Below are 72,089 nucleotides of genomic sequence, written 5' to 3' on the forward strand. Positions count from 1 at the left end.
ACTTTAATTTTTTTGTTAATTTAAGCTTTAACACAATTTAAGCTAAAATTACTTTAAAAATTAATAATTTGTTCAGCTAAGTCCAAACTAAACTTTAATTTTTTTATTGTATGACAAAATTTTAGTGAAATTCTTATTTTCGTTAAAAATAAAGTAAATCTAATGTTTTAAGTAGGTTTATTTCTACCATTCAAGTAAAATTACTACTGAGATAAGTGTTTTATTTTTTGTTTTAATTAAACTATGTATATTTGTTTGTAGATTTTTTTTTATTGATTATCACTTCTAGAGCTCAAAAAAGTTTAAACAAATTAGTAATGTGTAGTTTGATGTCATTTTTATGAGCGTTGTTTAATTTTTATGCTTAACTAACACATATTTAACAGATATAAAAAACAACTTAACAATTTGTTCAGTGAGTATAACTGTAAAAATGTGAGAGAAGAAATGCGTTTATAACAAAGTTATATAACCAAACTTAAAATAATTGGTTGTTATAAAATAACAAAATTATCCGGCTTTGAAACATCTAACCACGACTAAATTCCTAGACAAACATATTGTTTTGTTTTGCACAACTTTCAAATGTTTAACTTTTTTTTTCAGAAACTGATTAGAGTAAAGGAATACCTTTGACTTACAGATTTACTTAGGTGTTTTATGATATACTAACCGCACTTTTTATTTGACTTCGACATTGTTATATTTAAACTTAAACTGCAAAATCGTCATTTAAATGGACAAATAGTTAAAAAAGAGTTTTTCAGTACTTGAGTAAATTGTCTACCTAATAAAAATTAATAAAAACTTATGTAAAAGAAAAGCTTATTACAGTAGTGTCCAAGTGAATAACACAACAAGTAATTATTAATATTTCAAAAATGTTGATTTTAAAATAGTTCATAAACGGTTCTTTTATAAACTACGTAAACAAAATAAAAATAAACTAGGTTAAAATGTTTTTATGATAAGTAGCGACTTATAAAGTTCAATAATAAAACAAGAATTTTACAATAGGTGAAATTGATGGTGAAATGATGTAAATGAGTTTATGGCAAAATATAAAAGTTTACAATGTAAGCAAACAAATGCATTAAAAAAACACTTAAGTTTTGTCTTTGTAGTAAATAAATAAAAGTTTATATTTAAATTAATAATGATTAAAGTAACTTCTAATAAAAATATATAAAATGATCCAACCATTTTTCAAACTAAAGCAATTAACCAAAAACTTTAATTTATAAAATTTCATGAGATATTTTGTATTCAAAGAATAATTTAAAATATACGGTACTAAAACATTAGTTTTTTTTGATACTTTTAGAAACTTGGCAAGTAAGTTTTGTATACTTATAAAGTCGTAATTTGCAAAATATTTTACATTTAGCTCAATATATGTTAGCAAACTTTGTCATAAAACTATTACATTGTGTGCAATAGACATACTATTTATTTATTTTACAAGAAAGGCTTATCGATAACAGACAAAATTGTTACTTTCTCAGAAATACCGGCTACAAGAGAGATTACATTTACACAATAAGTTCTTCTACTACAAGCTTGATGGTGACAAGTTGAGAATAAAGTCTAAAATAATACTTTTTGTAATCCTTTCACTTATTTTGTTTGTTTTCATTGATCAAAGTAACCGCTTTACAATAAACGCTATACAAAGTGTCTTATGCTAAATAATAAATCAAAAGGTTAATGTTTTTGCCAAAACACGCAATTTTGCCACCCAAACTTTTACTTACTTAAATGCATTTTTTTGTTAACATGGCTATTTTTAATTATGTATAATTTTTTTTGTATACGCACAAGATTTTTTTTTCATTTATAGGTTGTTATGTTTTATTTTAACGCTTGTTTAATAACTATTAAAAATTAAACAGATTTACAAAATCAACTAAAATACGTGTGTTGTGTTTTGAAAAAAATTTTAAATAAAATTAATTTTATTTCATTCATATCTGTTATTTAATTTGAAGTTAAAGCTTATTACACAAACGCTTTCGAGTATTCTTTATTTACCGAATAAATTAACAGACTAATTTTTTGTTTTTGTATTTTTTAAGAAACTTCATTAGTATTAGTTCAATAAACTAAAATAAAAATGTTGAACTTTAATTTAAAAAACAATGACATATTTTGTACAAGAATCTCATTTACTACTAAAACATGAAGTAAACAAGGTACAAGTATTTGTTGTTTTCAAAAATTAAAGATTTTCAAAAACAAAGAAAACAGAATGATTATTATTTTAGAATTATTTTTTGTCCTGTATGTAAATTTAAGAGCTAGAAAATTCTAAAAACTACTAACATAACGTTGTGTTCAACTATGTTATAAATATGGTATTTGTTCTTTGATGTTTTTAACTGGCAAAGGTCATGAACAAAATCATATTATGTTAAGTGAAGACTTGGTTAACCAAGTGTATCTGAAAATTGCTAAACTCAAACGAACTTGTTTATTTAAATATTCCTGGCTACCTTTGCGTATTTTGATAACATATGAAGTTTAGTAACTGTAAAACAGTTCTTTCAATACTACATAAATACAAATCTGTAAAAATACTGTTTATATTACAGTTACACTAATCTTGTTCCAACTGTTATCAGAACAAATTTTAAAAACTAAGTCAGTTACTCACAATCTAAAACGTTTGTCTAGGTTTTTATCAAAATAAACTGTGAAAAATTTACACACAAAACAATTTTTCATAACTTTAAAGTTTTATGCCTAAATAAACTTAGACTTTTATTTTAAGTAAACAATCTAATGAGTGGTATACAATAATTTTATGAGCTGAAACAAACATTAATTATGGTCACTAATTAGGTTATATAAAGTTAAAACAAACATATTACCCGGTTAACCTGGTAGTATTTGTAATACTTTGTTTAAAACAATTAGTTTTATTAACAGACCGCATATTTTAGAAGCTATTATATTTTCTCATGCTAAACTTGTTTTTACAAAACTTAAAAGAAAGTATGTTCTTTTGATAAAATGACTTTAAACAATAAAACTTTAAATCTGCTTTAACAAAATTGTTATGTTGTTAAAAAATAATAAACTTTATAACCATAACATAGTTCAAAACTTGTTTTAAATTGGTTTAACCTTTCTCCATGAGTTGTTTAAATTAATGCAAAAATAAAATTTGGTCAGTTTTATTCAATGTAGCTGTTTTACTTGTGTTTAAGAACAAAAGATAAGTTACATAAAGTAATATATGATAACCTAACATATTGAAATTTTTTATTTTATCCAAAAAATGACTTAAAAAGTATCCGACTATAAAAAATACATTAAATGAACAGCATATGTTAAATTTTCAATTGTTTTCAATTATGTATTTATGTAAGAGGTAGAAAATTATAAGCTTTTAGTAACAAAATTAGGCAACAAAATTGATAAAAAAAACAATAAAACACCATAAGTGGAAAATAATAAAAACTTATAGCAAAGTTACATTAAAACTACATGATAATAAAAAAAAGACACATTGAGTTTTACTTAGAAATAGTACATTTTGTCAAAATTTCTTTACTTCTGTTATTTCATTTTCAATCTCAAAATCAAAGCAAAGAATGAATAAAAATTAGCAGTAGTTAAAACAAAAATAGTAGTCAAATTGTTTCTACTTAATATTTTAGTTTCATGTAATCATAGTAATCATAATTTTTAAACAACGCTTTTTTTCTTTCTTGAATACAATAAAAACAAACTAAACGAAATCTGCTCAACAGATCAAAATAACTTAGTTAAACTTAAAATCATACCAGCAATTTCCAAAATCATTCCCAACTACTTCAACCAACAGTGTTTAGTTCACAAAAAATCCTTTAAAATCATGTTTCATGACGTCACAATATGCTATCGTCCGGATACTGCGTGGCGTCATAATACTTTGGTATTAAAATGTTATCAACGGAATGAACCACCCCATTGTCTGCAATGAGGTCAGTATTGACAGTCTTACTTCGGAGGACATTTCTCCTTTTACCGAACATGGCGTAACCGCGTTTGGGACACAAGTAAAGGTACTGGCCATTGACGGTCTTTAATTTTTGGGGGCGCTGCATCAATTCGTCGAAGCAGTGGTAACCTATGAAAGTTACTTGTAGTATATATATTTGATAATGTCAAATATTTTAACACAGTTTTAAGGCTGATTCAAACCTTAACTATATTATTAAGTCTATGAAGAAAATTATACAAAAATAAAATAATCTTTGATCAAAATAGTTATAATTATAGAAAGTCACAAAGGTTACCTCGACTAATAATATAAAAAAAAATTCAAAAATTCAATTCAGCAATACAAACCTGGTAATATATGATAAGTGATAATTCTTCTTGCACATTCAGGATTTGCGAAGTGTTTATTCCACACAAAATTGCTCAGTTGTTTGAACTGGTTGTTTGTTGGAGCTAGGAAAGTGAACGGTTCATCTTTCAAAAGCAACTGTAGTTAATAGTACATATGTTTTTGTTTTTACTATTATAATGGTTTATAAAAATTTCAATCCCGTTGCATATTAGCTAGGAAGTTTTTGTAAAAATTCAAAAAATTGAAATAAAGTGTAATTTTATCTTATTTAATGAAAATAATTTAACTGATTTGATGCCAAGTTTTATTACATTTGATATTTATTTAAAAAAATATTTATTCGGGGAAAGTATCTTTAAATAAATCCTAGCTTGTTAAAACATTTAATTATTCATAAAATTTTGAGAATAGATACTATTAAACTAAAATAAACTAAACGATTCTTTATTAAAATCAAAAAAACATAGTAGTGAATATAAATATGTAATTTATGTTATAAACTTGTGTAACACTTATAAATTGTAATGAAACTAACATATTCTAAGTTGTGACGACTTATGACCTGAAGAAGCATCGAAAAATCTCCGTCTTTAGAATCTTTCAATACTTCTAACAAGTTTGGTTTAGGGACTTTAAATAGCTGTATAATAATTTTTAATTAATAGTACAATTATTAATTCTTAAGATTTGTAGTAAGTAATATTAAAGACGCTACAAAACTTAATCTATCTCCAGTCTACACGGTACAAAAGCTTTTAAAAAACTCTATATTAGTAAAAAAAAATCATCGGTCTCTTCTTTGTATTAAATACCATTAAAGTTGAAGCCATTACGTAAAAAGTTTTACAAACTAAATGTTAACAAACTATATTACTAAAAATATTTAGAGTATTACACTTTTTTACAAACCTGTTCAACCGCGACGATGTTTCCGGCGCACGACGTCACTCTATTGTTCTCAGGTTGCCTAGCAACAAGTTGTTGCTTCAATCGTGTGCACTGAACCGAAACGGTTTTCTTTTTATCACTAAAGTCGTAATAGGTAGTTTCGTACACGGGTTTTGCCCCTTCGCGAGTGCGGAGAATTCTCATTGGTTCTTTTGAGGATGACGTAATATGTGTCGTGACGTGATAATCGAGCTGGTGACGTAAGAATTGAGGTGAATTGATTATTTCGAACGCGTCCAAACCTTTGAGTCCCTGATATTGATGACTATAATCATGTTTTAAAAGCATTTAATAAATAGTGTATTCAAATATTATTTTACTACGCACTGACTTGCTGATTAGTAATAAAAATAAAAGCAAAATGAAGCTCATTGTAGTTATGTTATTTAATTTTACTTAAACATTTTGTTATATTTAATAATATAAATCACAATTAACAAAAATTACAATAAAAATTTGTACTTGCGTCTAATTCAGGTCTTATTACTTTAAAATAATAGTATTTAAAAATTAAATCAATAGTACTAAGTCGTAATAAAGCTTTATAATTTTTAAATAGTTCTTAAGTAAAACTAACCTCAAAGGCTGAATTCATTGGTGCAAATAAAGTGATGTTTCTCATTTTATTAAGAGCTTTTAATTTACCGGATTCTTTATAATAATCATAAAAATATTTAAACTTCTTTTCTTCTCTTAAAATATCTGCTACTGTCCTCACTATTAAATTATTTTATGTAGTTAAACTCAAGTATGTTTTTTTTTAGTTAGTTTCTTAAATTAATGCAAAAAAGTTGTTTTATGGTACAGTTGTTGGTGGCATTTTTTTTAAAGACATGTATGTTTTAAAAGTAAAAGTAGACAGAAACTAATTTAGAAAAAAATAAAATGTAAAACCTTTTTTTATAAGGTTATTGACCGTATGTACTACTCCATTAGTTGTCATTACGTCATGATTAATCAATTTTGCTTGATGTATTTGGATTGTGAAGTTGTTTTTATGGGTAACTATTTGAAAACCATTTATTGATGTAAGAGTCTTACCTGTAAAATTTATCATAGATATTGCTTATTAAGCAGTCTTAAATGAAATAACTACAAAGCTATTTTGTCAAAGTAAAACAAAACTAAGTATAACAACAACATTTAATGAATCGTGATATAATTATAACTAACTAAAATGTAAACAAGTATTTTTTTTGTCTTATTAACTATTTTTTTAAAAGGTTTTGGACGAAAAAAGTTGTAATAAAAATAAAGTATTACAGGACTATGCAGTACATTTCTAAAGTATACAACTTAAGAGCATTTTGTCGTTATCTTATTAAAGATTTGTAAAAAACCAGCATTAATTGAGCAGAATATTCCTTCAACGATGTGACTTTTAACTATTTCATTCAAACATTCAATGGGTTCTTCATCAACAGATTTTGAAAATGCTGAGTTTGTAGGAACAAATAATGTCATGGATTTATCTTCGGATTGTAAAGACTCAAATGCTTCTCCTCCGACATAAGAAAGCGCTTAAATAGTAATTTTTTGTAGTAAAATTAGACATGAATGAAATATAGCAGTTTTGTTTATTCATAAGTTAAAAATAGTTTTACTTTACTATCACAATAAAAAGTTTAAATTTGTTATTCTTAGTTTCTTATTAGTCTTAAAATTTTTTGAAAAACAGTTTTTTTCATGGATTTTATTCATAACTTTAATCTATTTAATCAATTTAATCTATCTGCTTACATTATGTTAAGTTTCAGAAAATACCTTTGTAAAAATTAGAAAAAGAGCTTCTTCTTTTTTCCAGGTAACTTGTAGTTGAAGTTTGAACGTTCGACAGGATTCCTGATATTTTGTGAACCACTGCGTTTTCAGACTTCCAGAAATCAGGTTTCGTTATTTTCTGGCAGTTTGCAGTCCAAATTCCGTAACCAAAGTTGTTTAATCTTATCGGCATTCCTGATTTTGCCTTTTATAGTTATTAATGTTTTAATGTAAAATATAAAATAATTATCGTTTTTGATGTATAAGTTTTTTTATAACTAGTATGAGCATTTTCTAATAGAAAAGATTAAAATTTTAACATAAACTTTCACTGAGTTACAAAAAATTAAGATAAAAACTTTGGTATCAAATAATTTGTTTTGTTTTATAAGTTTTGAAACAGTTTAAGGAATAGTTACTAAACTTTATGACTTATATCTAACCAAAACAAGAAAACTCACTTTAAAAATTCGATTGTTTTTAAAAGAGTCAAAATCAACGATTTTATTTTCTATAATTGAGTTACCAGCTATGTTCTTTAAGTACTCTGCATTTTCTGTAATATAAAGTATAAAATACAAACTAAATTTTATAAATAAAAAATACATAAATGTCAATTTAAATATCGTTGTTTAACAGTATCTACTCAAAGTATATTGAGTATTAGACCCCTGTAACTATCAATTTACCAGTTTTTTTGATTAAATTTTAGTAAGCATACAGCTTTGATCGATTTTTGTCTTACTGTAATAGTTATATCTTACAAATTTTTAAATTTGTAAACTAAAACAACTATAACTTAGTAATAGTTTTTTGTTTTTAACTATTTTTCAGCTTATTCACCTGTCGTATGCTCAGCTCTGAAACTAGTGAATATTTTCTTTGCGACAAATGCTTTGCTTTTCTTTTTATTTTTATCTAACTTTATTTTCTTTTTGCTCGTCTTCTTGTGTCTTCTTCTGTTATTTCTTCTACGTTTCCTGTTTTTTCTCCTCCTTCTGTTATGATTTTTCTTCCCTTTTTTCTGTTTCTTCCTTCTATGAATTATTGCTCTTTCGTGAAAGCTGGATACTTTTATTGGTTGACTGACTGCAGAGTTTGCTCTTCGCTTTTCTGTTTAAAAAATATCTGTTGTACATTTTTGTTTATGTTTGTAACTAAAAAATAAATTCTACCTTTTATTTACTTCTTTCTGCATAAATTTTGTATTGAACTTTACTTTTGCATAAAATTCTGAAATTAAAACTCCAATAACTAATTTGATATCTATATGATTTATTAAAACTATACGGAAAATTTTAAACTTGATACTTTTTAAATTAACATTGGAGAAAGGTAGTCTGCTTCTTCTGATTCTAAAGACTGAACAGGTTTGAAAATTTGTCTAAACAAAAATTAAAAATGGTTAGAACCATCAAAAGAAAATCAGTCTCAGTCTTTTACAAACACTCCAAAAAAATATCTTTTGTTTATTGAAAAACAAAATTTTCAATTCTGCAGAAAACAAAAAAAATTACTAGCAACTAAAGAATTTTAAATTCCACAAATTAGTTATTTTTAGTAAAAAATTTCAACAAAACTAAAACATTTTTTTTCTATTTTACTAAAATACTGAATTTTATACGTTTACTTAAAGATTAATAGAACGCTTATATTTGAGATTAGTCAGTTAAGTTTGGTATATTTTTTTAATTTGAGAAACTGAGAAAACAAAACTTTAGAAATTTACTTTTGTTTACTGTAACTACGAAAAACTATTTTTATAAACATCAAACAATTAAAAAAATCCAAAAATATTGCATTTGATAAAGAAAAAAAATGATGACACTTTAAATTTTTTATTTAAAGTACTCCTTAAAAATTAATTTTTGCCCTAGTTTTTATAATCAACCATTGTTCTGTATAGTCTAAATTAGTTCTTATAGGGCTTTCTAAAACCTCGACTGTGTATGCATTTTAAATCTGTTGTGGTATGTTTTCCTTGTGAAATTTTTTATAATGTATGATTAAAGCAAACTTGTCTTTTTTTTCATGGTTAAGTCTAGTTTTATTGTTGTTCCATATGTTTCTGTTGGCATTACACCACTTAGTAAAGATGTTCGTAGTTTGTCCAATATATAAACTTGTGCATATGTTGCATGTAGCTGCATATATTCCATAACTTTTGCAATTTAAATGTTGTTTAATTTTCATGTTTTGTATTGTTTTATTATTACTTATAATACTTTTTTTTCCAATAGTTTTTTCCCATAGTTTTGCAAAATTTCCAAATAAAGCACACTTTTCACATTTAGCTGTTTTGTTGTTTTCTATTTTTGTGAAAATATTTCTGTTTATTTATATATTTCTCAGTATTTTTGGTCTCTTATAAGTTAGTCTTATTAATTATGTACTATTACATTCTTCATTTTTGCTAAGGTTTATAAGTTGTTAAAAGCTGGTTGCCAAAGTTTTTATTTTGGATATTTTTTATTTTAACCATCAACCTTAAAAACAATTCTCTAATCCCTTAAACTTACTTTTTTTTGTTTTGTTTTATTATCTCATTTTTAAATATGAATATTAATAAATACCCTAATTTGTAAATATTTATATTCGTAATTATAATATTTCTAATTTAAATCTTAATTAATTAAACTTAGTTACTTAACCAGCATATTTTTAGAATTTAGTTTATTACCGAGTATTAGAAGTCAAACTAGCTTGAAATGAACCTCTATTTTTTACCTTTGACAGAACTTAAAACTAAAGAAAGTACAAAACTAAAAAAAAAAGTTAATTTTTTTGCAAAAAATACATTTCGTGCAAATCTTACATCTCTTCAGTTATGAATTTTAAAAACCGAATAAAGCTAAATTGTTTTCATTTGAAATTAAAGTTTAAACTATACTTGTGATCATTCTTGTCATAAATATATATCTAAATATATAAATAAATCCACTATATAGAATTTATATTTGTTGCTAAAGATAATGTTTAAAACTATTTTAGTTAGATCGTAATTAAAAAATTTGTTATGAATTTCAATTAATTAAAAATATAGCAAATCAAACTCAGAAAATTTTTAGGAGCCAAGCTTGAGTTAGCATTAAAGTAGTAAAACGTTATAAGTTAAACTCGAACACAACCTACTTAATTAACGTGAAGTTGTAAATAATAAGTTTGAGTGTTCAAATTTTTACGTGAAGCTATAGAAGTATTTATTACTATTAGTACTATTTGTTAAAAAATTCTTGTGTTGAGCAAAACTCATATTAACTTTTAAACTGTTCAGCTTAAATTCTATCACAAAGCAGCTTACACATTTATAGGGTAAATGTATACTTTAAAAGCTATTAAAAAGCAATGAAACTCCAATATAAATGTCATCTTGAAAAAAATAGACTTTAAATCAAGTATCCTACTGAAGTGTTCAGAAATATCTAAGTGTTGCTTATTACAAGCAAAAATTTTAAACAGCGTTATTTTGACAAAATAATACGTTCGAATGCTCATATGAGTAGCACATTTGTGCTAAATAACAATAAATTAGCATTAGTGTTCAAACAAACCTAAACTCTTGTTTACTGGAACACAATAGCTTTTAAGTTTGTTCAAAACAAAATTTTTGCAGCATCTCCAAATTGTTCTGCTTGTAGGTATATAATTTCCTACTCCGTATCTGTAAAACTATATTTTTGGAAAAATATTAGATTTTCTTTAAAAATAAGTTTTTTTAAATTCGGTATTCTGTTTTTTTAATAAATTCTTTGTTCTTGTCAATAAAAAAATTTAAAATTCACTTTTAAACAATCGGTTTTAATTTATAGCAACATTTAATTTAAACGATCAGTTATATTTTTTAGGAAAACAAATTACGTATTCTTTTTATAACTGGTAAATCTTTATAATTTTGTTTTCTAAACACCGTAAAGTTTTTACTCAAATTTATGCATTGTTTTATAAGTTTATATGAGGTTATTAATGATTAATTTGTAATCTTTCCAGCTCTAATGATAAAATAATGTTTTTGTTATCTGACTTTAACTTATGGTCGTTATATTATTTTAAGAAAACTAAGTAGATCTTTGGTACAAACTTGAGTATATGTTAATAAAATACTAAATCTTATTAAATACTTTTAAAGTTACATTTAATAAAAATATTTCACTGTTTATGAGTTTTAAAACTTTAATCAGTATGTTATTGTTGAAAATATGAAGCAATTTAACGAACTACCTTTTTAAGCATACAAATTGGTTTTTATTTTGCCAGCATTTGACAAATGGTTGTAAATGTTCAATTAATTTCAAAGGAATACGATAGTATCTGGTCAGCTCATAATCACATACATTGTGTCTGTAAAAAGTTGTTAAAATTACTTTCTGTTTAAAATATAGATTTTAAAGTGATTATAACATTTTTATCTAACAAAATAAAACAAAAATAAAATTTCAAAAAAAAAAGAATAAACTTTTTTAAAACTAAAATTGGAATAGGAAAATATCAATTAGCGTTTTGATTAAGCTATTGTGTAAATTAATTTCTAATAATAGCAGTTGGTGTTATCTTTTACATTTTATTTATTAGATATTCTTAAACTTACAAAACTTAAGAGATTAGATAAATTTTGCGTAGATAATCAATTACTATTAATACAAAACTTACCGTTTTTAAAACTTAAAGTTACTGCCAACTATATTAGTCTGTATCGTAATAATTACGAAAACCAAATAGATAAAATTCAAACATTAGTTTTGCATTGCATAAAGGGTTAATTTGAAAAAGCGTAAATTGTTTTTTCAATGGTACATTAAAAACATGCTATCAAGACACAGCTTGTAACTTAACACCTAAATTGGAAAAGCTTTCATTTCATTTATTATTAAGTTGTCTTTAAGATAAAACCATCGATATACTTGATGGCTACAATATTTATAATTTTTATCACTTTTTTTATTATGCAGTCTGTTAAAATCTCATGAGAACAAGATTATTTCTGAGAAAGTTCTGATAACCTATATGTTTGTTTTAATCGTTAATAAAATACTATGAAAAATATTATATTTGAAAAATTATGAAATGAAAAATATATTTAAGCTTAATTTTGCATAAAGTAAAACATTATAAATAAAAATACAGTGTTTAATTGGGTGGTCTTATAATAAAAAGCGTTAATAATGATTGAAAAGTCTTAAGCTTGTATTGTGTTAAAACTTAAAGTTAGTTTGAATTGCAATTTAATAGTTTTTTCTCACAGTAAAAAGTATTAAAACTTAAATAATATTTTAAATTTAATTTCTTTTAGCTTGATCCGGTAGATTACAATTTATTTTTAAGCAGATTTTTTTGTCACAAAAAAGTTAATTTTAATGTCTAAAATCTTGATTTATCTTTAACTAAATAAATTAAAAGAAAATATATATGTATTTCCGATATAAATTTATTGTTTATTTTCTAGATTAATAAAAAATATTCAAAGTTAAGTAAAAATCAATAAACCGATTTCTGTACATATTGATACATACAAAAAATATACTGAGACAACATTTTTCTTTTTTGAATAACCTGCAATGCAAATGTTGTAGGCAATGTGAAACATAACTGATATTAAAAGTAAAAAAGTAGTTAGTAAATACTATATTTAAAAAAACTGAAACTAAAAACTCGCTATTGATCCTTGATTAATTCAAGTTTTCTTTTTGCTATTTATATAATGTCTTTGACGTAAATAAATACTTTAAGTTCATTGGTTTTTACACGTTTAAAAGTATTTGTTTAGATCTTAATACGAAGATTTAAATATTTACTTATATTTTTGTCAATTTTTAATACATTTAAAAATTTTAAACAATTACAGCAAATAATTTCTTGGTTTTGATACAAATATTTATTTACCAAAATATAGAAGCTAGTATCACAGTTCATAAGTTAAAAAATATTTATTTATTAAAATTATAATTTACCTTAAATAAAACATAATATAAAAAATATAAATAAAGTATATTATTGGGTGGTCTAAAAATAAAAAGTATTTAAAAATAATTGAAAACTTTTAAAATCGGTAATCTAAAAATTAATCCAGTTTGAAATATGACAGGTTTTAAAAGAGACAGGTAAAATGTTTATGAACTGAAAAAATACGTAAAAATAACAAAAACTTACCGGATGAGGTAAATTTTCTAACTAATGCAATAAAAACTTTTACTATAAACAGATTAAGCGCTAAAATGTTTACAATTTCAATAAAAAGTGATTAAATATGTAAACTTTGTTTATGGTTCATCAAACATGTTAATGTTATCTTTTCATTGTCTGATTTAACGCGTTAATACTTTTAATACAAAAACTATATAAAGTTGTTTTCGAAAATAAATGAGTTAACATTCAGTAAAATGTAAGCGGTTTAATTTTAAATGGGTTTGAAAAACAAATCGATTTGAATCGTTAATACTGTTTACTTTTAAATTTTTCACCGTAAAATAAAGTCTGAAAGTTTTTTACAAGTTGCAAAAAGGTTTTAAAAGCTAATTCAATGATAATTTTACTATCAAGTGTAAACCAAACAAAAAATTATAAAAAAAACTTATTGGTAAATTTTAAATAACTCGATGTCAAGTTAACATTCGTGTTAATACTTTTGGTAAAAAAAAAGGTAATATTTACTCAATTATTAGTCACCATTTAAACTTATCAAATAAGCATATAAACATAATATTAAAGGCAAGATTATAATTTTTTTATTTAATATTTCTATTTGCGTTGCTTAAAAGCATTTCTTATATTATTAGCTTTAAATGAATCATTGTTTAAAAATTTTATCAAAATAGGAAACCACAATGTTTTTAATAAAGACAACAGTAGCAACTGATTAAAGTTTGTTTTATATCGAAAGCTTTGTAAGACCTAACAGTAAACGCATTAACGAAATGCACTTAAAAGTAAATAAATTAGATTAAAAACAACATCTTCTTTGTGTTAAAAGTTATTTGTTAAATTATTAAAATTAAATTAAGTTAAATCTAAGCCAGGCGCCTTAATTAATCTCTTGATGTTTTTAGTTTCGAATTGAAACAAAATATTTACATTTTTTTTAGTATAAACAAGTACTTTATCCGTGATATAAAGAAAGATAATAAAAAAATTATGCGGCCATCTAAACAAAATATAAATCTTTTTCTGATATAGCTGAAGACTGTTGTTTTTCCTATTTATAATAAAAAAAACTATAAGTAAAAATTAGTAATGAAAGTTTTTAACCACAATATAGGCATTGTAAACAAACTACTTTTTTTTTCTGATTTAATTTAATATAGTTTATTTTTATTAGTTATATTAAAAAGTTTATAGATACAAACGAGTAATGAAAAATTACAAACTACAATAGAAGTATTATAAACAAATGTCAGTTTCATGTACTTGGTGCCAACTATTTAAACCAGATTAATTGCATGCACGTACATAGAGTATATTAATTGATAAGTATAAGTTGCTGTCAATATTTTTACTTGCTATGAAAATTCTAACTTTCTAATTATAAGTTTTAGACGGATAAAAAGTATTTAAAAAATCAATTAATTATGTTATTAGTACACTTAAGTTAAAAAATATCTAGCTCTAATAATTGTTTGTTAACACAATAGTTATATTTTTGAATTATAGTTCTCATTTTCAATTTACAACATTTAACAAAAGTACAAATAAATCAAATTCATGTTTTTATTTTATTAAAAGTAAAATCATATTCTTTTATGTTAATATAACTTTAAAATTATCTTCATACATATGTCTTAAAGATTTTAACTATACGCTATAAGTGTAACAATTCTAACACTAAGTTTTAGAGATTTCCTAAAACTGTTATAAAAAATTTAAGGTACTTCTTTATAAACAACTATTATTAGTCGACGAACGCCGAAATTAATAAGATTACATTCAGCTATATACGATTACAAATAAAACCACATAATAATATAAAACAAATTATGTCAAACAAGTAGCTCTTGTATGTAAATATTTTTTATCTTTTTGACAACTGCGTTTAACTTCAACTTTGATTGATTGCTCTTATTTTTAACTTAATAAAACTAATCTTTAAGTTTGAAACATAAATTTCAATATTGTATATTAAAAAAACAACTAAATAAAATTATATCAAATTAAAAGAATTTGCTTAAAATATTCATTTTATATAAATCTAAATTAAGTTTCAAACAGAAAAAGTTGCTAATTGGATGATACTTTTACAAAAATTTCAAATAATATCAAAAATCAAAAAGAATTTTAATCGAGCTAGAAAATTAACTGATATTTTAAAACGGTATATTTATACTTAACAGCATTTTTACTTTTGATCTAATTACTACTTCGTACAGCTATTTTGTTTTCACCTAACCTGACCACCCGTAAAACTGCAGATAAAAGTAGTAAAAAAACAAACAAAAAGTTTTAAAGAAGTTTAAACTGGTAAAGAAAACTTAATCTTGTTCAGGTAAGTGACTTTTTGCTAATAAAATTCAGACAAAAATCAGTATTTTCATCATTACTAAAACGTGACTTATTGGTGTAATATAACTAAAACTAACAAATTGATTAACTTAATTTCACTAGCTTATTAAAAGTTCTTGCTCATGACATCCATAAATAATTGAAAAATTGTTTTAAAACTTATCTGATAGCTAATTGTTGAATGTTTAACTTTTAATTCTGTACGTACTTTATAATTTTGTTTAAATAGTATTAATTTCTGTTCTTACACAATTTTTTTAAAACAGGTTTCCATGTTTGAACTAAGTTTTTATAACAAACAAAAATGTTTTGCACTAAGAAGAACATGTAAACATATTTTATTTTTTGTTTATACTATACTAATGATTAACTTTTGTAAAATACTGATCAATCTGGTCTTTAGTTCTATTTGTAACTTTCTGAAAAAATACTTATTAGTATGCACCAGTCGACGAAATGTTTAAAAACGTTTAGTTTAAAATTATTGTAAATTCGGTTAAATTCTTCCGTTAGTTTAAACCATGTTTTCAAAAAATTTGTTTTTTAAAAAAATTAAAGTTGTTTCAGAGTTAAATTTTAATTTATAATGTTTTAAAAATTAAAGTAAAAAAATATACTTCAAAGATGTTTCAAGTTAAGAAATATTATGTTTTTAAAACTTTATATTACATATAAATAATGTTATCAAAAAAATAGTTATGTAATTTATAGTAAACTCATTAATATACCAAATGTCTGAGTTGTTATTTTTAAATAATATTTTCACATGCATATACGTTATACAATTGCAAATTTAAATTTTTTATTTTTTTAAATTGTAGATAACATTCACATTAGAACTTTAATTGTTCTAAAAAAACATTAAATATAACAAACAATTAGTCATATTAATTACATAAAATTTTTCTTAGGCTTTGCAAAATATAACTTATGTTTTTCTCAAGGTTTATTGTTTTGTCTTCAAAGTTTCATATCAACTTTATAAAACTTATTTAGCTTGTCTACTATAGTAATTATATTACACTATGTCTTGTAAACTTTAAGTGTTACTATAAGCAGACAAAACTTCTTAAATAAACATTTTATATTATTAACAATAACTAAATACTAATGAAGCTTCTTAGAGAATACAAAAACAGAAAATTAGTCTGTTGATTTCTTCGGTAAATAAAGAATACTTGAAAGCGTTTGTTGTAATAAGCTTTAACTTCAAATTAAATTACAAATATGAATGAAATAAAAAGCTATTTTTTTAAACTTCATTTAAGCTAACAAGAAAAAAACGTTTCTTCTAATAAATTGCAGCCGATATCTTCAAAAAACGTAAGCGCAAAAGTAAAAATATGTACACAATAATTGTTATAATATTTTAAGAAGAAAACTTATTTTCTTCTAGTTTTATAAACAAACACCGTTTTACGAAACTACTTACCGATAAAAGTTCACGATAACCTAAAAAGTGTTTGTTTATGCTATTTCACGGTTTTCTATGGTTAAAAAGCAAAATAATACTAGCTTTAGTTAAAAGTATAAACACATAAACGAAATCAACTAAATTAATTTATTTTACCATTTATGTGAGCTCGTCATTTATTTTTGACTATAAGAGCTTATTTACAGAGAATTACAAAGAAAAAAATATTTAATACTTTAGTTTTATTTAATTTTGACTTATGTTGTATTTTATTCATTTAGTAAGTTAATAAACACACATTGTAAAACATCGTGATAAGCGTCAAACTCTCGTGAAAATTAAAAGTAAAAGTAATTTTTTGTTTGTTTCTTTTTGTTACCGGTAAGTTATATTAAGTTAATATGATTCTTTTATAATCATTAAAAAATTTTGATATATTAGAGTATATGCAAAAGATCGTCGTTAATTTTTTAATCGCTAGTTTTTTATGTAATTTAAAATACAAAACTTAGCAATTTAAAAAAAGTAAAACGTCAAATTTTACAAAAAATTAAATCTGTCTTAATAGTGTTGCGTTAACTACTTTGAACTTTTAGTGAACATTCGCTTTATGAAATGTGTTCTTTTTTACCCGTTTTGTTTTACTTTATTTAATGCATCTGTTCTAAGCTTATTTATTTTAGCCATGATTGATTTATTACTAGTTTTAATTGCAATTTAAATTGCTATAGACAAAAAACTGTGATTGATTTATGATGACTTATATCTAAACAAAAATTTAAATTATTGTAACAGCTATCATTAAGTTCATTCTTACATATATTCAATATTATTCTGAAACATAATAGTTAAATGTTTTTTTATTTTTAAAATATCTGTTGGTTTAATTTTTACTCTTAATAAAACAACTTTTTCGGTTTTTTATTTTAGGCTGCATAAATGAATAAGGCAACCTTCTTACTCAGATTTAAAAATTTTATAGTCTAAATTTTAAATAAATTTTTATTGAACTAAAATCTGTAAACTAAATTTTAAAAATAATTGTCGTCTTTTGTACACCTTAAAAACAATAAAAAAAAAACAATAAAGTTTAACACAATTTAAATATTGTTTAACTATTTTAAAATTAATATGAAAACGAAAACTGTATGTAAGCTTAATAAAGTCGTAGATAGATTTTAAAGCAGGTATATTTTTAATTCGAATTTGCAATTGACTATATTGTTTTATATAAAGAACAAACGCAACCTTTATGAATACTAACTAAATGTCGTAAAAAAACACAATCAAAATGTATGTGCTTTATAAGTTAATATTTAAAAACATGAAGTAACTTTTAGAATCAACCAACACATCCCAAAAAACTTTTTAAACAAGATTAAGTCATGTAACGAGGAAAAGAAATTTGATGATTTGGAAAAACTAAATAGTAGTTCAGCGATTGGCCAACACCTGATTACTAATCCTAAGTGTGTCGAAAACTATAAAGTGGACAACTTCAAAATTATATCAGTTGCTCGTAACGAATTTCACCTAAAAACTCTAGAAGCTATATACATTTTAAGCTTAAAGCCAGAACTCTGTAAACAAAAGAAATTTGTTTATTCGACCATTTTGTTTAATTCGTTGAACTTAAATTAGTTGATTAGTAAAGTTGTGTTACATTTATATTATTTCTGATTAAACGATTGCCTTAATTTGTTAATTTTTACTATTGTGTTAAATTTAATTTGTTTGCTTAAATACTTAGTTTTATCAGTTAATCATTATTTCAGCTTGTTTTGACACGAAAAAATACTGAAGAGCGTGTCCGAAAAGTACTTCTATTTTATATTTTGTTTGTTTGCAATAAACTTGAAAGTAACTTTTAGCAGAACTTTTAGAAAAAATAATAAACAATAGTTTTAATGAAAACCTCAGAAAGTTAAGTACTTTTCAATAAAATTTATTTAGTTTTATGATTATACATAGTAGTGCTTCAGTGTTTAAAGCTTGGTCTATATTTTTTATTTAATAATTATTTGTTTATAATTTAGCGTCGGTAACTCATTTTTTCTTTATTAGAATATTAATCTTAATTTAATTTAAAGTTTTTTAGTAATTAATAGACGCAAATCAATTTTTTATATAAAAAATTTAAATTACTTTTCGAGTCTCGCTTATTTAATTTTTTTTTAATTTAAACTGTTGAAATTTTAGCTAACTTAATTTAATAAATCGTGCATTCATGTTTCAATCTGGTGAAAATATTTTGCGACCATTAAACATTAAAGTGTAACTTTTTTTTAAACATTTAACTTTATATTTATATCAATTAGCGTTATATTTCTACTTAAGATTTTTAGTAAAAAATAGAACATTGTTTCAGATTCTAATGAGTTTTTAAATTAACCTTAGCTTGTTGGTCTTCAAAAGTTTTGATCAGAAAACAATCTATTTCTATTGGTTTTTAAAAATAATTTTTTATATCTTTTCGTCAAGTATAAATGGAAAATGTAAATTTAAAAGCTTTTTTACAAGGTTGTTACATCTACTAAAGCACAGTAATTTGATGTAATAGAATAATAAAATTACCCGGCTGAAAACATACCTAGTTATAATTTATATTTGAAAGATGTGCATTTTCACGTTGAAAAAGTTATTTATTAGTTAAAACGTCTTACTTACTTTCTTAAAAAGCGTGTTGTTTTTAAAATTTAAATTTATAATAAATTTTGCTATCAAAGTTTTAAGGTTTTAAACGATTTTTGTAGCATTTGTAATACTCACGTCAAGTTTTACTTACTTTATTAAAACCACATAACAAATAACGTATAAGTTAAACAAGTAATGACCATTGTTAAAACACTAAAACTAAAATATAACAAAATGTTGTAAATATATAACCTGTAATTGTGAAAAAGAGCTTTAAAAGTTAAAAGTATATGAATTTTATGAAGAAACGTTAACTAACAAAACCGGTTTGTTTGCTAAAGTTTAACTATTAATTTAGAGAAGATAAGGCATATAGAACAAGATTAAGCACAAAATGTTGTTATAATCTATTCTATGGCAAAAAAAAACTTTTACAAGCTATAAAAACAGTTGTTTTTTCTACAGCGGTAAAACAGAGTCTTATACGTTGAAACTTTATACCTAAAGTACTATTAAGTAGTTTATGCTAAGCCATACACTACTAGTTTTTATTAATTTACATATTTATAAAGAAAGAGTAGCAAAACAATTACTTTTCACTTAAAAGATACTTATAATTAACAGTTTGCTCACCTTTGAAAAACTTTATTTTTCTTATTCTAACTAGGTTTTATCCAAAACCCTAAACTTATAAAAACATGAAGAGTTTAGATACTTTTGCTTCTAGCTAAATATATCTAGGTTTTACTGTTTAAAAGATAAAAAAAAGTCATGTTTGTTTTACTAGAAAGACTTATTGATAAAAATGTACTATCTTAGAAATATTTATTGAAGTCCAAAGTAACTGACTTTGCGTTTTATCAAGTAAATGGTTGCTTAAAAAAACAATTTACCAAGTTTAATAATTGTTTTTTACATATGAATTCTGTTGAACTGAAGATTTGTCTAGCAAACTTTTAAAATTTTTGCTTGTACTTATACTTAAAAATCGGTGCTTTATTTTTAAGTACAAAGAAATTAAAATATAAGAAATAAATTCTTTTAATTCAAATGTTGCCACAAGGACAGTTAAAAATACTGAAAAAAAAACATTTATTTTTTTAATCAATACATATTTATCTAATAGATTTTTTATTTTATACCTTTGTTTTTTTTTTTTTTGACTAGTTTGTTTTGGTATTAAAAAAAAATTATCAACTTGCCTGTATATTTTTAAATTTTAAAGCACATATATTGACAAACAAACAATTTTAATTACGTTTAAAAACTGTTTCTTAACTTTGTGTTTTACCTCAATGTCTGAGTTTTTGTTTTTAAATTTAAATTTTCTCATGCCTATTTGTAATATAATTGCAACATTTCATTATTGATATATGTCAATTATAGTTAGGTCTAATATAAACATAGTAATTTAAACCTTTTATGTAATTTTATCGTGGATAAATATAAAAAATAGGTCGGTCAAGTTGTACTTAAATTTTCTACGAAAAAAAGATATAAATAACAAAATTGTTTAGTTAATAAAAATAAGTTATAGACCAATCTTTAATTTTAGTTTTTTTGTAATCACAAAAACTTTTCAATCATCGTTGTTACAAATTTGTAATGTGCAAACTATTTACTTAGAGTTGTGTATAAGCAATTTTAGAAAAATTACGTTTTAACTACAAGTTTCTAGCAAAAAATAAATAAAGTATAAATTTTTCAAACCATATAGCTTGATATTAAATAAATATTCATCTAAGATTATTTAACAAAATTTCCGTGTAAAAGTCTAAATATTTACAAATCTTTTGAGATTCGATTTTTTGCTGTTTATTCAAACGTAAAAATCGCGCAATCAACTGACGTAAGTGAAATATCTCAGCCAAACGTCGGTCATAGTATTGTGACTTGTTAAATGACAAAGTATTTGGTGGAATGTTTTACTTGAAACAGTTTAGTATGACTTATACATAATGTTTGTTTAACAATTGTATCTAAGCTTTTTATTATCTCAAACATAACCAAAAAATGTTTTAATGTCATTATATTTCTAGTGACAGTCTTGTACAAATTAAAATATAACTTTTAATAGTCCCAAAAGTTATCTGCTTTATCTGCTAACCAGATTAACATAAAAGAAACATATTCAGTAAACTGCATGTTCTGAGCTACATTCTTTCTAAAATTCATAGTTTTTAGGTTTTCCTTTATTTAGGCAGCTGTTTTTTTTTTTTGTTTGAAAAAGTAAAAATTTTCTACAAGGAAATTGTAATTACTCAGTAAACAAAATAATAAGATTAAAGATTGTCGCAAAAGATTTTAGAATCAATTGTCAATACGTTTAGTTTTTGTTTATTTTTCTTCTTTTAACACAAATAAAAACAACTTAAAAGCATATTACTAAATTATTTTTTCCTAAGTCATAAGCTTTTACAACTAGAATCAAATTGAATAACTTTTTTTCTAAGTTACGTAACTAATTTTCTATAAAAAACTTAGCTTTTTCTTAGTTTAAATATTAGTTTTTTTTACTACATTGTAATCTACAATATGTACTAATAAAAAGCTTGTCAGTAATGCCTTTACTGATGTCCAGTAATACGTCACGTTACTCATAGCTTCAAAGTAACTTATTTAAATCCCATTGTAAAACTACTGAAATTGTTGCGACTTGTGCTTATCATATATAGTTCACATGATAGTGGCCAGATCTCTTGTTCAGTTCTCTAAGATCTTTTGCACAACAAAAATCTTAATAGTAATTGAATTTTATATATATATATATATTGCAAAAATTTCGTATACACTTTACAGTTTTAATTTATTTTCTGAGTATCAATATAGTTATACTAAAGTTTTAAAGCTAGTTTTTGTAACAACCTAAAAATAAGAAGATATTTTTAACTTTGCATATTATTTGCATATTTTTTAACAATATTAATGTTTTGGGTACATTTTTCTAAACAGTAAAAAAAGACTAGACTTTTGTTATAAACTAAAAAAAAAATAATATTAATTTGCTTTAAAGTCCAAGCTAAAGTTAATTAAGAAAAAATTTTTAAGCGATTTTACATACATCAGTGTTTTTTAATTAACATTAAATGTTAAAGTTTTTATATTAGTCGAAGTAAAATGAATCACAGTATATTTTACTAGATTAACTCAACTACCAGGTGTTCATAAATATCAACACATATAAAATCAGAAAAACAAAATAATAAGACAAAAATCTAGTTAATAAATAATTCAAGTTGAAAATAATTTGTTTTTAGTTAAGGTAAACACTTGTTTTTGAAAGCAGTATCTGCTTTTGTTTAGTTTTTGATGTTATCTAAAATACTCAGTAAGCTAGGTTACTAACAAATATGAACAATGAATGTTATTTAGTCTAAAAAACAAAACCTTCTTGGCAACGATTTTAAAACAAACTTCATTAATCGGGGATAGTTATTGATAAATTTTACGATAATGTAAAAAAATGCTTTGTTTGTCAGCAGTCGTTAATCGTTGAAAAAAATACACGATTAACAAAAGAAAATTAAGGCAAGTTTATCTTCTTACATAACACAATTATTACGATTTGTATCTAAATATGTTGATGTATTATTTTTTAAATATATCAGATGCAGTTCAATGTAGTTAAGGCTTATAATGGACTAATACTTTTTTGTAAAGTTATCATGAAACTCATAACACTTACTAAGCTTAGTACAAGTTATACATATTTTTTGTTAAAGTTGAAGTTTGTATTATAAATTCTTTTTATTAAAAAACTCAATCGATATCACTAGTTTGTTTTTGTCACAAGTTCAGAAGTTATTCATTTAACATGCATTTAATTTGTTATTTCCATAAATTATACTTTAGTTTTTCTACCATTTACTTTAAAATGTCACATTTCACTTTCTATTTAAGGAAATTTTTGGTATATGTATTCATAAGAACGTATTTAAAGCAAAAACAAATACACCAGAGGTTGTAAAATGTCAAAATTACAAATTGAGCTATAACGCGTTTAATATTTGTGCGTTTTAATATGAAAAAAAATTGCAATAATATTGATTTGTTTTATTTTTTTGGCCAGTTTTAAGAAACTTTTTTAAAATAAATTTTGGTTTAGGATCATCAAAGGTGAAATTACACATATATCTCGTAAAAAACCATTTATTTTTATCATCTGTTGACAATGCTTTTTACGTTTTCGGCCATACGTTTTACATATTACTTGAGCTACTTCTAGCTCTGTCCTATAGCTGTTTACGTTTTATAAAACATATTTGAATACTTCACCATCCAAAACTAGTAAATAAATTAATGATTGATTTATATGATGAGCTACTTTTGAACCTAGTTGATTGATTTATGATGGTCTTTATCTAAACAATTTTTCAAAAAGTTTACACTCTTTGTAACAGTTATGATTTTAAAACAAAATCTCACAGCTGCTCAGTTTTAATTTAAACAGAATAGGCAGATATTAGCTTAATTAAAAGATATAATAGTCTGTTTAAGTTTTGAACTATATAAAGAGTTAACAATTTTGATAGACTTTTTATCTATCAAAAACTTCAGTTTAATCATTTTTCGGTCTCGTGGCTCTAATTTAAAGTATCAAGTTACGTATGAAAATTGCATGAAAATATAAAGTTATATCAGAAGAATATTTTATACGAAAGCTGTTTAATAAACATACAAAGTATATACATTTAAAGTTTATATACTTATCAAAAAATAATAAAAGCAAAATAAAACTTTTATTTTAAAAATTGCTACAACTATAAACAATATATTTAAACTGACTCGAGCTATTTTTAAGAAACCTGTTGAATTTGTCAACTTTGCCTAAAACTTTCTGCTCTATTTTAAAGAACTCAATTTAACCTCAATTTTATCATAAATCTCACTCGTAAAATGGGTCAAAAACAAACAAACATTGCAACTGGGTTATAAATAAAATTCAGTGAATAAAACATCAAAAACTGATTGTTTAAATATTTACACAACGTTGCTAACTCACACAAAGATGATAATGTAAGAGTTAAAAATAAAAACGTTGAAGTTTTAAAAGTTATGGCGCAATATATTTGCTATTAAAGTCGATTAAACAAATACTACAAAAGTATTAATTAAAAGTATTTCTAAATTGAATATTGTTTTCGTTTGTCAAACAAAATTTCATTTTATAGATTATACTTATATATTGAGTAATTTAATTATTAAAAGGAATTTTTTTAACATAAATGATCTTATATAAAAATATTAAAATAATATTCAGTTATATAAAAAAAAATTATACTCTATCTATCTAATATTTAATGATTTTGACATAATTGTTACTTATTTGAACTTTTTGAACTTAAAATATTTAAATTCATAAAAACATTTTATTAATCATTAAAAAATTCTAACTCTTTATTTTTAAATTCTTATCAGTTTTTATTATATTATTATATAAGCAAACAGCTTGTGCAACATAAATTTAAACTATGTTTAACTTAACTATTATACTGATTACTTTTAACAAGCTTTAATTTTTTTTTTCATTTCAGCTTCAACAATTTTAGCTGTAATAATTTAAAAATTAATAACTAGTTCAATTTAGTCCGGTCTCAACTTTATTTTTTTTGTATGGCAAAATTTTAGTAAAGTTGTTACTTATCGTTAAAAATAAAGTAAGTCTGATGTTTTAAGCAGATCTAGATCTACCATTTATGGCAATGTTTTTCATATGAAATTACTACTGACATAAGTGTTTTATTTTTTGTTTTAATTTAAGTATGTATATTTGCTTGTAGATAATTTTTTTTAGTATTGATTATCACTTCTAGAGCTCTAAAATGTTTAAACAAGTTAGTAATGTGTAGTTTGATGTCATTTTTATGAGCGTTGTTTCATTTTTATGCTTAACTAACATATATTTAACATATATAAAAAAAACTTAACAATTTTTTCAGTGAGTATAATTGTAAAAATGTGGAAAAAGAAATTCGTTTATAACATGGTTATATAACCAAACGTAAAATAACTGGTTGTAATAAAATAACAAAATTATCGGGCTTTGAAACAACTAAGCACGATGAAACTCCTTGAAAAACATATTATTTTGTTTTGCACAACTTTTAAATGATTAACTTTTTTTTAATAACTGATTAGAGTATAGAATGACTTTTGACTTATAGAGTTACTTTGGTGTTTTATGATATACTAACCGCACTTTTAATTTGACTTCGATTGTGTCAAACTTAAACTCCAAAATCATCATTTAAATGTACAGATAGTTAAAAAATTATCTACCTAATATAGATTAATAAAAACTTATGTAAAAGAAAAGCTTATGATAGTAGTGTCCAAGTGGATAACAAAATAAGTAATTATTATTATTATAAAACAGTTATTTTTAAAATAGTTTGTAAAACGGTTCTTTTATAAACTACGTAAACAAAATAAAATATAAACTAGGTTAAAATGTTTTTATAATAAGTAGCGGCTTATAAAGTTCAATAATAAACACAAATTTGTCATAATAGGTGATAAAAATGAAATAAATGAGTCTATGTCAAAGTATAAAAGTTTACAATGTAAACAAACAAATGCAATAAAAAACATTAAAATTTTGTCTTTGTAGTAAATAAATAAAAGTTTATGTTTAAATTAGTAAAGATTTGAGTAATTTATATTGAAAATATATAAGATAATCTAACTGTTTTTCATACTGAAGCTATTATCAAATGAATTTAAGTTTGTAAAAAATTATGAGATATTTAGTACTTGAAGAATTATTTAAAATACACGGTACAAAAACATTAGTTTCTTTTGCTATTTTTCGAAAATTGGCAAGTAAGTTTTATATACTTATAAAGTCGTAATTTGCAAAATATTTCACTTTTAGCTCAATATATCTTAGCAAACTTTATCACAAACGTATTATGTTGTGTGCCATAAACTTTTTTTTTTTTTTATTTTACCAGAAAGGCTTATCGATAACAGATAAAATTGTTACTTTCTCAGAAGTACCGGCTACAAGAGAGATTACATTTACACAATAAGTTCTTCTACCACAAGCTTGATGGTGACAAGATAAGTCTAAAGTCTAAAATAATACTTTTTATAATCCTTTAACTTTTCTTATTTGTTTTTATTGATCAAATAAACCGCTTTACAATAAACGCTTTACAAAGTGTCTTACGCTTTATAATAAATCAAAATAAGTAGATTAATGTTTTTGCCAAAACACTTGATTTTGCAACACGAACTTTTACTGACTTAAATGCATTTGTTTGTTAACATGGCTGATTTTCAATTATGTACAAATTTTTTCGTATACTCCCAAGTTTGTTTTTAATTATAGGTTGTTTTGTTTTACGTTAACGCTTGTTTAATAACTATTAAAAATAAAAATATATTAAAAAAGTCAACTAAACTATCTGTGCTGTGTCTTATATAGTTTATAGCAGATCAATAAACTAGAATAAAAATGTTAAATTTTAATTTAAAGAATAATGAAATATTTTGTACAAGAATCTCATTTACTATTAAAACATGAAATAAATATTAGTTTGTTATGTTGAGGTACAAATATTTGTTGTTTTCAAAAATTTAATGTTTCTCAAAAAAATAAAAAGGAAAACAGAATGACTACTACTTTAGCACAATTTTAGTTTTTAAGTGGCAAAGATCATGAACAAAATCACATTATGATATAGTGAAGACTTGGTTAACCAAGTGTATTAGAAAATTGCTAAACTCAAACGAACTCGTTTATTAAAATAGTCCTAGCTACCTTTGCGTATATTGATAACATATGATTTTTAGTAACTGTAAGACAATTCTTTCAATATTACATAAATAGAAATCTGTAAACATACTGTTTATATAACAGTTAGACTAATCTTGTTCCAATTGTTATCAGAAAAAACTTTAAAAACCAAGTCAGTAACTTACAATCTAAAACGTTTGTATAAGTTTTTTATCAAAATAAACTCTAAAAAATTTACACACAAAACAGTGTTTTAATCACTTTAAAGTTTTATGCCTAAATAAACTTAGATTTATATTTTAAGTAAACAATCTAATAAGCGGTGTATGATAATTTTATGAGCTGAAACAAACATTAATAATGATCTCTAGTTAGGTTATGTAAAGTTAAAACAAACATATTACCTCGTTAACCTGGTAGTATTTCAAATACTTTGTTTAAAACAATTAGTTTGATTAACAGTCCGCATATTTTAGAAGCTAAAATTTTTTTTTACAAAATTTCAAAAGAAAGTATGTTCTTTTGATAAAAATGAAGTTACTTTAAATCTGTTTTAACAAAATTGTTACGTGGTTAAACAATAATAAACTTTCTAACTATAACATAGTTCAAAACGTGTTTTAGATAGGTTTAATCTTTCTCAATGACACGTTGGTCAAACTAACTCTAAAATAAAATTTGGTCAGTTTTATTCGATGCAGCTGTTTTACTTTTGCTTTAGAAGAGAAGATAAGTTAAATAAATATATGATAAATAACATATTGAATTTTTTTGTTTTATTTAAAAAATATCTTAAAAAGTATCCGACAATAAGAAATACCTTATATGAACAGCATATGTTAAATTTTCAATTGTTTTCAAATATGTATTTTTTTAAGAGGTAGAAAATAAAAAGTTTTTAGTAACACAATTAGGCAACAAAATTGATTATAAAAACAATAATACACTATAAAAGGAAAATATTAGAAACTTATAGCAAAGTTACATTAAAACTACATGATAATTAAAAAAAAGACACATTAGTTTTTAAAGAAATAGTACATGTTGTCAAATTTTTTTACTCATGTTATTTCATTTTTCATCTCAAAATCAAAATAAAGAATAAATGAGAAATTAGCAGTAGTTAAAACAAAAATAGTAGTCAAAATTTTTCTACTTAATACTTCATGTAATCATAGTAATTATAATTTCCAAACAACGCTTTTTTCCTTCTTAAAAACAACAAAAACAAACTTAACGAAATCTGCTCAACAGATCAAAAATAACTTAGTTAAACTTAAAATCAAACCAACAATTTCCAAAATTATTCCCAACTACTTCAACCAACAGTATTTAGTTCATAAAAAATCCTTTAAAATCATTTTTTATGACGTCACAATATGCTATCGTCCGGATACTGCGTGGCGTCATAATACTTCGGAATTAAGATATTATCTACGGAATGAACCACCCCGTTGTCTGCAATGAGGTCGGTATTTACAGTCTTACTTCGGAGGACATTTCTCCTTTTACCGAACATGGCGTAACCGCGTTTAGGACACAAGTAAAGGTACTGGCCATTGACGGTCTTTATTTTTTGGGGGCGCTGCATCAATTCATCGAAACAGTGGTAACCTATGAAAGTTACTTATAGTCTATATTTTTGATAATGTTAAATATTTTAACACATTTATAGGGCTGATTCAAACACTAACTAAACTATTAAGTCTATGAAGAAAATTAAACAAAAAAAATGTTACTTTGGTCAAAATAGTTTGTAATAAATAATTATAGAAAATCAAAAAGGTATCTCTAAAAAAGAATTCAAAAATTCAAATCAGTAATACAAACCTGGTAATATATGATAAGTGATGATTCTTCTTGCACATTCAGGATTTGCGAAGTGTTTGTTCCACACAAAATTGCTCAGTTGTTTGAACTGGTTGTTTGTTGGAGCTAGGAAAGTTAACGGTTCATCTTTCAAAAGCAACTGTAGTTAATAATTCGTATATGAATGTTTGTGAGGTATAATGGTTTGTAAAAGTTTCAATCCCATTGCATTTTGGCTAAGAAGTTTTTGTAAAAACTTTTTAAGTCCAAAATAAGGTGTAAGTTTATCTGATGTAATGAAAATAACTTAACTGACTTGATGCCAAGTTTTATTACATTTGATACCTATTTCAAAATTATTTATTCTGTGAAAGTATCTTTAAATAAACTCTAGCTTGTTAAAAAATTTAATTATTCATAAAATTTTGAAAATAGATACTCTTAAACTAAAAAAAAAACTAAACGATCCTTTATTTAAATCAAAAAAACACAGTAGTGAATATAAATTTTTGTTATAAACTTGAGTTATACTTATAAATTTTAATAAAACTAACATATTCTAAGTTGTGACGACTTATGACTTGCAGAAGCATCGAAAAATCTCCGTCTTTAGAATCTTTCAAAACTTCTAACAAATTTGGTTTAGGGACTTTAAATAGCTGTAAAATATTTTTTAATTAATAGTTACAGTTACTAATTCTAAAAATTTGTTGTAAATAATATTAAAGACGCTACAGAACTTAATCTATCTACAGTCTACACGGTACAAAAGCTTTTAAAATGCTCTATTTTAGTAAAAAAAAACACCGGACTCTTCATTGTATTAAACAGCATTCAAGTTAAAGCTATTACGTAAAAAGTTCTACAAAACTAAATGTTAACAAACTATATTACTAAAAATATTTAGAGTAACACATTTTTTTACAAACCTGTTCAACCGCGACGATGTTTCCGGCGCACGACGTCAATCTATTGTTCTCAGGTTGACTAGCAACAAGTTGTTGCTTCAATCGTGTGCACTGAACCGAAACGGCTTTCTTTTTCTCACTAAAGTCGTAATAGGTAGTTTCATACACGGGTTTTGTCCCTTCGCGAGTGCGGAGAATTCTCATTGGTTCTTTTGAGGATGACGTAATATGTGTCGTGACGTGATAATCGAGTTGGTGACGTAAGTGTTGAGGTGAGTTGATTATTTCGAATGCGTCCACACCTTTGAGTCCCTGATATTGATGACTATAATCATGTTTTAAAAGCATTTAATAAATAAGGTATTTGAATATTATTTTATTACGCACTGACTTGCTGATAAGTAATAAAAACAAAAGCAAAATGAGCTCATGGAAGTTATGTTATTTAATTTTACTTAAACATTTTGGTATAATTAATAACAGAAATCACAATTAACAAACAATTACAACAAAAATTTGTACTTGCGTCTAATTTAGGTCTTAATACTTTAATATAAAAAATTAAATCAATAGTACTTAGTCGTAATAAATCTGTATAGTTTCTATATAGTTCTTAAGTGAAACTAACCTCAAAGGCTGAATTCATTGGTGCAAATAAAGTGATGTTTCTCATTTTATTAAGAGCTTCTAATTTACCGGATTCTTTATAATAATCATAAAAATATTTAAACTTCTTTTCTTCTCTTAAAATATCTGCTACTGTCCTTACTATTAAATTATTTTATGTAGTTAAACTCAAGTATGTTTTTTTTAGTTAGTTTCTTAAATTAATGCAAAAAAGTTGTTTTATGGTACAGTTGTTGGTGGCATTTTTTTTAAAGACATGTATGTTTTAAAAGTAAAAGTAGACAGAAACTAGTTTAAAAAACATAAAATGTAAAACCTTTTTTTATAAGGTTATTGACCGTATGTACTACTCCATTAGTTGTCATTACGTCACGATTAATCAATTTTGCTTGATGTATTTGGATTGTGAAGTTGTTTTTATGGGTAACTATTTGAAAACCATTTATTGATGTAAGAGTCTTACCTGTAAAAAAATTAGTATTTATCATAGATATTGCTTATTAAGCAGTCTTAAATGAAATAACTACAAAGCTATTTTGTCAAAGTAAAACAAAACTAAGTATAACAACAACATTTAATGAATAGTGATATAATTATAACTAACTAAAATGTAAACAAGTATTTTTTTTGTCTTATTAATGTATTTTAAAAGGTTTCGGACGAAAAAAGTTGTACTAAAAATAAAGTATTACAGGACTATGCAGTACATTTCTAAAGTACAACAACTTAAGAGCATTTTGTCGTTATCTTATTAAATATTTGTAAAAAACCAGCATTAATTGAGCAGAATATTCCTTCAACGATGTGACTTTTAACAATTTCATTCAGACATTCAATCGGTTCCTCATCAACAGAATTTGAAAATGCTGAATTTGTTGGAACAAATAATGTCATGGATCTATCTTTGGATTGTAAAGACTCAAATGCGTCTCCTCCGACATAAGAAAGCGCTTAAAAATTAAATTTTTGTAGTTAAAATTAGACATGAATGAAATATAACAGTTTTGTTTATTCTTAATTTAAAAATAGTTTTACTTTACTATCACAATTAAAAAGTTAAAGTTGTTATTCTTAGTTTATTATTAGTTTTAATTTTTTTTGAAAAATAGTGTTTTCATGGAATTTATTCTTAACTTTATTTTTTTTAATTAATTTAATCTATCTACTTACAGTATGTTAAGTTTCAGAAAAAACCTTTGTAAAAATTAGAAAAAGAACTTCTTTTTTTTTCAAGGTAGCTTGTAGTTGAAGTTTGAACGTTTGACAGAATTCCTGATATTTTGTGAACCACTGCGTTTTCAGACTTCCAAAAATCAGGTTTCGTTATTTTCTGGCAATTTGCAGTCCAAATTCCGTAACCAAAGTTGTTTAATCTTATCGGCATTCCTGATTTTGCCTTTTATAGTTATTGATGTTAAACGTAAGTTGTAAAAGTAATTATCGTTTTTGATGTACAAACTTTTGATATCTAGCATGAGCATTTTTTAATAAGAAAATTAAATTTACAACATAAATTTCTCACTGAGAAACAAAAATTAAGATAAAAACTTCTGTACGTTTCAAATAATTTGTTTTGTTTTATAGGTTTTGAAATAATTAAGGAATAGTTACTAAACTTTATGATTTATATCTACCCAAAACAAGAAAACTCACTTTAAAAATTTGATTGTTTTTAAAAGAGTCAAAGTCAACGATTTTATTTTCTATGATTGAGTTACCAGCTATGTTCTTTAAGTACTCTGCATTTTCTGTAAGATAATTAATAGTATAAAATTTAACATTTTTTTTTAAAAGTACATAAATGTCAATTTAAATATCGTTGTTTAGCACTATCTACTTACTGAGTATTATACCCCTGTAACTATTAACCTACAAAATTATTTGATTAATTTTTGGTGAGCATACAACTTTGTTCGTTTTGGGTTTTCTTGTAATTGGTATGTCTTACAAATTTTTAACTTTAAAATTTTCCGAGGCAAAATTTATTTGAAGTTTTTTTTTTGATTTCAACTACCTCTAAATACATTTACCTGTCGTATGTTCAGCTCTGAAACTAGTAAATATTTTCTTTGCGACAAACGCTTTGCTTTTCCTTTTATTTTTATTTAATTTTATCTTCTTTTTGCTCGTCTTCTTGTGTCTTCTTCTGTTGTTTCTTCTACGCTTCCTGTTTTTTCTCCTCCTTCTGTTATGATTTTTCTTCCCTCTTTTCGGTTTCTTCCTTCTATGAATTATTGCTCTTTCGTGAAACCTGGACACTTTTATTGGTTGACTGACTGCAGAGTTTGCTCTTCGCTTTTCTGTTAAAAATTTATCTGTTGTACATTTTTGTTTATGTATTTAACTAAAAAAATCAGTTCTATCTTCAACTTACTTTTTCTGGATAAATTTTGTATTGAACTTTACTTTTGCATAAAATTAAAAATTTAAAACTTCATTAACTAATTTGATATCTAAATGATTTATTAACACTATACGGAAAACTTTAAACTTGATGCTTTAAAAATTAAAATTGGATGAGGGTAGTCTGTCTCTTCAGATTATAAAGACCGGACAGGATTGAAAATCTGACTAAACAAAGATTAAAAATTGTTAGAATCATCAAAAAAATCAGTCTCAGTCTTTTACAAACATTTCGAAAAGATCTTTTGTTTATTAAAAAAGAAAAATTTTCAATTCTGTAGAAAACAAAAAAATATACAAGCAACTAAACAAATTTAAATTCCTTAAATTAGATATTTTTAGTTAAAAGTTTAAACAAAACTTAAACAAAAAATTATTATTTTACTAAAATACTGAATTTTATACTTTTATTTGAAGATTAAAAGAACGCTTATGTTTGAGATTAGTCAGTTAAGTTCGATATGATTTTTTAATTTGAGAAACTGAGAAAATAGAACTTTATAAATTAATTTTCGTTCACTGTAACTAAGAAAAACTATTTTTATACACAAAAAACAATTAAAAAAATCGTTAAATATTGCACTTGATAACGAAAACAAAAATTGATGATATTTTGAATTTATTATTAAAAATATCCCTTAAAATACTATTTAAATTAAATTTTGCCTTAGTTTTTAAACCCACCATTGTTCTGTATAGTCTAAACTAGTTATTTTACGGCTTTCTAAAACCTCGACTGTGTATGCATTTTAAATCTGTTATGGTATTTTTTTTAATAATTTTATTTAAATGTATAATTAGAGCAAATTGGTCTTTTATTTCAAAGTTAAATTTATTTTTATTGGTGTTCCATATATTTCTGTGGGTATTACACCTCTTAGTAAAGATGTTCATTGTTTGTCAAATTTATAAGTTTTTGCATATGTTGCATGTAGCTGCATGTATTCCATAACCTTTGCATTAATGTTGTTTAATTTTCATGTTTGTATTGTTTTATTATTACTTATCATACTTTTTTTATAGTTTCGAAAATTTCCAAATAAAGCACACTTTCCACATTCAGCTGTTTTGTTGTTTTCTTGTTTTGTAAAATTGTTTTTGTTTATTAATATATTTCTCAGTGTTTTTGGTTTCTTATAAGATAGTCTTAATAATTCTGTGTTATTACTTTCCTCATTTTTGCTAAAGTTTATAAATTGTTACAAGCTGGTTGCCCAAGTATTTATTTTGGATACTTTTTATTTTAACCTTGAACCTGAAAAATAACTCTCTAACCCCTTAAATTTACTTTTTTTTGTTTAGTTTTGTTTTCTCATTTTTAAATATGAATATCGATAATTACCTTAGCTCGTAAATATTTATATTCGTAACCTATAATATTTCGACCTTAAATCTTTATTAGTAATACTTGATTACTTAACCAACATATGTTTAGCATTTGGTTTATTAACGAGTATTAGAAGTCAAACTAGTTTGAAATGAACTTCTATTTTTTACTTTTGACAGAACTTCAAACTAAAGAAGGTACAAAATGAAAAAACAAAAGAGATAACTTTTTGCAAAAAAAAACCGCTTCGTGCAAATCTTACATCCGTTCAGTTATGAATTTTAATAAACAAACAAAGCTTAATTATTTTCATTTAAAATTGAAGGTTTAACTATACTCGTAATTATTCTTGTAATCAATATATACCTAAACATATAATTAAATCAACTATATAAAATGTATATTTGTTGCTGAAGATAATGGTTAAAACTATTTTAGTTAGATCGTGATTAAAAAGTTTAACATAAATTTCAATTAATTAAAATATAGCAAACCAAACTCACAAAATTGTCAGCAGCCGAACTTGAGTTAGCATTAAAGTAGTAAAACGTTATAAGTTAAATTTGAACACAACTTACTTAATTAGTATATAGTTGTAAATAATAAGTTTGAGTATTAAAATTTTTACGTAAAACTATAGAAGTATTTATTACTCTTAGTACTATTTTGTTAAAATTTTTTGTGTTGAGCAAAATTCATATAAACTTTTAAACTGTTCAGCTTAAATTCTATCACAAAGCAACTTTCACATTTATAGGGTAAATGTATACTTTAAAAGCTATTAAAAAGCAATAAAACTTCAATATAAATGTCATCTTAAAAATAATAGACTTTAAATCAAGTATCCTAATGAGGTGTTCAGAAATGTCTTAAGTGTTGCTTATTACTAGTAAAATTTTTAAACAGCGTTATTTTGACAAAATGATACGTTCGAATGCTTATATAAGTAGCAAATTTGTGCTAAATAACAGTAAATTAGCAGTAATGTTCATACAAACCTACACTCTTGTTTACTGGAACACAATAGGCTTTAATTTTGTTCAAAACAAAATTCTGGCAGCATCTCCAAATTATTCTGCTTGTTGGTATATAATTTCCTATTCCGTATCTATAAAATAATATGCTAGTAAAATTATTATATTTTCTTGTCAAGTAATTTTGTTTAAGCTTTATACTGTGTTTTTTAATTTATTCTTTGTTCTTGTTTATAAAAAAATTTAAATTTAGTTTTAAAACAATCGGTTTTTATTAATAGCAATATTTCAATCTTAAAAAATCAGTTATTTTTTAGTAAAATAAATACGTATTCTTTTGATAACTGATAAATTCATATAATTTTGTTTTCTGAACACCGTAAAGTTTTTACTCAAACTTCTGAATTGTTTTATAATTTTATATGAGGCTATTCATAATTAATTTGTAATATTTCTAGCTCTAATGACAAAATAATGTTTTTGTTATCTGACTTTAACTTATCGTCGTTATATTATTTCAAGAAAACTAAGTAGATTTTTGGTACAAACTTGAGTATATGTTAATAAAATATTAAAAAACTGTTCGCTTTTTATTTAATAAAACTAAAGTACTTGTAATGACTTTATACTGATAATATTAATTTTTCATTGCTTATACTTTGTTGAAATGAACGAAAATCTTATTAAATACTTTTTAAGTTTAATTTAATAAAAATATTTTATTGTTTATGAGTTTTAAAACTTTAATCAGTATGTTATTGTTGAAAATATGAAGCAATTTAACGAACTACCTTTTTAAGCATACAAATTGGTTTTTATTCTGCCAGCATTTGACAAATGGTTGTAAATGTTCAATTAATTTTAGTGGAATACGATTGTATCTGGTAAGCTCATAATCACATACATTGTGTCTGTAAAAAGTTGTTAAAATTAATTTTTGTTAAAAATATAGATTATAAAGTGATTATAACATTTTTAACTAACAAAAGAAAACAAGCATAAAACTTGAAAAAAAAAAGTCTTTTAAAACTAAGAATTTAAATAGAAAAATTATAAAAATTAAATATCAATTAGCGTTTTAATTAAGCTATTGTTTAAGTCTATATTAGTAGTTGCTGTTATATTTTACATCATATTTATTAGATATTCTTAAACTTACAAAACTTAAGTAATAATATAAATTTTGCTTAGACAATCAAATACTATTAATACAAAACTTCCCGTTTTTGAACTTTAAAGTTGATGACAACTACATTAGTCTGTATCGTAATAATTACAAAAAACGAAATAGATAAGATTCAAACATTAGTCTTGCATTGCAGAAAGCGTAAATTTGAAAAAGCGTAAATTGTTTTTTTTTCATGGTAATTTAAAAAACATGTTGTGAAGGTAAAACGTATGTAACTTAACACCTAAATTGTAAAATTTTTCAATTCATTTATTATTAAGTTGTCTATGAGATAAAACCATCGATAAATTTGATGGCTGCAATATCTATTATTTTATCACATTTTTTATTATGCAGCCTGTTAAAATCTCATGAGAATAAGATTGTTTTTGAGAAAGTTATGATAACCTATATATTTGTTTTAAAATTATAAAAAAGTATACTTAAGTTTAATTAAGCATAAAGTAAAACATTGTAGATAAAAATTCATTGTTTAATTGGGTGGTCTGATAATAAAAAGCGTTAATAATGATTGAAAAGTCTTAAGCTTGTTTTGTGTTAAAACTTAAAGTTAGTTTAAATTGCAATTTAATAGTTTTTTTCTCACAGTGAAAAGTATTAAAACTTAAGTTACATTTCTTATTTAATTTATTTTAGCTTGATCCGGTAGACATTTATTTTACTATTTATTTTTAAGCAGATATTTTTGTCACAAAAAAGTTAATTTCAATGTCTAAGAACTTTATTTATTTATAACTAAATTAATTAAAACAAAATAAATTAAAACAAAATATATATGTATTTGCGATTTAAACTAGTTGCTTTTTTCTAGAGTAATAAAAAATATTCAAAGTAAAATAAAAATTGATAAAGACGATTTCTTACATATTGATACAAACAAAAATATACTGAGACAACATTTTTCTTTTTTGAATAACCTGCAATGCAAATGTTGTAGGCAATGTGAAACATAACTAATATTAAAAGTAATATAGAAGTTAATAAATACTAAATTTTATAAAACTGAATCTAAAAAAACGTTATTTAACCTTGAGCAATCAAAGTTTTCTTGTTGCTGATCATAAAATATCTTTGACGTTATAAATACTTTAAGTTCAATGTTTTTTACACTTTCAAAAGTATTTGTTTAGATCTAAATACGAAAATTTAAATTTTTACTTATATTTTTGTCAATTTTTAAATCATTTTAAAATTTTAGAGAACTACAGCAAATAATTTTTTAGTTTTGATATAAATACATATTTACCAAAATATCGAAACTAATATCCCCAGTTCATAAGTTAAAAAATAATCATTTTTAAAAAATTAAAATTTACTATAAATAAAATAAAATATACAAAATATAAATAAAGTCGTATTATTGGGTGGTCTAAAAATAAAAATATTTAATAATGATTAAGACTTTTAAAATCTGTTAACACTAAAAATTAATCCGGTTTTAAATATAACAGATTTTAAAAGAGACAGGTAAAATGAATATGAACTGAAAAAATACGTAAAAATAACAAAAACCGGATTAAGTTAATTTTCTGACTAATGCAATAAAACCTTCTACTGTAAACAGATTAAGCGCTAAAATGTTTACATTTTAAATAAAAAGTGATGAAATATGTAAACTTAGTTTTTGGTTCATTAAACATATTAAATGTATGTTTTCATTGTCTGGTTTAACGCGTTAATACTTTTAATACAAAAACCAAATGAAGTTGTTTTTGATAATAAACGAATAAACATTCAGTAAATTGTAAGCGGTTTAATTTCTAATGGGTTTTAGTAACTAATCGATTTGAATCGTTAATATGGTTTACTTTTGCATTTTTACCGTAAAATAAAGTCTGTAAGTTTGTTAAAAGTTGCAAAAAATGTATAAATTGTGTTGTTTTTAAAATCTAGTTCAAATGATGATTTTATTATCAAGTGTAAACCAAACAAAAATATTTAAGAAAAAAATTATTGATAAATTTTAAATAACTTGATGTCAAGTTAACATTTGTGTTAGTACTTGTGGTGAAAAAAGGTAATATTTACTTAAGTATTAGTCACCATTTTAACTCATCAAATAAGCATACAAACATGATAATAAAAGCAACATTATAATGTGTTTCTTTAATATTTATATTAAAGTTGCCTAAAAGCATTTCTAATATTATTAGCGTCAAATGAAACATTGTTCAAAGATTTTTTTAGGAAACCACAACGTTTTCAATATAGACAACAGTAGCTACCGATTTAAAGTATTTTTTTTTCATCGACAGTTTTGTAAGACCAAACAGTAAAAGCATTAACGAAATGCACTTCAACGTAAATAAATTAGATTAAAAACAACCAATTTTTTGTGTTAAAAGATTTTTTCTAAAGTAATTAAAATAAAATCAAATTAAACCTTAAGCCAGGCGCCTTAAAAAAGTTCTTAATGTTTTTAGTTTCGTATTTTAACAAAAGTTTACATGTTTGTTAGTATAAACAAATACTTTATCCGTGATTTAAAGAAAGACAATGAAAACAATATGAAGTCTAAACAAACTTTAACTACTTTTCTGATCTAACTCAATGCTGTTTGTATTTTAAAAACATTTTAATAGTTTATAGATATAAATGAGTAGTGAAAGATTACAAACTACAAAAGTAGTATTATAAACAAATGTCAGTTTTTGTATTTGGTGCCAACTATTTAAACCATATTATTTGCTTGCACGTTGATGAAGTTTTAATTTCGATAGGTATAAATTGAAACTCATATTTATTTCTTAAAAAAAACTTTAACTTTTGAATAAAAAATTTTACATGGATACAAAATATAATTAAAAAAGCATTTGATTAGTTATGGTTTTAGTAATTTAGAATATTTAAGAATTTCCTTGTTTTAATAAATAACAACTAACATAACTAGAGTAATTAAAGTATTACTATTTTTTTAATTTTATACTTTTTAGTTATAGATTACAACATTTAAAAAAGGTAGAAATAAATTCAGTTTAAAGACCAATTCTGTATTTTAATGCTTATTAAATACTACTACTACACATGGTATAAAAATTTTAACTTCATGCTGTAAGTGTAAATATTTTAACACTAAGTTATAGAGATATTCTTAAACTTTTATAAATGATTTAATTTACGACTAATTACTGAAACGATAATATTTGTCGACATCACTAAAACTAATAAGATTACATTCGCTATACGCGATAACAAAATAAAACCACATAATAGTATAAAACAAATTATGTCAAACAAACAGCTCTTGTACACAAATGTTTTTTAAGTTTTTGACACCTTCGTTTAGCTTCAACTTTGATAAGTTACTCTTATTTTCTAACTTAATAAAACAAGTAAACACTTATGCTTTTAGTTTGAAGTATAATATAAGAAACTATATTTTAATAAACAACAAAATAAAATAATGACAATAAAAAAAAACGGTAAATTTAAACTATTAAATTTGAAACAGAAAAAAATTGCTAGTTTAATTACACTTTTACAAAAATCTAAAATATTATCAATAATAAAAAATAAAATTTAACTGATCTAGAGAATTAGTTGCTGTTTTTAAACGGTAAATTTGTACTTAACTTTTGTTTTACTTTTGATCTACTCACGAATTCAAACAGCTACTTTGGATTCACCCTGACCACCCTATACTTATAGAAAAAAGTAGCAGAAAAAACAAACAAAAAGGTCAAAATAAGTTTAAACTGATAAAGAAAGCTTTATCTTGTTTAGGTACGTGACTTTCTACTAATAAATAGAGAGAAAAAAATCAGTAGTTTCGTTTCACGACTATAACGTGACTTTTTGCTGTAATAAAACTAAGACTAAAATATCAGTAAACTTTAGCTCATTAGGTTATCAAAAATTCATACGAATGACACTTATAAATAGTTTTTAAACCGTTTAAAACCCTATTTGATAACTAATTGTTAAATATTTAACTTCTAATTGTTTAAGAACTTTATAACTTTACATATTTATTTAAAACGTTTTTGTGTTTTAACTTAAATCTAATACTCAACAAAAATTTTTTGTATTAAGTAAAACATGCAAAACTATATTATTCACGATTTATGTCAAACTAATACTTATATTTTTTTAAATACTAATGCATTTGATCTAAAGTTCTGTTTGTAACTTTCTGGATAAATTACTTATTAGTATGCATCAGTAGATGAAAGATTTAAAAAAAGTTTAGTTTAAGATTATTGAAAATAATTTGCTTAATCACTTTCAAATTACCTTCATTAGAAAGCTTAATTCGGTTAAATGCTTCCGTTTATTTAAACTATAACAGTTTAGCTTTGTTAAATATACAAAAAAGGTTTTTTTAAGCTTATTTTCAAAAAACTTTTAAATATTAGTCATTTTTGTTAAACTTTTAATTTTAAATAAACACTTATGATACCTTAATACTAATAAGAAAGCAGATGTAGTCAAATGTAATTGTTTACCTTAAGGATATATAAAAGCTAGCATCTTTTCTCAATCAAAATATTTATAATATTATTCATTTACTTATACATATTAAAATACAAACATAAATATAAACTTCATATATTCATAACACTAAAACAAATTTATCAATTTTGTTGTTTACTTATATTAAAACATCTTTAAAACTAATATTTACTTACAAAAACCTTCAACTACCTTTGAATCTTGAGTCTTTAAATCAAAACTACAAAGCATTTTTACTATATGATAATAAATATTTAATAAACTTTTACTTCAAAAACTTCAAATGAAAGTTTTTACAACCTCAGGCAAAGACAATTGCAAAAGTAGTTTTATCGCAACCAATTTCAAATAAATCAAATTATATTAAAAAACGTCAATCAACAACTTATTTTCATATTATTTTGATAAAAACTGTTTTGATGATTAAACAAATGAAGATTTTTTTCGAACATTTGTTATTTGGATTTATTACTTAAGCAAACACAAAGATAAAATAAGTACGTTTTTTTTATATTAAAAATTAAGCATATAAAAAAGTTAGTTTGTATAAAAAAGAACAAAAAATGTATATAAAATGTGTGTTCCTGTATATGTTACAAAACTTATTAGTCTCTGTTCTTTTTTCGAGGAATCACTTAAATGCATAGTGTTTGTAGTTATAAATTTTGTATCTTCTTATTTTCACAGTCTTCTTCATTTTATGTAGAAACTCATTTTTCGCAATTAAAAACAAATTACAGTAGAAGCTTTGAAGTAAATACTAACAAAAGCTCATTTGTACAACAATACACTACAGCTTTAATCTGTTTCATTCAAACTGATTAAACCTAATTGAACTTAATCGTTGTGTACTGACTGATTTGATAAAATCTCAAGTGTTTTGTTGGCTTAATGCCAATTTTGCTTTGTATTTAAAACTTTGACTCATCTAAGATTAAACTTTAGTAATACCTTTAACTTTCGTAACCTTTGTTTACATTTTTATTTCAAAATTACAATGCTAAGTAAACTTAAGAAGCTGTTCACTAAAGTTCAAAAACTTGTACGTTCTAATTCAACAAATAATACTCTTTACTACTACTTTTCTGTTAATAGGTTTACTTTATAAGTTAAAAAGTTTTATTTTTGTAGGATAAGATTAATTTAATAATTACATAAATTTTTAAATAAATATTTATCGAAGTATTTAAACTTTTTCAATAAAAACGATAAAGTTTAAAATAATATTAATAGTTTTAGTATAACTTTTAAGTCTAATATAATAACCGAATTCTTTAACTAAGTTAATACAAAATTATAGATCTCGTAATAATAATTATTATTTACTAATCCAACAATCTTTATTAAGTTATACTATTTCAGCATTAATAAACAAACCGTTTAGTCCATATTGGCCTTTTGGCTTGTATTATTTCGTCAGAATTTCTCACACTTTTCCTTCTCAGCACCAAATTCAACTGTACCGAGTTGAACTTTCTCATGACCTCACCTTCGGAATTGTCAATTGTGACGTCAAAGTTCCCGCTCAGCCAATTGACCATCGCCACCACTTCTCCCACCGACCCTCCTATCTCGATTGTCAGAGGCATTTTTAAGGGAAAATCCCCTTTCGAAGAATTGTTGAAATTTAGGAGGGTATTCTGCTGAGCAGTGGCTACTTCGGCTTGAAGATTTTCAGGTTGTTTTTCGACCGATCCGGAAAAATCCTGAACTTTTTCTGGATTCAGGAGATTGGCATCACAGCCAAGCGAGAAGATAAAAAAACAGAAAATAAACCTCATGTTTGCAGTGCTACCAATGTCTATACATCAGTCGCTTCTCTGCAGCTAAACTGAACTTTAAAACGAGATAAGTAAAACGAGAGAGTGAAGAAAAAAAATATCTTCATGCTTCGGTGATTTTAACGACACAAGTTTGCGGTTTTACGACGAGGGATACGACGTTCCGCTTCGATGAGATTTCAGTTACGTCATATGTTTGCGCGGTTTTTAACGGTTGAATGAGCAGCAAGAAAGTGAATCTTTGTAGATTTGTAAATATTTTGACTTTCACACGGAAGTTGTATAGTTAAATTAAAATATTGTTAAACATTTATTTAATTTGAAGGTACTATGCACAATAAAGCGCTTAGAATTTCTCAAAATTTTTATAATTAGTATTTTAATCTAATTAAAAATAAGAGCGATTTAAGTCTTTATTAAGATAAGTATGAAACAAGTTTTTTTGAATTAGTTTAATAATTTAATGTTTGCCTCTTATTACTAACAATTTGAAATAAAACACAAAAAACAGTTATTTTTTACACTTGAAATTGAGTTTCTTGAATTCAAACTGTGTAACAACTATTAATCTATTTACATACACTATATAGTAAAACTACACTTATTTTAGTGTTGAAGTTAACAGTTGCTTAAAAAATATATATAACCCTTTTTTTATTTTAGGAAATGTTTGCGACAAAACAATTATGTTATTGAATTTTTTTGAAAATTTAAAATATTAATACATTTGCGTTTAATACAGATTTAATTAAACAACTTAGTCACATATTTTGTTATTGACTAACTTTATCATATATAGGTTCAATAAAGTTTTGAAATTGTACGTTAAATGTTTGTTTTAGAACATTGTTTGTTTGAATAAATACTCTAATTGCTTTGCAAGATTATAAAAATTTTAATTAATTTTTTTCTAAACACAATATAGTTTGTATTAAAGCAGTACTGTGTTAATATGAAACCTTATTATAATTGACATTTATAAATAATTACATAATGTAATCATGAAATAGGTATGCATGTGAAAACTTCTAAGCAAAAACAACAACTTACACAATTGAGTAAAATGTAAAGTTTTGAAAGATTTAAAATTTAAAGTAATAATGATGATGTGAATGGTTTATTTAGTTGTTTGAATCGCTTTTATTGAAATTTAGCACGGTTTTTTAAACTTTAAGGTATCAGTGTCTAAAACTATATTTACTTAATGCAATCATATTCTTATACAAGTAACTCTACTTAGCTTCTAGAAAAATATTATTATACGTGAGCTATTCTAAACAATTAATTTTTACCAAGTCACTAATTACATGCGATCAAATATCTACTAAAACTACCTATTAAGTTTTTATAAGTTAAAGTATAGTAGTTGAACTAAGTCTTTATAAAAACACTTATCGCTACATCACTTCAATTTATACTTAAATGGTTAGCAGGTGTCAGATATTAAAAAATAATTTTATTTAAGTGACCGACGTTAGATTATTGCTTTATTTCACACATTGAAAACTTGAAACAGTATACGAGATCAAGTTTAATTGAGTTTACTTACTTCAGTCTAACTATAAACTTGAAGTACAGTACGTTTTGAAAAGTGTTGATATTTTTACGTAACATTTTATATTACTTCAGTTAAAGCATGTAAATTAAAATAAAAATAAATGTTAGCAAACTATTTTCATTAACAACTTAAATTTTACCTGAGCAACTTTTCCTTAACTTATATTATATTATATGATTAAGTATAGTTTTTTTAATAGGTAAAATTAAACATAAATTTCGATGAAAAAATGTAATTTAAAAAGCTTTTCGTTTATTTTCTGACTACGAGTGCAGAATAAACTAAAGTAGATGGTTTGATGCGAACACAATAAAGAAAGTGTAGATCATTATCAATAAACACTTCACAGTATTATGCCATAATATAAACTAAATTTATTAAAGTAATTTGAGATATTATAGAGCTTATTTACCAAATTGATTAAAATCTTAATTCTTTTGAACTTTAGTATAAATATCTGAGAATATTAAATATTTATCTATAATCGATAACATTTTTAAAGTAAATAAGTTATGTGTTTAAAGCAAAAATGATGTTTCTTAAATGATTAAAGTTAGTTTGAATATATTTAGTTAGAATAAAACAAAATTAAAATTTAGAATTTAGGGAATTCAAAATCAACATTAGGCAAATACTAATATTTTTTATATTAGAAAGTATTTTTTTGTTAATTGCTTTAGAAGGCTTAAAGATAGAACCTGTTTTCTTAGTATTTTTAAAAAGTTGTAAAAAGTGTTTTGTTTTCGTCATACTTTGTTTTTCATAAGTAAAAAACAAAGCTTTCAAACCCTTGTTTAGATAGCTTATCGTTTTTGCTAAAACTTTTACTAATTCCAATGTATAAAAAGCGTGTTTGGTTTATATAGCTTTGTAAGTTATCGCTTGTCAACTTTTCAAATTTACGCGATTTAAAATTCAGAATTTAACTTTTGTTTTTTTAGTTAAAAATTAGGTTCGAAATTAAATTACTGTTATTGTTGTTTTAAAGATTTCTAATTTAATAATTAAAGTTATACTGCAGTTATAATAAGTTATGTTTTTTAGTTACTTTAAAAGTAGTAAAAAAATCGAAAACAATGTTTTAATAAGTAAACTTTATTTTTTTAAGATAGTTGAAACTAAACACTTATAGTTTTAAAAATATGTACTAAAATAGTGTTTGAAAATTTAGGTATTGTATATAATTGTGCAGTTTTGTATACAATTAAAGTCAAAATAAGAAGTAATTCAACAAGCTAAATGTTTTCAAGTATAAATTTGTCTAAAAAAAGCTTTAGAAGTTCTAATACTGCCTTAACTATACACATTAGAAACAGAATAAGGCAAAATAAATTTAAGTTCCACCATTGTTTTTCAACTACAGTTGTTTTGCATTTTTTACTTTAAAATAAACTAAGATTTTGATAGAAGCGAAAAAAAATAAGGAAGTTTTTAAAGCAACAAAAATATATGTTTAAGTTTTAAAATTCACAATACTTTAAAGAAAATAAATATGGGTATGTACTAATAAATTGATCATACTTTACGCTTGTTTTAGCCGGGTAATTTTATTATTCTATTACAACCAATTATTTTTTGTTCGTAGATGTAACAACCTTGAAATAAAAGCTTTTAACTTCACATTTTTACACAAAGTAAGTAGATACATAGTTAAATTGATATTTGAAAACTTAAAAATAAAATTTTGTTTAAAAAAATATCATACAGTTTTTTATAACAGATAGGTAAATTTCAGTTATCAAAAAAAATACGTCTTAGTACTTTAATCTTTACTAAAACTGATAATAAATTTTTATTTTAGCAATATACTCATACTGATGCATAATAAAATTTTAATGAGACAGTAGTTGAGGGTAAATGTTAAATTGATTTGGTTCAAAAACATAAAAGATAATATATACATGTTTTTTGTCTGGTTGGAGAAACAGTAAAAATTGTACAGTTTAGACTATAACTTGAAAATTTATCGTTAATATAAATTATAAATACTTTTTAAGCAAATAAGCTCAATCTATAATTTAAACTATGAAGGTTTTAAGATACAACTTGAATGTTTGTTTAATCTTTAAATTAATGTCAAAAAGCCTGTGTACTTTATTTAGATAAATTTCACTTAAAAAAAATGATTGATTGACAACTAACAAAAAAAAATTTTTACAGTGATTGACAGGTAAAGCGCTTTTAAGTTTAGCTTCAGAATTTATTTATCGAAAAAGCTGTCAGTCCTTACTATATAAATTTATTCTAATAAGCTAGGTATTATTTATTAAAATGTTTATATTTTAGTTTAAGCTCAAAATCTAAATCAAGATGTTTAAAAAACTTATAAAACGTTAATTATATAAATAATCACGTATAAAGTTTTCTAACTACTTTTGAAAAAAGAAAGCTATTTAAAACGGTAAATTAAATTTAAATTAAATGAACCACGTCAAAAACAACCTTTTTGTTTGTTTATATTTTACTTTACCCTACTTACTAAAGCGTATATTTATATCATATATGCATAAAAATAATCGTGATTTATAAAAATTTATTTGAATTGGGACATATTTTCTCTAAATATCTTTATTTTTCTTTATTTCAAAAGCTTGACGCTGACTTTTTAAATTTTTACTTTAAGAACAGTTACTATTTTCGTTTTTACTTGATTCACTAGAGTAGTTTTAAGTACAACTAATCCTAAATAAATTAGTGTTACTTGAAAATACTAAACGTTTTCTTTGAAAATGCAGAAGATAGCACTTTTGTTTAAATAACTTAAAAACTGTTTTTAGGTTCTATTTATTTGAAAATTATTAAAATAAAAACGTTATAAATTTTGATTTAGTTTTTTTGATTAAACTTAGTTCAAACTATTGTTTTTACAATTTGATACTCAAAAGTAAACGGTACTGATCATTAATGTAAAGTTGTTGTCACATGATTCTGATCTTTCAAACGTACAACTTTACGACGACCTGTTGCTGTCATGCTTTTTCAGTGATGTCAATTGTCTTTGCAGTTCTCTACGGTTGGTAGATGAAGAAAGAATGTGACTCTTGAGATTTATAAATATTTAGACTTTTACTGGAAGTTTATCACAAATTCAGGGTTAGATAAATATTTTTTTTTATTTAGTGAATAAAGCAAGTTCACATTTAACACAAGTATATTTTTTAATGATTTTACTCTATTCGTTTTTAACAAAGTTTAATAAAATGATGTAAACGTTAGAATTACACTGTTAGATGCGATTAGATAAATAATTATCAATATGATCTCGTTGAATTAGATTCAGATACAGGTGACAGTAGTATAACAATTATAAAGTTACACTTCGTTAATTTCATTTTTTAGTTATCACTGTTTCATATAAAATATGATAGATAAATAGTTATGGCAATAAGTGATATTTTTATTAGGCGGTACAGAATACTTACAAGTAACAAAAAATCCCTGAACTTAATACTTTTTAAAAAATACTTGATAAAGAAAAAAATACTAAAATATAAAAAAATATTTTAAACAAAATTTAGTTTTTAAAATTGTAATTTCAGCATTTTCAAAATGTTATAACTAGTTTTTTAACGCCTTTAGATTATGCTAAACAGTTCGACAGACTACATTTATATTTAAAAAATTTTTAATCTTACAGTTCTAAAAATTTTCAAACTAAGTAAAGCAATAATTTTTTTATTGGTAATATTAAATTATAAACTACTGTATCATGACTATGTTTTTAATAAGAATAAAATGTAAATACTTTTAAATATAAAGCTTCTGGTGGCCGTTACTGCGTTGCACGGCGCAGTTTTTAATCTTATTATTGAGACATGATACATGAGATACAAAAATATTTCTTTGATGTGTAAATTTAAGCAACAATGTTTTAAGGATCTACCCTACAAATTTTCATTTTATTGCATTGAACTTTTTATAAGCTTATATAAGTATAACAAGTACTATCAGCTTACGGTACGAAACAATTTAATCAAAAAATTAATCTAGGACCTTACGATGTTTATCACACAGAAGTATGATACTTTTATGGTAGCTATGGCTTAGATGTAAAAAAAAAGCAATAACTGTACTAAAAACTGTTGTACCTTTTTAGATATTATAGTTTATTTGAAAAAAAAAATAAAAACTATTTTAAAAACAACATAAAATAAGGCTTAATTTAATGCAAATTAATAACTTTTATAGACTAAATTTTATAACTTTAACAATGTATACCTTGACTAGATTTTATTTACTTTTTACTATTATTTAAAATATAACTTGATATTTTTTTCTTTAATTTTATAAATTATCGTTATCTAACTTCTTTTAATTTCATCACTTTCCACTGTTTTAAACAAAGTTGTTTGTTATGTGAAACTTATTACACATTGCTTATGAAAACAGTTTTTCTTTTCGAAAACCTCCTTTTGAAGCATTTACAGTTGTGTAAAATGAAGTTATGATATATATAGCTTTTTTCAATCACTACTAATATGAATAATTAGTTTATCTACTTATTCTGAAAAGTTATTAGAATTTGAAAATGTGTGAAAACAGTATTTGTTCATATTTAACCGTTCATTAATGTGATAATCATCTGCTTTTTCTTGATACAATCAAATATTTAAAAAATAATGATTATTTTTCGTTTAAAAGTATTGAATGTAAGCTATATTTTTATATGACATCATAATCACGTGAATGTATTTCAATGTTGTTTAAATAAAAAACAAACTATTTTAACTTAGAAATTTTGATTCATAAACTGATTAAAACATTATGTATGTTTTGAAAAGCTTTTAATGTTTCAGCAAAAAATCATTTATTAAAAGTTTCTGCAGTATTGTTACAAATTAAAAATTAACTACTTTAAGTTAACAAAAACTTTTTTTATTAAATTTTTGTTTCAATAGGACTAGATTCTTTACAAATTTAGATACAAATCAAAAAGTTTAAACATGTTTTGCGAAACATATTTTAAGAAATTCAGCTAATATTTAAACTGACGGTGATTGACCTTTATAGTTTAAAAAGTTTGTTTATCACCCAATAACCTACTTTAGTTGTTAATTTTTAACCAACATTACATATGAGATTTACGACTTAATCCAGGTCAAATGGTGGTTATTTTAAAATTGGTTAAAAACTTAAAATAGATGTATGGTTATAAAAGCAAAAAATTTCTAATTTTGTCGATTTTTGCCTTTGCTTTGCGTGATCCATAACGTATAAAACATTTTTTTTGCAAGATTTTTTGTTATATAGTAAATGTTGACCCAAACTAATATAGTCGCATATAAAAAATATATATATTCTTTTTAATGTTTAACTTCAAGTTGTAATATTTTTGTTTTTATATCGTCAAATTAAAAAAACAAATATTAATTACGTTTTATCAAAATTGCATAAACAAAAAAAATTGTTTAAGAACCTTATATTATGTTCTATTATAATAAATAAGATTAAGCTTTTCATGTATTAATTCATATAAAATAATAATATTAAAGTGATTAAAGTATTTAGTTTGTTTGTTTATATTTCCGTTTCTGCAGTTTTATATAACTGATAATGTTTTACTACTCACTATAAAAAAACAAAACATATGTTTTCATAAACTTTTATCAATAACGACATTTGAAGTTTAATGTTTGTTGTTATAGTTAAACTAAAAAATTTTATGTGCTTTTCATATTATTAGATGCATTCTTTATTTCTGTTTTTTTATTATTTTAAACTTTAATTTAAGTATCATAAAAACCAGCCAACTTTTAAAGAACATAAAAGTCTGTTATGAATTATATAAATAAATTTTTGCGTTACCGTTTTTACCCGGAAACCATAGTATTTACTTTCTAATAAATAAATCTCAAATCATTTTAAATATTTAATAAAAATACGATTTAGTCTTGACTTAAAGAATAGTGTTTGAAGCTGCTACTTTTTGATACATAAGTTAAAGTTAAGTATACTAACAACTTTTAAAAACATTTGTTGAGCTTAATTAACGACCTTGGTGCAAAGACGTATAATTTTAATAAATTCTTTAAGATATGCAACTGTAAAATATAAGCTAAAAACTTAAAGTTATTTTTAGACCAAGTCATAAATTCATGCTTTCAAACGCACTTAAAACTAATTTTTAAACCAAAACATTAACAATTAATTTAAGTGATGCAAAAATACAATTGAAGTAAAATAGTTATTTCAGCAAAAAAAAATTATTTCATATTATAACAAACCTTATTGTTTAATCGACGCCGCTTTTAAAAAGATGACAATACGGAACTTTAAGATTTACTTTAAAATTATAAAGTGTATATTGTTAAACAAATTAAGGGTAGTGACAATTTGAAATAAAAAATATATTTTTTAATAAACAAAAAGTTTGTTCTGGTCTAAAACTTTTATGCACTAAAGGTTTAAAGCTATACAAACACTAATACTGAACTATAATACTTTACTAGTTTGTATCACACTGTCTTTAAAAGAATTTTTAATAGCAATTGCTGTTTATTTATAACAAAACAAACATTAAATAAATAATTTGGCATAAAACACCGTGAAATAGAAGCACTAGCAACAACAAAACAAACCACTTATTTTTTGATCTAATCTAAACTTTAAAGATCATCATTGTTTTTTATATTCACCGATAATTTGACATTTTACATGCTTTTTTGCATGGTTATTTTTTGATATTGTAAAGGGTATTGATTGAAAGATATTTATTAAAATAACTGTCTAATAATTTATATTACATCAGTTTCTGGTACCAATAATGTAGTTGAGAAGATAATCGTTTTATTTTAATTTAAAATAAATTATAAAAGTTTTGACTTTGATCTAATACTTCAACAAAAAATTTAATGAAATTAGCGTGTAAAAAGCAGATGTCATCAATAAAAGAGTAAATTAGTTGAAGTGGTTTAAATTAAGTACTTTGATTTCGCGCTTATAACAATGCATGGTTTGTAAGAAAGCCAGTTTTTTAAAATTTTCATTGCATAGATGAAACTTATGCTTCTTATAGTTTTTCAAAATGTTTCCTTCTAACATCATTAAGTATCATTTTAAAAACTTTTATAACAGTTATCTAGGTTAGTGCTTTTTGGTGGTTGAAACTAATTATGTACTCTGTTAATCGTAAATTAGTACTTTTGTCGTAATCAAAATTTTATAATTGGCATCAAATTTTAAAACTAGTTAGTCTAGTTGTTGTTGTTTATCAATATCTGTAATAACAAAAGCGTAAATTTTAAAGGCAACTAAATCATTTTTGAACTCTAACAAAAAATTTCATATCGAAACAAACAAAGTTTACAAAAAATATAAAACCACAAAAAATTCAAATTATTTAGTATTTTTTAACTATTGGTAAGACTGTTGCCTTTTGTTGGTCTTACCCATAGTTGGATAAAGCTAGTCAAATTTCGTTTTTTAGTGTTTGTCAAACAAAAAACAAAACTATTCGTCTAATATTCTACTACTTTTATTCCTTTGTTTTCGCTTTACTTTAACGTTTTATTATGAAAAAATATCAATATACTAGCAAATACTGTTATCTACGGCTAGTAGATATATTTACATGTCAAAAAGTTTTTTTATTTTTAATTCAATTAGATTTAGAATCTATGTAGTCTCTAATGTAAGTTAATAAAAATTAAACAGTGATAAAATACATAGTTAAAACGATTTACCAGCTTAAATTGTACATAAAAATAAATTAAAACTAATTCTATCTAGTTGTCGTAAAAAAAAAACAAATTTTTGCCTAACTGCATTTTAATAAACAACTGGCTTTTGATTTCTAATGCTTACCATGTTTTAGCGATGGTAAGTAGAACTTTACAATTTAAATGAAATTGGAAACTGTACACCATACTAATTATTTTTTTTTGTACAATCATATTGTTCAAACTAAATTGTATTGTACCTAACTTTCTGAAAAAACTTATACATGACTAAATTTCAGTTCTAAGCACCTAAAATTTGTAAAAACCTTTAAGAAAAGAATAGTTAAAGTGTTTCACACACAGTAAACTCAAAAAAAATACAAAAACTAAAAGTTTGTAAAATTTAAATATACTATTGTTATAATTAGCATATTGAACAAATGATGCTTATGTTATTTTAATATAGAAAACAGAGATCACAGTTATAGTAGATCAAAAAAATTAAAACTATTTTTTTTTGACAACATTTTAACTGAAATATTTACTGCTGTAATTATCATTATGACATTAGCAACCTATTTTATAGCTGGAAATATTAAACTGTAAAAACCGAAAAGAACAATGTTGTAGATAGTTACAAAATGACAAAGTTTTGACATTTTTAAAATAAAATTATTAAACATTTTAAAATAGTACACTTTCAAAAAACATTATTTGTTTTAATACAATTCGCACGTGTTTGCTATATAACACTTAATCAACTTTTTTCTTCATATAATAATTTACCATAATACTATTACAAACTATATTCTTGTTAATTGAAACACAATAACCTTTGATTTTCTTCAAAGTTCTGGCAGCATGTCCAAATTGTTCTTCGCGTCAAAGGTCGTTCCAATATACTTTACCGTTAAAATAACCTTAAAAATTATATGCACGTTGAAATGATGTAAAATATTTTTGTTAAATATTTAGCCCACTAGTGTTCTACCGGATCCACTAAGTTACTGGCTCCGGGCATATATTTGTTTTTTTTTTTTATGGATCCGGAACGATTTCAAAATTAGGATCTGACTGAACCCGGTTTAATTATTCAAATAAAGATCCAGCCAAATTTGAGTCCTCTAGTTGTTTAAAAGTTTGACGGAATATCTAGAGTAAGTTCAAAGCTTAAAGAACTGCTACAAGTCCTGAGTTTTTTTAATTGCTCTACATCACAATTTACATGTTAATTAGTTATAAAGAACACACGTGCGAATTATTTTAAAACGCTTTCTCGTTTTTTTTTTTTTGAAAGTATACTATATTAAAATGATTCATAAATACCAGTTTAATTTAAAAACTTGTTATTTTAAACTATCTACACTAATGTTCTTTTTTATTTTTACAGTTTAGCAGTTCCGGCTATAAAATAGGTTGTTAATGTCATAATGATAAATACGGTAGTAAAATATTTCAACCGTTGAGCATAACTGTATTGTCTACTTACTCATTTAAACAGCAATTGCACGTAACCTGTATAACTTTTCATGCTTGACATTTTTGTAAAAATTAAAAAACTAATATAAATTTTAAAACTCAAATTTTAATGTGAGTGATACTGAAACAAATAAAATTTTAGTTTTATATAGTAAAACTTTAAGAAAGTTTTGCTTGCTTATATTTATGTTTGATAATAAGAAAGCAACGCTTAATTATCATATTTTTTTAAATTTTTGATAAATTTTATCCGATAATAACTTAACTATATTTTTAGTAATTTTAAATCTTTAATAATTAATAATTTAACGATTTTGCAATTAATCAAACTTTTGAAATTTAATAAGAGTTAAATATCACAAGACTTTATTGGTTCAATATTAACTTAAACATAATATAATTTAAATCTAACTTAAACTTAATTTTACAAAACTAGATACTTTAAAACTTTATTTCTATTTAATTTAACAGCTTTAAAACTTTAAAAAGCTTATAAATAAAAAAAATTATTAAAGTTAGTTTAAAGTTATTATACTACCTTTTAAACAATAATTAGATGGATGTGTACTTCTAATAAAACTGATTTTATAAAATAAAAATATTTTCAGTTTGCTTTGTTGACAAAAAATATCTAAAATTAACTTTAGACATAAGGTACAACAAAGGTTTGTTACAAATGGTTTATCAGCGTTTAAATACAGCGTTTAAAAATAAAACAAACTAAATTTTACATAATACTAATTGATAAAAACATATAAATTGTTTTAAAATTATCTAAAGTGTTTACTAAATTATAAAATAGTTATCCCAAAAGTCAGGTAAGTAAACAAAACCTAAATAAAAATACAGTTTTTAGTGGGTGGTCTGTTTATAAAAAAGTATTTAAAATGATTGAAAACTTTTAAATTAGCTTGGTGTTAAATCTAACAATAAAATCCGGTTTTCTCACAGTAAAACAGGTAAAATGAGTATATAGTAAAAACAAACGCAAAAATAACAAAATTATACCGGAATAAGTATGATCTGTATGACTAATACAACTCAAAAAGTCAATTGTAGACAGATTAAGCACTAAAATGTTCACAATTACAACGGTAAGTGATGATATATGTAAACCTTGTTTTTGGTTCATCGGATATTTTAATTTTGATTTAATTCTTTGATTGAGCTCATTAATATAAATATTACACGTTTTTAGTTTTTGGTGTTTTAAAATTATTAATCAATCTAAAAAAACAAATAAAAGCTTTGTAGTAAAAAAAATCTAAATTAACTATTGGGTTATATTCGGTTTATTTTTATTTTTATTTAATTTTCTAATTACATCACTGTTGTTTTTTAATCGTAATAAAATATTACCTTTAGCGTTAAAAACTACACAGGTTGGTAAGTCACTGTGTGCAAATTAAGTTGATTTTTGACTGATTATTTTAGCTGCTGGTTTCAAACTGTTGTTTCTTCTTAAATTTTTGACGTAAAAGGAATAAGATAAGTAATGTTTTTATTTGAAATGACGGTTAAATAAGTTTGTAAATGATTAATATACAGGGGCGTCGCGTTGAATGTCGCACTTTTGGGATTGCACCACCTTAAAATTTTGTAAAACAAATTAAGTATCTATAACGTTTTATTTATTTTTTAAATAAAATATTTTCAAAGCTCAAATTTAGACGACGAGCATTTTGCTCACTAAACAGCCGTCAACTCTTAGCTGCCTGCCGCAAATGAACTCAAAAAAGCAAAATTACTTCAAGAACTACTGCAAAATCAATACCTTGCGGTAAGTAAGCTAGGTTGAAAATACTCTAAAAGGCTACAGGCTTAAGTATAATTCCACAAGCCAATTTTTAAAAAATAAAATAAAAGATAATCAGATTAGAGGCAACTCTAGCAGAGGTGGCTCGAGCAGACGCGACTTGAGCTCGGGTAACTCGAGCACTAGTAACTCGAGCAGGGACAACTTGAGCACCGGCAACTCAAGCACAGGCGACTCGAGAATTCTTTCCTTTGATAAAAAAATACCACGCAACGCCACTACTTTACACTAAATGGTGGTTAAATTTATACAATTTATTTTCCTACTTTTAAAGAAACGCTAAAAAAATTTTTTTTTTTTCCCCGTCTATTATCGAGCGGTATTTTAATCAATTTCTAACGTCTAAGCGTCAAATGAAAAACTTTAAATAGTTATTTTAAAATTCGGAAAACAAAACCTTAAATCAAAGGTAAAAGAGGCTACAGATTTTTTTTCGACAGCATAGACTTAAAAAAAAATCATTAAAAAATGCTCTTTGATGACACACAAAGTTGACTTAATTTTTTTTTTTTTTATTAGATATTAATTACACTAACAGATAAAAGTAATTTAATGCTTCAAGTTTTAAAACTCTTAGAAGATGGGAAGAAATTTTTGTGATAAGATAACACCAGCTACTTGTTTTTAGTATGATTTTTGTTTACAGTTTTGCCAGATTATGAAGAAAATGCATTAAAAAAACGCGCAACGTAAACAAACTGTCTGGTTAACAATTACTTCAATGTGTTCATTAATATTTACATAAGTAGTTAGTTTAAACTTTGAAAGGCGCTTTAAATAAGTTTAACGTTTTTGGTTTTGGGTTTTGACACAATTTAATCTGTTGTTCTTTAGCAAAACTAAAGTTTTAATAGCTTATACATGATAAATTATTTCTTTAACTTTCAATAAGAGTATCACAAACAAATTTTATTTTTCTGACAATTATCCAATTATCCAAACCTTTTTTAGTTAAACTTTTAGTTTGATTTTAACTAAAAAATCTATTAGCTTATTAGTAAACATTGCAAAAACTTGTTTTGTTTATAGCAAATTTTAATTTTTTTTTAATTTCAAACAAGCTAAAACTTTTTTTACTAATCAAATTTTAATAAATACAAAATGTTATTAAAAGATTTAACTTACTGTTATTAGTACCTTCACCTTTGATATTCAGTATTATTGTATATTTAATCTAATATTAAATTTACGTTTTTTTAACTTCACTTATAACAATTTGCAACATCAAATACAACCCAAAGTAAATTTTTGATAAAACGTTATAATGTTACAAATTCAGTAATAACTTAGAGATCTATGAAAAACAAACATATCATACGAACACAAAACTCAATAAGTATAAAATCAAATTAACCAAAAAAGAATTTAAACCATAATAAAAAACAAAATATTCCAAACAAGTAGCTCTTGTAATTAATTTTGAGAGAATTTTCCTGTGTCATAAATTTCACATATCTTTTGTTATTACTTAGTACTTGGTAGCAAGTATGTGTAATTTAAACTTACACATCTAAATAACCAAGTAAATTCAATAATAATAATAATTAGACTATTTTTTGATCTAGTAAAGAATTAGTTTTATAAAATACAACATCTTTGGATTACTACACCGAAAATATAAAAATAAAATTTCAACACACGGTTTGCACTTTTAAAGTCTTAAATTGTTTTATGCAGTTAAATACTAAAACGTTGTAGCAACAAAACCAAAAAAGAAAAAAACACGTAAGTGCCTGTCAATAACAAGTTACTTTTACAACTGTATATTAATAGAATTATAGTTTACCAATAACTTTTTTTAAGATCCTTATTGTTAACACTCACAATCCTAGTTTTCCTTAATTTTTTTTTGTATTGTTTTTTTAAACAAGCTTTAAGATATAACTGATAAATAAACTTTAATCAAACTATAACTATAACTAAACTTAACTGTTTGTTCTCTGAACAAAAGTGTAACAAATTAAGTAAAAACTACGGCTAAAGAAAAACAAAATGTGGTAAAATCAAACAAGTTTATTTTCTAGAAAATAAAATGCACAAGTTTTACAAAAGGCTAATTTTGACTATCAAGGGGCATCGGTAAAAATGAAATTTAAATTTAAATATTAAAGGGGAAATACTTGAAAAATTGAAGGGGGGTTAATAATAGAATGTATTTTTTTCATTTTAGTTGGCGATTGCTAACGTGAATCACCAAGATTACTTAAACATGTTTGTAAGTTTTATAGTGAAAATTTTCTATATTTAATAATGTGAACAGTTTACCTATCAGTTTGATCAAGTTGTTGAAATTTTTACTAGTTCTTTTTTACCTAATGTATATATAATTTACGCTTCAACAAAAATATAGGTTTTCGATTGATCTTAATACTTAAACAGTACTTATCTAAAAAACAGTTAAGAGAAGTAGCTAACAAGTAGTGTTAGTTGACAAACAGGACAGACAATCAGATTACAGTTTTAGTAATCCTGTTACAAAAAAAATCGTCAAATAATGTTTCAACGAGTAGCTCTTGAAGATAAACGCCTTTGATCTTCTGACACCTGCGTTTGACCACTCTCTTATTTGTGACTGTCTGATTGTCAACAATAAAAACTTTGGTTCCACTTCTAAGGCTTGTTTTTATTTACACAAAAAACCGTTTAAACTTTGTGTAATAGCTTATTTAATTAGCCTAATGTACCAATTACCTGTTTATGAAGGCAATTTTCAAAGTTGTTTAAGATTTAAATTACTAAAAAATCTTTTAAAACTAAGTTATAAAACTTCTCAAAACTTTATCAATATTTATCAGTATATTCTTAGAATACTGAATATTTAGTAAAATTCCCAAACGATTAGTAAAACGCTCTTTAAGTTTCAGAAGTATTTTTTATATTAGAATTAAGTTTAGTTGCTAAGTTTACATCAAACAGATGTTATATTGCGCACCCACTGACCTTCCGTAAAATTTTGAATTGTAGTCATAAAAAACAACAAAAAGTTCAAAAGAAGTTCAAACAGATAAAATCAAGTGATTCTTTTCTAGTGACTTAATTCATTACTCATTGTTTTCTCACAAATGAGTTTTCTGAAAGAAGTCTTCTAGTTTTTTTGGCTAAATATAGCAAAAAACTCCTAAATTGTTTTGTACATTATTCAGTTTTTCCTTAGGTTTTAAGTATAGGTGTTTTATATGGTAAACCATTTATTTTAAATTTTTCATTCATTCAACGACTTAATTAAAGTATAACATAACTAATAAAAACAAATAAATTAGAGTCATGTTAATGCAAAATCATAAATAATTATATTTTTATAATAGTTAGTTATACTTAGTCTAAACTATGTTAAAAAATAATGAAAATAAATTCGAATTTAACTTCATCATTTTGTTTTGAATTGATATACATTAAGTAAAGTTGGTATTATTAAGTACACATTAACCGGCAGATTCGAAAGTTTTATCTGAGTAACATGCTAATAATATGCATAATGACTTTATAACTTCTTTAATTATTGACGCTAAATTTGGTGTTAATGCTTTCATTAAATAGTATTTACAATAAAACTTAAAAAGATATAACAATTCATTTAAAAATTCTTTTTAAACCAAGATTTAAATAATTATAACTGTATAAAGAGCCATGCTGTTTGAAAAATAAAATAACTTTTACCACCTTTTGTATTCTTAGTTAATTTGAAATAAGCACTATAATTTATACTTGTTTTGATTAGCTCATAATTAAAATTTGAAAATCTAAGACTAACATGTTTAGATACGTCATTAACTGTCATATTAAAGAGAGTTTTAAAATTTTCCAAAATAAAAAATTATGTTTCTTAATTAAATCAACACAAATAAAACTGTAGTTAGAAAACAACACAATAGAATTTAAAGTTTAATTATTTAAACTACTGTTTGACTAAGATGCTTTGATTTTCTAAACCATTAAAATTAACAACAATGTGAGTTATATAAGTATTTTATACTGTTAGTTTTTTAACTATAGTAAAACTACTTTAAAAACATGAGCAATAGTCAAACATTTACTTAACTAATATTAAAACCATTGAAAAATTGTTTTATTTAAATTTTGGTATTCTGTATCTTGATAACTTTATTACTCCACAAAGCGTTTTCTTGTTTTTGATCGACTTTTTGTTACAACTGTTCTTTTTTAGATAATAAAGTATTTTTTATAACTTTCTTAACTGCTTGTTAACTATTTTTGATAAATCTATTATCAGAGTAATTAGTCGCAAAATATGTACTGTTACGAAATAAATAATGCATTTTAAACAGTTTTATTTACATCCTTCAATAATTTGAATGATTTATTAACTTTGAATTACAAATACTTTCCTTAAAATCTAAATCGTAAATAGTTTGGCTGGATGAATAACTAAAGATAAGTTACTTTTAAAATGAATTAAGTATTTTACTGAAATAAAGACTGTTAAAAAATTTTCTTAAAACTTTATTAATTTATTATTTAATGTAAAAATTTTAATAGAAACTTACTTTCACAAAACAAAAAATTTAGTTAAAAAAAAAAATACCTTACTCAATTTTTGTACCAATTTTTGTTTTTAAATAAAATTAAACGTTTTATTTTATTTAAAAATAATAGTACAAAAAACAAGTTTAATTACGCACAAAGTTCAAAAGGTAAATAAAAATACGAAGCTTAATTGGGTGGTCTGATAATAAAGAGTATTTAAAATGATTGAAAAATTTTACTTATTTGGTGTTATAATTGACAACAATTCCTATTTATCTAATTAAATATTTATTTCAAAAGTAAAATAAGTACAAAAAATATATAGAAAATTTGAAATTATGTTAAATTCAATTAGATTTCATCGCGAAACCGTGTTGTAAATAGCAGTTAAATGTTTACAGTAGTTTTATTTGTGATAAAATGTTAATTTATTTGTTTGAATGAAAATATAAATTTTAATTGGGTGGTCTGATAATAACAACTATTTAAAATGATTAAAAACTTTTAATTATTTCTGTCTTTAAAGTTACAATTAAATCGATTTGCAAGTTGATATATTTTTCTCACGGTAAAATAAGTACAAAGTTTTTATTTAAACTACTAACATTAGGTCAATAAACATTTAAGTCGTTATTTTTACATTAAAGTAAAATTTAAAATTGTTAAAATTAAATAGGAGTTTAAAATGCGTAAGGGACACTTTTGCATATAGGGTCAAATATGCTCGAAGACGCTTTTGGACGGGTTGAAAACGTTTTGATATTTTTTATAAATTTGATTGGTTATTGAGTTTTTTTACTAAAATTATTAGCCCTGTTCCTTACCCTCGGTCACAATTTTTTGCTTTATAATTTTTTTTATAAAGTTTTTAGTTTATTAATTTTTTCTCAACAATTTTTCTTAGGTTTTTTTTTTATCAATGTTACCACTAACCCTTACCCTCGGTCATTTTTTTAATTTTTTATTGTTTTTTTATTTATTTTTTTCCAATTTTTTTAATGTTTTATTTTGGTTATATTTTACTACTGTTATTTAACTATTCCTGTTACTACTAACCTTTTCTCTCGTTCGGTGACTTCTTTTTTTTTATAGTTTATCTTTCTATTTTTTTTAGTTTTGTTTTTATTCTACTCTTTTTTTTTCATTTTCGTGGAAAAATGAACTTCCGTGCAAAAGTATCTTTCTGCAAAAGTGACCCCTCGTGCAAAAGTGTGCCTACATGTAAATTAAAAACTTCGTGCAAAAATATCTTCGTGCATATTTGACCCGTTCCCGTTAAAATCATCAATCAGAATAGGAAATAATTTTAAGTTTGTTCACATTAAACCACGCCCTTTCACTTAAAACAAACACATGTAAGCTAACTATTTTAATGTTCTGTTTTTATTTGTGAAAGGTTCTTTTAGTTTCACAGTAATTTGTTAACAAAGTATAAATCAACGTAAACAAGTTGGCTTAAAAACAGTTACTTTATTGTACTAAAGATTACTAACTTAATCGGTTAAAGATTAGTCTAAAACTTAATTTAGGCGCATTTCGTAGACTGTTTATGTTTACAGTTTATAACTTTAGTAAAATTAATTCGCTGTTAGTTTAATACAAACATAAACTCTTCTACATTTAAAAAATTCATCATGTAAATATGAAATATCTTAAACAAACTTCAGTTTAGGTAAAGACTTTAACCCAAGAATTTTGTCAGTTTTTCGTGCAAATTAAATCTTTTAAGCTTCATAATGAATAATGATGCCAAAAACATTGTACAAAAGCACCATAATAGAAAAGTTATGAAAGTATGTCAATCAAATCAACTGTAACTGTTGCTAATGTTTATAAAAAGTCTTTGCTTGTATATTTTGTTTGTTTATTTAGTATTATTAAGAAATAGATTCAAGTATTAAAAATAAACAGTTGTAACCTTTTCAAACAAAATGATTAAAAAAAATACTTTTTATTTAAATCTTATTATAATGACATTAAAAAGCTTTAGTTATATGTTGTTAAAACTTAAAATTAGCTTAACAAAATTCCTGGCAAGACTAAGTATTTTCTTTATAGTTACTTAACACTAGTTCATATAGCACTAAATGAAGTTTATCAAAACTTTAACATTTACTCATCTAAATTTCCAAGAAATTTGTTTTTTGAAAATAATCTTTTACAAACTTCGGATCTTAGTAATCGTGTTTAACGGTAAACAATAATTATTTTTCTCACAAATGTATCAGTATTGTTTAAACTTATGTTACTGTAAAACACATATTATCAATTAGATTATTGTTAGTATTTTAATTAAAATCATTGAGTTTCTAAACAACTATTAACAAAAACTTAAACAATTTTTACTATACAATCATCGTTTCAAAATCAATAATCTAAAGCTTAATTGTACAACAATACACTACAGCTTTAATATATTCCATTCAAACTGATTAAACCTAATTGAACTTAATCGTTGTGTACTGACTAATTTGATAAAATCTCAAGTGTTTTGTCGGCTTAATGCCAATTTTGCTTTGTATTTAGAATTTTGACTCATCTTGAATAATCTTTTTTAATACTTTAAACTTTGAAAAAAAGTAACTTGTTGAAAAAAGTTTATTTATGTTTCAATGCTTTTTTTTTTCAGCGAAAAGCGTAATCTAAATGAAACTTAACAGTATACCTTGTATAACATTGTAAAGATGTCTTAAAACATTCAAAGGTGCAGGCTTTTGTTTTTAGTTTCAGTTTGAGGGTTTTCAAATATTTACTGTTGACAAATATACTTCGTAACTTTATGCAAAACTTCCAATGGTGATAGTTCTTGCAAAAAACAGAAGTAGTATCAACAAGCGAGTGGACACAAAAATCGTTCTAATGTAGTAGTTTTGACGAAACAGATTTACGGTTTTACGACGGCGGATACGACGTTCCGCTTCGATTATTTTCAGTGACGTCACTTGTTTGCGCGGTATTTACGGTTGAATGAGCAGCTAGAAAGTGAATCTCTGTAGATTTGTAAATATTTTGACTTTCACACGGAAGTTGTATATAAAAATAAAAGTATTGCTTAAATATTTATTAAATTTGAAGATACTGTGCATTCAACTACTTTTCATTTCTCAAAATTACAGTTTTAGAAGTTTCATTAAAAAAACGATATGAACTATATTAGTCTTTATAAAATTAAGTAAATCACACGTTTTCTTGAGTAAATTTGGTATTTTAATATTATTCACTTATTGCAAATAATTTAAAATAAAACACAACAACCAGTTATTTATTACCTTGTGAAGTTAAATTTCTTAAACTAGAACTGTGTATCATTTAAACATCTATATAAAAAGACAATTTTTAAAACTATATAATAATTCAGTACTTAATATGTTATAAGACTCTAAGTATTGAACTAAATGACTTTTTATCATAAATAACAAAACTTTCAATTTTAGTATGTATTTATTATCCTCTGAAATTATTGACGAATGAATGGTAAAATGTTTTAATTTTATAATGAGTTCTTCAAATCAATTCATCTCAACTATATTTTTGGGGCATGTTCAAAGTTTAATCACGATTTTAAATGCTTTAATCATTGTATATATACTATTTTAATTCAACGATATGTTTAGAACAAAACCATTATGTTATTGATATTTTTTTAAAAACTTAAATTATTTAGAATTATGTATGTGCATGTTTATGTATTTGCATTTAAAAACATTTTAATAAGCAACTTGGTCATAAATTGTAATCACGTACTTTAAAACTGACTAATTACATCATTTGTTTTATTCAGCTTTATTTGGAGCATTTTTGTTGTAAAACTGCTTTGCAAAATGTATAAACTTTAGTATTTCTTTTATGATAAATACTTTATTTTTGTATATTATATACAAAACAATATATTTTCTATTAAAAGTGCATTGTGTTAAAATGAAACCTTATTATAATTGACATTTATATACAATTACATAACGTTATTATAAAATGCATGTGCATGAGAAAATTGTACAGTATAAACAAGAACTTTCACAATTAAATAAAATGTAAAATTTTTGAATATTAAGAAATGAAAATAATATTAAAGATGTGATTGGTTTATTTAAGTTCTTTGAATCGTTATTGATATCAAGTTTTGTTAATATTTGTGATCACAGTGTCTACAACAACATTTTCTTAAAGCAATTTTTTTCGAATATGACTAAATCTTTAAAAAGCTTTGTGAGTTATTCTAAATTTTACTAAGTCACTAAGTACGTGCTATCAAATATTTACTAAAACAACCTATTAAGTTTTTGTAACTTCAAAGTTATTTCATGAAATAATCTCTTTTTAAAAGACACTTATCACTACAACCACTTAAGTCAATTTATACTTAAACGATTAGCAGGTGTCAGATAATGAAAATTAATTTTATTTAAGTGACACTTCACAAGATAAGTGCATTCATTTCACACATTGACAGTAGAACACATTTCACAATTTACGAGATAAAGTTTAATCGAGTTTAGTATAGTATAAGCATGAATTTGATGTACAGTTCGTTTTAAAAAGTCTTAACATTTTTTATAACATATTTCAGTAGTTAAGTTAAAAACTTTAAGTTTAGTTAAAACTAAAGTTAGCATTTTTGTATTTTTGAAAAATTTTTTTTCTATTAATGCAATTTTAGCATACTACAATATAAGCATACTAAGTAGTAAAATTAAAATACTTTTTTCAATGTCTAAGAAAACAAAAAAATGATGAAAATACGTTTTTTGAAAAGTTTTTTTTTTCGATCTACCACTACAAATGGTATATCAAACTAAACGAGAAAGTTTTATGTGAACACTCAAGTAAGGACGTTTAGATGATTATCAAAAATAAATATCACTATGATACCGTACTTTAGACTAAAGTTACAACCGTATCTCGAGATGTAAAAGAGCTTATTTGCAAAATTTCATTGTTGATTAAAATCTTAGTGCTTTTGATCTTTAGTCGTAATATCTGAGAATATTACACATTTATCTGTAATCGATAAGTTGTTTAAAGTAAATAACATATCTGTTTATCGCAAAAGTTATGTCTCTTTAATGATTAAAGTTAGCTCGGATATATTTAGTTAGAAGAAAAAATAATTTTTAGAGTTTAAGGAATTTGAAAACAAATTCAAAAAAATACTGATAATTAATTTTACCAGAAAATGTTATTTTGTTGACTGTTTTCGTAAACTTAAAAAAGGAAATGATTTGTAATTATTTTCAAAATCGCAAAACTATTTGGCTTTTGAAATTTATTTTTTTCTTTAAATGTTTTCAAAACCTTGTTTGTTTAGCTAGTCATTTTTTATTTCTAAAAACTTTTACTTATTTCCGTTCATAAAAAGTGTGTTTTGTTTATATAGCTTTATAGGTTATCTCTTGTCAATAGTTTCAATTTACTGGATAAAAAATGTAATTATTTTCTTTTTTTTTATATGATTCAGATTCCAAAATGAATTACTACTTTTATATTTGAAAGATTTCTAAATAAATTATTAAAGTTATATTGAAATTATATTAAAGAAATAGTGTTTAAGGAAAAAACATCAAATTTTTCTACTTAATTAACTAAAACTTTTGAACTTAACTATAACTAAACACATATACTTTTAAAACTTAATACTTAATTTATATTATAGCAATCACTATTTAAATAAGAAGTAATTTAACAAGCTCGATGTATTTACATTAAAAAATATCAATAAAAAGTTCAGAAGTTGTAACATTATTTTAAGTATCACACATGAAAAAAAGTATAATAAACTAAAGTTGTTAAACAATCATAGTTGTTTTGCATTTTTTTATCACACTAAAATTTTTTTATAAAGAGTATAAAAATCTACAAGAAATATTTATAGTAAAATAAGTGTTTACTAGAAACTTGATAATACTTTACGCTTGTTTTAGTCGGGTAATTTTATTATTTTATTACAACCAATTATTGTTTGTTCATAGACATAATAACCTTGTAATAAAAGCTTTTAAATTTACATTTTACACGTGGTAAATAGATACAATGGTAAATTGATATTTAAAAACTGTAAATAAAAGCATAGCTTTATTAAAATTGCATACAGTTGTTTTATAACAGATAGAAAATTGCAAATTATTCAAATACATTAAATTTTTTCAATCTTTAGTAAAACTAATAGTTTGTTTATATTATTTTGCAGAATACTTCTACTGGTGTATATTAAAAATTTGAAGAGACGACTATTTAAGAGTGTTTGTTAGCTCAGTTTGTTTTTAAAATAAGATAAATTCTAAATTTAAATTAACTGGTTTGACAAACAGTAAAAAGTGTATAGTTTGTTATGAACATGTTATAACTAAAGTTTTTGTCGTTAAATCTAAGCATGAATACTTTTTAAAGCTAATAAACTTAATTTTATTTTTAAGTTTCGAAAATTATATGACAAAACTTGAAAACATGCTTAATTAATTTGAAAAAAATTGTCGAAATGCCTTTTTACTTTATACAAACTAATATCTATTTACAATAAAGAGTAAAGTTTCCTTTTATTCACTAAATTGTTTGATAATTTAAGTGTTTTAAAATTTAAGTTGAAATTTTTTTTGAAGTTCTAAGGAGTTTTAATTTATTATAAAAAAAACACTCGGAAGATTAATACTGAAAGTAATTAAAAAAATTCTTATAATAAACTTAGATGTACAAAAATATTACCTTCTACTTTTTTACTTTTTTGTGTCAAGATGCTTCTGTTTAACTTAAGTATTTTAAAGCTAAGCAGCTATTTTAAATAACAAGTAGTTGTAAAAGAAAAAATATATTTTTTAAGCTTTTTTTTTTTAACTTAACTGAACTAAAACAAATTAAACAGTCGGTATTTGATGTTTTACACGTTTAATCTTCTATAATATCCAGTAGCAACAATGTTTGGTTCTTAACCTACTTTACAAATAAGATTAATGTTAAACTAAAGGTTAAAACAAGTTATTTAGAATACTGTAGGCAAAGTTTATATAGTTTTTAGGTTATACTGCCTATACTTGTGTATTTATTATTTTTTACTTTTTTTTTTCCTAAACTTCTTTTTTTTTTGATTTTACTAAGTTGAATTAAATTACTAATGCTTAACTAAATCAAATGGATTTATTTTAAAAGTGTTAGTTAATTTTGTATATTTTAACAAAAATTCTAATACTTTAAACACTTGAAAAAATTTACTAAACTAGCACTTTTAATTAAAAGAAAACAAAAGCTGTAGATCACAAAAATAAGGTACTATAAATATTATTATATCTTTTAAAAGCTAATAACTGTTTAAATACGAGCCAAAAGTGAATAAGAAAAAGTGTAAAAAAAAGTTTTAGTTTTTCAGAAAATATTTTATAAAACTTAAATATAAATAAAGTTTGTTTTAAAACAATTGATACTTAAAGATAGTTTCTGTATAACAAAACTTAAATAAATCCATCAACACTTATGGAAAACACTTTATAAAGTGATAAACGAGTAAAGCGCTTATCTTCTTTGTTTTAACTTTAATATACTGAAAAAAAACTACCAGTTTTTGTTATATAACTTTAATTAAATTATAAGATCAGTTTTAATAAAAAAAACTTTTTTATTTAATTAATTGTTTGGTGTGTTTAAAAGTATATCAAAATCAAGATGCTTAAAACATGTATAAAATTTTAGATATAAAATACCATGTATAAAATTTTCTTTAAATATTCTGACAGGAAAAAAAATGGTTAAAATCGTTAAATTAAAATATAAAAAAACAAACTATGTCAGGCATAACTTATTTGCTAGTTTGAGTTTTTCTATATCACTCTTTACTAAGCAAATGTCTTTAATATAAGTGCATAAAAAAATCGTTTGGTAAAAAAAGTTTATAGAGCGTGAAATAACCTCTTTAACTATTTTCAATCTGTTGTTTTTTCAAATCTTGACTATGAGTTTATTTTTTCAATATAACTATATTCACTATTTTCAACTTCACCTAGAACAGTTTTTTTATACTTCGAACCTTAAATAGATAAACGTTTATTCAAAATAGCCAAAATTTCATTTTAGATAATGTAGACCATAGTACAATAACTAATATTACCCAAAAACTGTCATTAAGGTCTAATAAACTAAATTATATATTGAATAAAAAGCATTAAAAGTTTATATTTATCTTTAATTAATCAGCTTAATACAAACTATTATTTTTGTAACTTTCTATTTAAAAGCAAACGTTGATGATAAAAGTTTTTAAATTGTTGTCACGTTTCTGTTATTGCAAATTTATAATTTTACGACGACCAGTTGCTACTTAGATGACGTTTTTCATTGCGTCGCATGTTTTCGAAATTTTAAACGGTTGGTCAAAAATAACACTCTTGGGGTATATAAATATTTAGACTTTTACTGGAAGTATATTAAAATATCAAAAAAATAGTTTTTTACAAATTTTGTGATTGAAACGGCTTCATACTAACTAAAGTATATATTATAAATTATTTTACACTATTCGTTTAACACACATTAAAATCAATGATTGGCAAACGCCGAAAAAAAGTTATTGATATTGATTATTAGATAAATACTAATTAATCTACTCGGTCAAGTTTTGAAAAGTTGAATTTGAATTGCATACAGGTGCCAATTAGAAAAAATCTCATTATAAATTTAAGTTGATTTTATATTTTAGTTTACGCGGTTTCATAAAAAGAATTATAGATAGATAGCAGTGGCGATAAGTGTTATACAGTAAGTTATATTAATTATTTTTGAAGAGTTTTTATTTTTAGGTAACTACAGAAAGTTTATAAGTTTTAAAAAGTCCCTTATCTTTATCTTTAAGAACTAACTTAGTAACATAACAAAACTATAATTACAACAAACTGTTTGCAAACAAAATTTTGTTTGAAAAGTAATAGTTTCAACGTTTTTATAAACTATAGTAACTTTTTTTGATTTGAGTATCTGCTCCAATACCCCAATCTACGCGACTCCCCTAGTAGATTATGTTTATATTATATATTAAAAACAATGTGCTTAGTTTTAGTAGAAAAGTTTAACGCTTTTTATAAAATATTAAACAGTTACACAGATTACCTTGAAATTTCAAAGTTTTCAAATCCAGCATTTATTGAAAACCTAAAAATTAACAATACCACTATGTTTTTAATTGAATTTGTAGTAACAAGTTTTTCTAATTAACTTTGTTAGAAAACTTTATTTACGACTATTTCAATTATTAAGCTTATGGTGGCCCTTACTCGTCGCACGGCGTAGTCTTTGTTCTTGTTATTGTTACGACACTCTTACGTCAGGTAAATAAAAAACATTTTTTGATGTTTTAATTCAAGCTAAAATGTTTTAAGGGTTTCTTATACAATTTTTAATAAAATTGCATAAAACTTTATAACAAACATACATAAGTATGACAAGCAATATCGGCTTGCGGTATAAAAATTTAAATAAAAAATAAAAGGTATTTTTTGATGTTTATCGCACAGAATTATCATACTTTTATGATAAAGTTGCCTTATTTATACTCAAAACCTAATAAAAAAATTGAAAGTTATTATATACCTTTTCCTTTAAAATTTTTCAGAAATGTTTCAAATAATATATATAAAACCAAATAAATTAATGCGTATAAAAAAATTTTAAAAACTTAATTTTGCCACTAAAACACTATATATTACTTTTATCGTTTTAATAATTTTTCACTAATATTTTAAATTTTTACTTGTTTTTTTACTGTTCTAAATTCTCGTTATATAGTTTCTCTTATATTCCATAACTTTTCATCGGTTCAAACAAACTCGTTTTTTGTATAAGTTCATGGCACACCGTATATGAAAAAAGTTTTTTCGTTTATTAAACAAATTGAATTTAGCATATTTAATCTGCTACCGATACAAAAAAGTAATTAACCCCAGTAAATGCTAATGAAGTAAAAAACCATTTTTTTCTATATATTTTTTTTAATATTTGTCTTTCTATAACTAACAATTTAAGTATTTAGTTTATCTTGTTATTCTTAACGTAAACTGAGTATAAAAACACTTATTACGGTAAAATTTCCTCAATATTTTTAAGTTTAAACTTAAAAGTGATTTTTCATTAGCTTCAATTTAAGAAATGCTTAATATTAGACACTTTTAATTTTTTTTGTAGACTTTTAAAATGTTTGGAAATTTTACTTAAATTATATTTAACTATTTATCAATGAAACCATCATCTACTTTTGCTTAATACTAACACAAATTAAATATTTGAAAATTAATTATTCGTATTTGGTTGAAAATTTTAAACAGAAGCTAATATATTTTTATGGCATCATGAACACGTAAACTTATTTTAAAGTTGTTTGAATTTTTTATTGTTGAAAGTGTTATTAATAAGTTAATTAAAACTAATTAAAATTCTTTTGTTTTTTACAAAAACTTTAAATAGATTAGCAAAAAATCATTTGTTAAATATTTCTTCGTTATCTATTTTAATTATACATTAACTAACAACAAATTTACGTTAAGCTGTTATAATTCAACTTTTATTTCAATATAATTAAATTCTTTGCAAACTATGGTATAATTTAACACAGTTTAAATTTACTTTTATCAACTTATTTATTACAATCAGTAAATATTTGAATTGGCGCCGAATGACCTTTAGTTTTTTAAGTTTAATTATCACTTTTGCTTTTTAACTTTACAAGTGAGATTTACGACTTAATCCAGGTCAAATAGTGTTATAAATACTATTATAAAATAAAAATAAGGGATGCTTAAAATGGTAAACATTTTTAAATTTTGTTATGATTTTCATTTGTAATAATTCTTTGCAAAGTTTTTGTCATAGTATAAATGCTGAACTAAAATATTTTAATCGCTCTTAAAAAAACTTTTTAGATTTTATCTATAAACTTTTTACTGTTCATTTCGGTTTTTGTATCGTCAATTTTTTTTTTCAAAAGTTACAACAAACGTTTTTTTAATTATATTAAAGCTATATAAACAATCAAGAAACGTTTCACAAGCCTCTATTATATATAATAACTACGATGTTTTTCCTGTATTAGAGTTTAGAAAACAATATACTAAATTGTTAAAAATATCTTAACTGTTTTTTTTTAATCTTTTCGTTCTACGTTTCAATAAAACCGATAATGTTTTACTACAAGCCATAAACCACCATATAGAACATAAATGACCGTGTAAAAAAAACAACAGTTTCAGTTCTATTTTAGTATATAATTTTTTGAAATTTTTCAACCTTTGACGTTTAGTGTTTGTTGTCAAAGTTTTTGTATTTTTTCTACTAATAATTTATATTTTATTGTAATTTTTTTTTATTTTAAATTCTCATCTTTAGTTTCATTAAAACAAACTAACTTATCAAAAACATCAAAAGTCTCTTTTAGTTTATATAAATACATTTTGATTTTTTTTGTTAAGAACTTATAGTATATTTTTTGTAGAAAAATAAAACTGAAAGCATTTTAAATATTTAAAAATAATAAAAGTTGTCTTTTTTGTAAAACAATAGTGTTTAAAGCTGTTACTTTTTTTTAAAGTAAAAATACTGAAAGCGTTTCCAAAATCACCGTTGAAGTTTATTAGCTACGTTGGTTAAAACAAAAATACCTTTATAAAATATTTAAGATATACTGCTGTAAAATGTTAGCTTAAAGTTTTGAATTTTTAAAGTTTTTTTAAAACTTAAGCTGATGAAAACTTAAAAGCTTATGCTTTTAAAAGCACTTATCAGTTTTTTTTCTAAATTACTATCAGTTAAACCTAGCTGATGCACAGATAACTTGAAAGTAAACTCTTATACAGCAAAAACTTATTATGTCATACTGTATTGTTCAATTAAAGTATTTTTATCAAATTGACAGTATTACCTTTATAATTTTTTAAAAAAGTATAAAATATATGTAGATCAAAACCTGGGTGTAGTTGTAAGTTGAACTATAAAAAACAAAGTGTTTTATAACAAATGAAATTCTTGTTCTGGTATAAAACTTCTATCCATTAAGATTTTAAAAGATTTTTTTTAATAACAATTTTTCTTATGAATGTATAATACTGTTATTTGATTGTTTTAAAGCATTACTTTATGTTTTAAAAGTTTATTGTATTACTTTCTTTGATAAAAGCAAAACTTTGTGACAAAAACATCAAAGTAGTACTAAAAATTTATTATTATTTTATAGCTTTTTTAAGTTAAAGAAAAAAATGTTTAAAATGTTTTAAAAATATTTTAAGACAAAGCTCGTTGTTATTGTTTGTGAGCAAGAATAAAAAAGAGCTATAAAA

The 72,089-nt window shown here is 23.6% G+C and overlaps 2 protein-coding genes across 2 annotated transcripts; both read right to left on the bottom strand.

Moving 5' to 3' along the window:
* Positions 1-3,872: 3,872 nt before the first annotated feature.
* On the bottom strand, positions 3,873-9,126 carry LOC145836277 (transforming growth factor-beta-induced protein ig-h3-like). Its single transcript, XM_082944096.1, has 10 exons — positions 9,066-9,126; positions 7,892-8,161; positions 7,510-7,604; positions 7,052-7,253; positions 6,628-6,807; positions 5,865-6,004; positions 5,249-5,539; positions 4,875-4,979; positions 4,336-4,474; positions 3,873-4,114 (listed from the first exon to the last, which is right to left on the bottom strand). Exons 1-10 carry the CDS (start codon positions 9,124-9,126, stop codon positions 3,873-3,875), a joined length of 1,725 nt encoding a protein of 574 aa, XP_082800222.1.
* A 19,509-nt stretch (positions 9,127-28,635) lies between these two features.
* On the bottom strand, positions 28,636-42,794 carry LOC145836278 (transforming growth factor-beta-induced protein ig-h3-like). Its single transcript, XM_082944097.1, has 13 exons — positions 42,391-42,794; positions 36,164-36,283; positions 35,397-35,506; positions 32,699-32,968; positions 32,322-32,416; positions 31,863-32,064; positions 31,439-31,618; positions 30,985-31,131; positions 30,670-30,809; positions 30,063-30,353; positions 29,688-29,792; positions 29,155-29,293; positions 28,636-28,938 (listed from the first exon to the last, which is right to left on the bottom strand). The coding sequence occupies exons 1-13, from the start codon at positions 42,792-42,794 to the stop codon at positions 28,697-28,699; spliced, it is 2,445 nt and encodes an 814-aa protein (XP_082800223.1). The 3' UTR covers positions 28,636-28,696.
* Between the last annotated feature and the right edge of the window lie 29,295 nt (positions 42,795-72,089).

This window comes from Thalia democratica, chromosome 5, assembly GCF_965202585.1.
Source record: "Thalia democratica chromosome 5, ktThaDemo2.hap1.1, whole genome shotgun sequence".
In the NCBI taxonomy this organism is placed as follows: domain Eukaryota; kingdom Metazoa; phylum Chordata; class Thaliacea; order Salpida; family Salpidae; genus Thalia; species Thalia democratica.

What these genes read in the sequence shown, in the direction of transcription:
- LOC145836277 (XM_082944096.1), bottom strand. Translation starts at nt 9,126, where the DNA reads ATGCCAACAGAAACATATGGAACAACAATAAAACTAGACTTAACCATG. An exon ending in AACCATGAAAAAAAAGACAA is followed by an intron (nt 8,162 to 9,065) that starts GTTTGCTTTAAT and finishes TTTTTTAAACAG; the next exon opens with AAAAGCGAAGAGCAAACTCT. An exon ending in CAGAGCTGAGCATACGACAG is followed by an intron (nt 7,605 to 7,891) that starts GTGAATAAGCTG and finishes TTTATATTACAG; the next exon opens with AAAATGCAGAGTACTTAAAG.
- LOC145836278 (XM_082944097.1), bottom strand. Translation starts at nt 42,794, where the DNA reads ATGAGGTTTATTTTCTGTTTTTTTATCTTCTCGCTTGGCTGTGATGCC. An exon ending in ATTCTGCTCAATTAATGCTG is followed by an intron (nt 31,132 to 31,438) that starts GTTTTTTACAAA and finishes ATTTTTTTACAG; the next exon opens with GTAAGACTCTTACATCAATA. An exon ending in CACTTATCATATATTACCAG is followed by an intron (nt 28,939 to 29,154) that starts GTTTGTATTACT and finishes TAACTTTCATAG; the next exon opens with GTTACCACTGTTTCGATGAA.